Below are 72,089 nucleotides of genomic sequence, written 5' to 3' on the forward strand. Positions count from 1 at the left end.
GCTGTACGCCAGTGTTCAGGTACGTATCCTGTAGTAAGGCTAAGGTTAAATAGCATTTTTATGTGCGGGTTTAGCTCCTCTTGGAGTTCACGTAGCAATCAACCCGGGATACCGTCAGGTCCCATTGATGCTGTGTTTTTAGCTTTGCTGAGGGCGGTTCTCACCTGGACATCTGAGCTGACAGGGAGGTTACATTCAGCTGGGATAAGTATTTCTTCTTTTGGGGGTGAGGGAGGGGAGAAATTTGCACTGAACCTGTCTGCCAGAATGTTGGCAATATCTGTCGGTTCAGTGTATTTTTTGTCATTGTGAACTAACTCTGAGCATATCTGAGGGTTTCCGCCCAGGTTTCTAACAATAGCAGAAGAAGGTCTTGTGGTTATCTTTAGTGTCCATAGCGATTTTTCTCTCAAAGTTGGCCTTGGATGTTTTTATGAGAGAACGTAGCTTTCTACTAGTGCTGATCAGAGATGCCTTCTCTTTATGGGATTTTGCTGTGTCGTGCAGTAGCTTCCTTCTTTTGTTATACAATTTGTTTATGGCTGGGGTCCACCAGACAGGACGCCTGCCCTTGGTGGAGAGGGTCTTGGTTTTATTTGGGATTGCATGATCCACGCATTCTTGGAGATGTCCGTAGAAAGCATTTGTGAAGGATTCAGCTTTGTGGGATGTGGTTTCCACTGGCCCAGTGGGGTTAAAGGATACCATCTCAGTCTTAAGAAGTGTAAAGTTGGCTTTTGAGAAGTTTTTCACTGTAGTCTTTTGTGTTGGGGGTGGAGGTGGGATATGTATATCCAGGGTGATTAGTTTGTGGTCAGATCTCACTAGTGAGGGGTATACTTCCGGTGTGGAGCACTTTGTCCCCATGTTTGTGATGATCAGGTCTAGTATATTATATCTCTGGAACAACCAAAATAGCACCAAAAAGACTGCAAAAAGAACAACAAGGCAGGATCCACCAAACACGATTTATTGCAAGCTCTCTCTCTCTCTCTGACGTCTCAGCCTGAGCCTTCAAGTAGTATATTATCTCCCCTTGTGGGAGAGGTGACTAGCTGTTCCATTGCATTTGAATTTATGAATTCCAGGAACCTTTGGGCTAGGGTGTTAGGGCTAGAATAATGTACCCAATCTATGTTTGGGTAGTTGAAGTCTCCCAGTATGATGGTATTTTGTGATACATTTATATCCTCCAATGTCTTCAGGAAGGCTGAGTGGGGTTCCTGAGATTGGGAGGGTGGTCTGTAACATACTACCAGTTGTATAGCAGTTTTGCCTACGGTTAGTTGCACCTGGATGGTCTCTGATGCTTCATGTGTTGCCACTAACCTGGAGGTGTGGGTGTCCTTGATGAATATGGACACTCCCCCTCCCTTTTTGGTTTGGCCTGAGTTTTGGGGCCGAAAAGCATGATACAAGGTATAGCCTGGTAGTGCTGGGGTGCTCTCAGGAGCCTTGAACCAGGTTTCAGTTACTGCACAGACATCGATGCTCTCCATACTGAGGAGTGCTTTGAGAGCCTGCATCTTGAGATTTAGATGTCTGGCGTTGAGCAGCATTACCCTTAATTTTTTTCCATTTTTGTTTTCTAGGGAGGTGGGTTTGTCTTTTGAGCCTTGCCTAAAAAAGGCACTATGGGGGTGGCAAGAGCCTTAGCCAATATCTGGAAGCCCAGTGGTGACAGATGCAAGCCGTCCCTTGCAAAGCAGAGTGGCTTGTCCAGCATGTCATCCCAAGCAGACAGACATTGGATCCCCCTAGAATAACACCAGTAATTGAGCCAATTATTAAAGCTGATCATCTTGTCTTTGTATTGTGGCATCATTCTTGGTGAGGGCAAGATGCTGCTCAGGGTCAGGGTCATACCAGCCTGGGCTACATAATCAGAGTAGCTCCTCTATGTCTCTTTTCATGTAGTCCAGGGAGGTACGTCTCAGGTCATTCACGCCGGCATGGACAATGACGGAGTCATATTTGTACTTGCTTTGCAGTGACCTGAGTGCGTGTGTTATGTGGCGGATCCTAGCTCCCGATAGGCAGCTCACCGTTATCCTCTCCTTGTTCAGCCTGGTAAGCGGAACATCAGTGTGTCTGACTATAGAGCCACCTATTACTAGTGTATCAGGCATGGTGTTTGGCCTTAAGGGCTGTGATTGTTTGACACACTGATTTATTGAAGTATGTGTTGCATGTGTTATGTTTTGAGGTGGTGGATTTTTGGGTGTCTGCTTTGGGAGCCTCTGTTGTTTTGGTAAGTTTTTTGTTAGAGCCTCCGAGTATGTCTTTGTGTTATTATGTGTTTGGTTTGCAGTTGTGGTAGGTCTATGTGGGACTGGATTTGCTGTGTGTGTGGTTACCTTCTCCTCCTGTCTGGTCTTGCCAGTCCTGAGTTGAGAGAGTTCAGCCTCCAGTTTGGCTATATAGTTGCATCTCTCACATGTATTTAACTTTCTCTTTCAGACTTCCCCTTCTCCTCAAACACCACTACCATACTTCAAGCCATTAACCTGTTCAACTATTTCCTCTTCCAAATCAGTATGCAGCTCCTTATGATTTTTTTCCATTTGCTGCTATAACTGTCTTGTTTCTATTCAGTTTCATTCTATGCACCTTCAGTTTTGCATTCCAACCCCCTATCATTTACTGACCTTACAGTTCAGAGTCTGCCTGCAGTGCCACATTGCATACAACAGCTTCATTGATCTGTCATTTCCAACATGTTTGCAAATATAGTCCACTACCAGTAGGAATAGCAGTGGGCTCAGAGCTGGACCCTGCTGTACACCCACTCCCACTGGGACCCCCCCCCCATAAGTCTAAACACTGCTTGTACTCGTATTATTGGGTCCTTGTATACTGTCTACACTCATTCTACCAGTGTTTCTGGAACTTTGATTTAGCCAGTCCTGTGCTGTTTTCAGTTTTTTGGGGGGGCTTGTTACATGCATTATCCAAATTTAGGAATGCTCAATTAGACTCTTTCCTCATCTCCAGTTTCTTCTCCACTATTTGGCTCTCTGTAGTGGAAACCTCTGTTAAGTTTGCTGCATCATGATCTCACTCTAATCTGCTCATCTCCCATCTAACTTTCTGGTACTCTGCTTACCTGTTTAGCCCTTACTGTTTCCAACACTTTCCTGCAATGTGACAGGAGTCTGGTACCATTGCACTGCCCACAAATGTGAATGTTCCTTTTGTTCTTGTACTCTAGTACTAGACTGAAGTCTGACATTTAAAGCACTTGATTGTCCTTCATTCTGCAGAATACCCCATATATTTTTGTCCTGTCACTTGGAAAACTCAATTTCCTGGTAAACCCTGGAGGTTTACAGTCAATAATGCCTGACATTAGCATTCCATACTGTTTATAGTTCAGAAAATGCATGCTAATGCAAAACGTTTTGTATAAACTTTTTTGACTGAATTACAGCAAAATTTAAAAATTGACTCTAATTTGGGACCTTTGCTCCCATTATTTTGTGGTGTGAATAACTCTTAACTGCTACAATTTTGGCCCTCAGAGTTAGCCTTGGTCTTCCAGGATTTATTGATTTCCTTACAAATTCAAACTTGGTTATGGGGCATAAATTAAATAAATAAACTTAGCACATACAAAGTTTTACTATACTTACTATAAAGGATATATTATAAAAAGAACTCCTATTCTGAAAAATTTGAAAGTACTCCTCTTTCTGACCCACTTCTATAACTTTTTATTACTAAAATTTTGTTCTCGATGCAAATGTTATATTACAACATACAGGTCAAATTTCAAAATACTAGAGTTTTGGTGCTATGATGTTTAACACTCAAAGCCTTAAGCGTATATGGCGTTTATCCATTAAGCGTATATGGCGTTTATCCATTATTCTTGACCAAATATTGACAGCCACGTTTGTGTGTTTTGGCACAAAAAAAAAATTTATAAAGGACAGAGTCATAGTCCCCCTACAAATCCAGATATAATCAGGGACATTTTCAAATATTAGTATTAGGGTTGCCACCTTTTCAAATATCCAAAGAAGACATTTTATGTGGAAACAAATGCCCTACACTGTTTGTTTGTTTGTGTCTTTTGGCTTTTCCCGGTTAGGGGTCGCCACAGCGGAACTCCGGTCAGCTAATGATTGGCAGTAGATTTTTACGTGCTGGCTTGCCGGGCCTAACGCACAACCTTCAATGAAGGAACACCCATTCACGCATGTCACCACACAGAAGACGCTCTAATTGAGAATCGAATGGGCAACATCTAACTGTGAGGCGACAACTCTACCGCAGCACCACCACCGCAGTATAAACAAATGCCCTACACTGACCGCCTCAAAAAACTCCAGCTTTACTCCGTAGCATATCGCCTACTCCGAGGTGATCTCTGCCTAACATATAAAACTATGTCAAACTCAGAGCTGTTGGACATGCTACACCTAAAGAAATCCCAATCCCTCCGAGCTACACGCTCCAGGGACCTAAACCTTGTCACCACAATAAACAAGACAGGGATAGATTCCTGTCCCAGAGACTTCCCATATTCTGGAACAGGCTACCCATCTATGTCAAGCAAAGTTTTTCATTAGCACTCTTCAAGAAAAATCTTGATGAGTGGATGGGAAATAGGAAATACACCCCAGGGATCACTTCTGTGTCTCTGCTCAACAGTGGCACAGGAAAATAACTTTCTTGAGTGGCGTAAACCAGGGAACCTTGTTGGCTAGGCTTACGTAGGCCCTTGGGCCAATAGCCTAGTACCTGCCTATGAAACCTATGAACATATAAATGTAGGATTTTACAAGACAGCCCATACCCACAACTAGTGTGAATCACTAAACTTCAATTTCTGCCAACATAAGATCTTATTTATGTAACATTTGATTTGTTTATGCTGTTTCATATAATATTTAAATATTTCAGATGCAAAATAATTGTTTTTACATAACTATTGAAAGAAAGTTAAGAAATATTTTTGTCCTAAAATGTCAGGATATTTGCCATTTTTTTCCGTAGGACCAAAGAGGGACTGTCCTGTGCAAAGAGGAACAAAAGGTAACCCTAATTAACAGTACTAATTTGAGAAATCAACACAGTAAGAGAATATGAATTAAGGTACATGTTCTGAAAAAAAAAAAAAAAAGCCTTCAACTGTAATTCTCATTATCTATTACCCCCCCCCCCCCCAAAAAAAAAAATGAGATTACAAGGAGCAGAACAACATTCTGAATCTATATTACTAACGAAAGAGGTACGGAGAGAAAAATATAAGGCACCTGTATGCATGACATCTTTATAACGGTCATGCTGCGGCTTCCCACCACAATACAAACTTCGCGGCAAACACTCAATACTAAACCTGCAAAAATACTCAATTGAACTGAGAAATATTCAGAATGACTATAAACTAGTATATTAAATAACGTGTCACTATCACAGACACACAAAGTTTACACTGAGAAACAGCAAATAAAATCTAGTTTTATTACCCAATATAAAAAAATCACTTTCCGCAATATGCCATCCATGTGCTCCTTTATTTTGTACCGACACTTCCACTTGTGGCCGGCAGGTAAATTTGTGAAGGACCAACTCATATCCCAGAGTTCCGGTTTGAAGCGTTCTTTTTATGTTGTCAGCCATTAAGAAAAGGAGGTGAGAAGTTGCTAAGTCTGTTGACTTGGTAGTGTAATCTGTTTATAATCGTTATCATCCTTTGTTTTCCGATCTTTTATGTGTAATATACACGAAATATAAGTTACATGGGTTTTATAAGCATCGGAATTATTGCCGTTTTTCCGTCCAATTTATTGTAATCGAGTTACTTGCCTTTCCTCTGCTTAAACTCGTTTAGGTAGATTAGTCGTTGTTACTAGTTCGTTTCTGGAACGAGGCGAATGGCGATTACAGGAAGGGCTCCATTCTTTGATATAATTATAGTTTTGTAGTACTTTTAGTTTTTGTACGAGTGATGCAAGTCTCGCTTCTTGCATTTAGTTGGATAAGTTTCGTTTTTTGTTCTTCTTTGGACACAAATTCTTATAGTGCATGTTTCGTTATGTTTAGAATGTGTTTGGGGTGTAGTGCGAGTGAGCGAAAACAGATAGTCATGCACACGTATAGGGTGACATTTGGCGACGTGCACTTTGCTTTTAAAATTTTAGGTAGATCGCAGTATGAGTGCTGATCTTATGTTGTGACTAGGCTTTGTGTTAGGTACTGCATGTTGTTAATGGTAGGTCTTGCATAAACTACTTGCGAGCTGTCGGTTAAACTGATATGCACACACATTCAAACACGTATATGTGTCTTTCTAAGCTATCTTCGACTCTTGGGGGAAAAGTACCATCTTTTTTTTTTTTTTTTTCCTCGCTGTTGTAAAGTAACAGCATACATACTTAAAATGTATAGTCTTGTTTAGTACATGGCAGTTGATGGTAAAGCATTGATTGCAACCTTAGTATTTGAGAAGTTAGCAGAGTGGTTGTCAGTCTAGTGTACTGAATGTTTACGTCCACGCGTATGGGTGTTCAGCATTTGGGGTGTGTGCAAGTGAAATGACTTGGTAGTGTTCATACTGCAGGTGAGGAGGCATCCATGCCCTTTGGAAAGCTGTAGTGGTGGATGAGCAGCCAGGTTTGGGGGTTAGCACGTGGTAGCTAGAAAACACTGAATTTACTAGAAAATAAGTTTCTTATAGCAGACTCGAGCTTCCTTCGGGTTACCAAAAGGTATCCCCCGATAAGTAATCCTAGAGAGGTGATATGTGGTGCTTGTGCCCTGCAAGACTGGAATAAACGTGTATAGTGTAGGTAGAAGAAATGCCTTGATAATCAAGGCTGAGAAATGCAAAAATAAAGCAGACTCTCTTAAAAGCTGTATAATTGTCCTTTCCGTTAGTCGGTATAGACGATATGGACTCTAAAAGGATTGGATACACCTGGGTGCTGTATGGTCTGACGTATTAATCACCAGAGAAAGGTTGAAGGCATGTCTAACATTTACTTAATGCTACACCTCTTGTACACTTGCATTTGTTTAATCTGTGTGCGTTAGTTTTGTGAATTCCTTTGTCATAGCCCCCCATTGGTCTGCTATGCTTGCATACATATTTTTTCTTTATTTAATTCTGTTATGTCATTTCCTTTTACCATAATTGCAAAAATACCTCCCTCAGGTCGCTTGTATGTCAGCTACAGGTGTCTGTCTTGCCTTTTTAGTTTTGGCCCAGGCGTTTGGTGCATACGACCCCCCCCCCCAAAAAAAAATTATCTACATTTTAAGTACTTCTGTCTTGTACAAGGTAGTAAAACTGTCATGTTTTAGTCGCATTGCCTGCCTGGTATGGTAGTTATGTAGAGTGAACTATCTGGCCACGTTTTGTCCTCCAGATTGAAAGATTGGTCAGAGGATAGTTTTTTCTTGACTTGTCCCCTTGCTTGTTAGTTATTGTAGATATTACGCAGTGTCAAAACTTTTTCATTTTTGGCTGGTGTTCGTTTTATTGTTAAGCATGTGCTGTCTCTTATGGTACTGTACCAAACACCGCAAAATTGGTATTAAAAGAAAGTTTTCGTTCACAGAGGATGTGATTCTGTTTGTAGGGGTTGGACTGTTCCCTCAGAAATATGCCCGGAGTTAGAGATGTCAGGCAGATCCACCAGTATGTGGTTATTTTAAATTCCAGGCCATTAAGTGGGCTTGCATAATTGTATGTCTTGTACATCAATGGCCCCAAAACCCACAAGAGAACATTCCCATAGAACTGACATCCCTTGTCAGCACATCCATCAATACTGTTTGCTGCTCTGAAAGGCAAACTCCAACTGTTGATTTTTGCTATTAGTCTTTTGTCTAGTAATGAAGTAAATAGTACTTTATTCATTGCAGACAGAAAATGCAGCACTTTCTTAATGTTGTGTCCTTGTCAAAGGGTGCCAGTACAGGTCAGCCTGTTACTTTAGCAACAGCAAGTCATTACTTCTTATTAACCTTAAAAGTTTAATGGTGTTTTTTTCAGAGTTAATTCCAGTTCACCTGTAAGTGTCTAAATTCAAGTTATTGTCTGTTTTTGTTTTGCTTCTGGCCCCAGCCATTCCTGATATGGGTGTTCAGACATCCCCATTGTCAGTGTTTTTGACAGCTGCAGTGGCAGTGTCATTCATTTCTGGGCCAAGGCACAGTATACTCTGTCCCAGGCCAGCAGGTAATGTAAGGGTAAGAGGGTCTGTAAGTCGCAGTTTGAGTTCATTTGGATTGTTATGGTTGCATTTTATGAACATGAAATGGACTGTGTACTTTGTGAAGGTTTTAGTATGGATTACATGTCGTGTCAGATTTCATTAGGTATGTGAGAAGATGGATTCATCCCTTTAAGCCAAGGGATGGAAAGTATGTTCAATTGAACAAGCAATAACTATAACTATTATTTTTATTTATTTGCATTTGTTTACAAGGGTAGTCCACTGGGCCATTAAGAGACCATTTTCAGTGGAGGCCTGGGGAGAGAAGCTTCACACAGTAAATACAACCAGCATAAACAAATAAGATTCTACAATAGCGGGCAAGTTAACTAAAGTATTAGATCAATCTGAATATTTGACATTGGTGAAATTCGCAGATGTATTCAGCATCTAGAAATTGACACAACAAGGAGTATATAAACTTTGTACAATTATTAGTAGCTTAGAAAAAAGCTCAAACAGAATATGAAGTGAGGGAATGAGAGAGGGGGTTATGGAAGTTGAGCTGGTCAGAACTTAAAAGTTGAAGGTGGGGTACAATTCCATCTCCGTATGAAGAGTATGTATGTAAGGAAGTTTTAAAGGCTGCAAGATTTAGTTTGCGTCTGAGTGGCTACTGAGTAAGTGTAGAAGTTGGCCTGCTGGTAGGTTGGGTTTGTATACCTGTAGAAGATGTGATTTTTTGTATCTATGGGACCTTTTGGGTATATAGCTACTGAAAAGTGGTGAGAGCAAGACATTCAGACATTTTACTAATTCGTGAGCAGTTCTTAATTGTATGTAGGAAAGGTAATTTGGTAGCTCAAGCCACTTGAGAGCGTAGTGCCTTACAAAGGTGGGTGGAATATGAGGCAGTGGTGGCAACACTTCTAATTTTGACTAGGGTAAAGAGTAAATCTGTGAGTAATGGAGATCCATAGGTTGGGGGGGTAATAGGTATGTTACGGCAAGGGTGTTTTTACTGAAGGAACTTTAGAAAATGTTTTTGTCTTTACAGAATTCCAAGTTTTTGGTGAGTTTTTTGATATTGTGCTGAATATGTAAAACAAAGTTGAGGTGTTTGTAATTACATCTAGTAATTTAGCAAAATGGCTACTGAAGTAGTATCTTATGTTCTGAGAGTATAGTGAAATGGTCTTTTTTTATGATTTTTTTTCTTTGGGGGTGAATAGAATAGGTTGATTTTGTTTGGGTTGAGTAAGGGGTGCTTTTTTTGTAAAGCTGTTCTGTGGAAATGAAGGCACGTTGTGTAGTCTTTTGGAGGTCGGGTAGTGAGTTGGCTGAACAGATGTTAGTTGAATAATCTACATATTGAATAATAGAGCCAAGTTTGAGTGGAGAGTGTACATTATGTATGCTGAATAGGATCGAACTGCTTGTTGTCTGTTAGGCATGTAGCTCGTGAACCATTTGAGTGGTGAAGGGGAAGCGTCCAGTTTGGGAGAGCTGGTTAAGAAGTGGATGAGGCAGTATATCAAATTCTTTTGAAAGGTCTAGAGATAGTGGGGAGATTAATTTAATCAGAGTCTTTAGTTTTGTTGACTGTATCCATGAAAGAAATACTGTGACCTGGTTTGAAGCCATGCTGCGTAGGTGATGGGATTTGATTGAGTGCGATAGTAAAGAAGTTGAGCTTGTGTACACTTTTTTGGAAGGAGAAGAAAGAATGGCTTTAGGCAGTAGTTGGAGAGATCTGTGGGGTCGCCACCTTTGTCAACGGGTAGGATAAAAGTAATTTTCCAGCTTTTTGGGACATTGGGTCTATATAAGTATGGTAATAGGGTAAGCTATTAGCTTCTGTAGCAGTTTTAGAGATTAATTTGGTAGATTGTCTGCTGCGTTACAGCCAGGTTTTAGTTTGAAGAGTCTTTTAATGGCAGAGGTAGGAATGGGTGTTAAAGTAAAAGAAGACCTTTGTTAGAAGTGTCCGTGGAATTGAGATGGGATGCGGAGAAGAGTGATGAGTAAGGTGGGATGTAGAAGATGGTGCAGTCGTAGTGTAGAATGGGGTTGGGGTAAGTTAGATGTGATGTTGGATATGGTGTTAATAAACTGGGTATTAAAGAGTGGTTTTTATTAGGAAAAGGAGGATGATTATTTTTAGAGCCAGGGTTTAGAAATGAAGTAATGGCTGTCCAGAATGTTTAGGGTCGTTCATGTTTTTGATTTGAAATTGTAACAAGTACTTCTTTTGGTAACCTGTTTTTTAAATGAATTTGGAGTTGTCTGAAATTGTGAAGGATGGGTTGTTTTTTTTTTTCCCCCCACGGTTTCCAAATTTTCTATGTTTTGCATTAGTTGTTTTGGAGATTTGGTTAACCAGGGGTATGGTTAGATTTATTTTAGTCCAAAGCAGGATGCAAGTTTAAGAATTTCTAGAAAAGTGGTGTTAAAGTAGTTGACCGCATCATCTAGGGCAATGGTTTTCAAGATATTCCAGTCAATGTGTTTCAGTAAGTTGGTGAATGTTTGTGGATTAAAGTTTGTCATATTCTGTATTTGCTTGTACTGTTTTTTTTTTTTTTTTAATAGGGAAGGGGGTGTTCTGAGTACATAGGGAGATGATCACTTAAGAGTATTTGGAAGTACTTGCTGAGGTAATTTTTTTTTTTTGGGGGGGGGGGGCATTGACAAGTATCCATTCTAGGATGGAGCCTCATTTTTGATGATTGTACTGGAGATCCAAAGTAGAATATCTTCTAGAATGGGTTTGTTATTGCCTGGTTAAATATAAAGAACTACAGTGCATAGGTTTCGTCACTTATTTTAGGAATGAGGTGAATTTCTGCAGTAGAGAATTGGGGAGTGGTGTAGGAGAAAGGTTATTTATATAGTAGGATTTAAAAAAAAAATAGCACCTCTTCATTTCTTGTGCTGCCTCTCTAGCCTTGTAGTGATGAAACCTGGGGGGAGGAATTCTGAATTTTGTTTGGTTGTGGTATGTCCAGGCATACAAGTCAGTGATTTTGTTTCGAATACTCTAAGTTTAGCGTAACTATTTGGAGATTTTAGGCAGCTAGGTTGATTGGAAGCATTAGCTGAAGTGGGACCTGATTGGGTTAGATATAATCCCTGAGAAGTATAGTTCAGATTCTAGTTGTATAAATAGGTGGCTATCGGTGTATTCTGTTGATTACTGTATGAAATGTGGTAGGTAGAATTTTAGGTTTGGAGACTAGTGGGTGCATAGGAAAGATGTTGGAGTGTATATTATTAGAGTAGCTGTTTGAGTGGGATGAAAGAGGTGATGTACCTGTTGTGGGTTTGTTCTTTGAAATTACTTGCCATAAGTGAATTTAGAAACTATACCTTTTAAATAACATTGTAAGTGGGATGAGACACGTTGTGGTGGAAGCCTGGTGAGTTAAGTTTCACATGTATAACTGATTTGTGTCAGAGTAGTTCAGATTGTTACAACATGCCACACCCTACCGGACATTTTATCTTTTTCAGAAAATGCCTTTGGGGAAATTTCCAAGTTTAGTCCTACAAGAAGCGCTGTATACTTTTTACCAAGACCTTTTTGCTTGGGATAATACAAGGCACACTAGATACACAAGAGTAGTTAAAATGTTTGTGGATTTTAAACGTGGTGCATTGTAATAAAATTGACTATTTCAGAAGGTGTTCACTGAGTGTGTCGGCTGTTGTCCATAAGTGGTTGTTTTCTTTTTTAGGGATGAAGTGGGAATGGGAATGGGTTTATATTCTGGTTCTATGAGTAGTGGTTTCTCTCCCAGTGTGTAGATTTAGAGAAGTGCCGAGTTCAGAGACCCCGGAGGAACAGTGTTACTGGTAAAAATGAGCAGATTGAAATAGTGTAGGCCAGAAAGCTCGGAGGCTTGGTTATTCTAGGGTGAGTTAACTAGAACAAAGTGAAAGCAACCAAGTGTAGAGCCTAGGGTCACTGGTGTGTGTGACAACAGTTGTCATACCCCCCCCCCCCCCTTCTAAGATTGACTCCGCTTGTGGAGCTCTTGGGAGTTGTGGGGGCTTAATGACTGATCATTTGACATGAAGCTCTGGCTTTCCTGGAGCTATGTCTTCCATTTTCTATCATGCGTGTGATGTGGCATAAAATGAGTGTTTTTTTTTACTGTACTTTTTGTTTATTAGCTGTTATTTCTTGATATTAACACAACTTGTCATCCTCGTATCTTGATACCTGGAAGTAACAGTATTTTACTGCACTGCCAGTAAGGTGGTGCTGCTGTCCTCTTAACCACTAACATTTATTTGTTTACAAGAAAATGAAATTTTAAAAAATATCTACTGGTGCTGGGGGGTGGCAGGCAGTTCCATTACCAACAGTACTAGTTTTGTAGTAATCCATATATGTTTATAAATGGCTAAATAATAAGGTTAACATTTTGGGTTTGTGTTTAAGTGCGCAAGACTTAATGGCACTGCATTAGCATGGTCATAGGTTCATGGGTAGGTACTAGGCTATCTGCCCAAGGGCCTAAGTAAGCCTAGCCAACAAGGTTCCCTGGCTTATGCCACCCAAGAAAGTTATTTTCCTGTGCCCCTGTCGAACAGAGCCACGGAAGTGAACCCCACAGTGCATTTCCTATGTCCCATCCACTCAATATTTTTCTTAGAGTGCTAATGAGCAATTTTGACATAGATGGGTAGCTTGTTCCAAAGTATGAGAAGTCTCTGGGACAGGAATCTATCCCTCCAGCATGTCCTGTTTATTGTGGTGACAAGGTTTAGGTCCCTAGAGTGTGTAGCGCTGAGGGATTGGGATTTCTTTAGGTGTAGCATGTCCAATCGCTCTGGGTTTGACATAGCTTTATATGTTAGGCAGAGATCACCTCGGAGTAGGTGATACGCTACAGAGTAAAGCTGGAGTTTTTTGAGACAGTCAGTGTAGGGCATCTGTTTGAGGCCAGTAATCTTTGTGAGGTGCTTCTGTGGCCTTTCCAGCTGCTGCAGATGTCTTTGTGAGGTACATTCCAAAAGGGGCGTTGTACTCTGTAATGGGTCTGAGTGTCGGGTAGAGGGGAACAGTGACCCCCCCCCCCCCGAATGAGTGAAGAGATGTGCCACGTAGAAGGATTTTCTGACTACTGTGGCAATGTGATTATCAAAGGAGAGACTACTGTCCACCTGGGTCCCAAGGTCTCTTATCACACCTTTGGCTTTAAGTAGACTGCTGCCTATGTGGTAGTTCATGGGTACAGAGTTTTTACCAAAGGGTGAGTTTGAGGCCATGGCTCTGACACCAGGCATCTGTCTCAGTGAGGCCCTTCTGTAGGATGTCCACATCATTTGGGGATTTGACTGGCTTCTAGTTTGCAGTCATCTGCGAACTTCGTTAGCCAAAGGCCTTCTGTGTCCGCCTGTACGTCAGAGAAGTAGATGCCAAACATGATCAGTATAAGTTCGATGTGAAAGTTTTAGCTTTGCTTACAGTGCATGACTCTTTCATTGTGTAGTAGCACTGGGGAATGCTTTTGTCAGTAAAGGGGCTGTGCTTGCCACTGGACGACATCTACTTGGTAGAGAGTCATAATCCTGGCAGTTGCCAGAAATTATGGCAATTGTGGTATGTCAGATGAACAACTGTTGTCTGACGTTTTAGGTCCTACAGGGAAGGTAGTTTTCAGATTATTTTTGTACTGGGTATGTGTAAGAGGGGCAAGAGTAGTCATTCATGTGGCTATGAAGGCACTTTTGCAGTTGGTTTTCCTGCTATGACGTGACGGTGTATTGTATAGGCATAAACTGCTTCCCATCAAGTGGGGAGCAGGCAGTCTGCATAATTACAAAGATCACAACACTGTCCCCATGCAGGTGTACTTTACTGTCCACCCACAATGAGGACTAATGTATACCGTTAAGTTCAGCCCGATGTTACAATAACTGGTGCAAAACAAATCCTTGGTAGATGTACATTAAAGGAAGTTTGTAGCACCTTTGTGTATACCCGAGTATAAATCCACCCCATGATAGGGACACCCATCCTCATGTGATGTACAGCAGATTCTGGAGCTATTCGGTGTCAAGTTGCCAGCCCAGCCTTCCACAGAAGGTGCACTCATGCCTAGGGCCAATTTGGACTGTCCAGTCCACCTACAGCATATCTTTGGGATGTGGGAGGAAACTGGAGCACCTGGAGGAAACCCACACTACCACAGGGAGGACATAAAGACTCTGCACAGAAGGCACCCCAACCTCTTGCTGTGAGGTGAACTCTGTAACAAACCAACCCATCCAAAAGCAAGGTAAAGTAGCTCCACGGCAACAACTTGTCTCAGATCCAAACATAGTACTTTTGAAAGGAAAGATGTTGAGCAGATACACAGCCTTGGGTGTATGTCTTGGATGGATATACAGTGACTTTTGTTCATGCTGATTAGGTTAACAAATCTAAAAGTGTTTTCTGTGAAATGAGCTGTGGTACTGTTTTGTGCTTGTAAAAAAGTGGTGATTGATGAGCCCTAGACTCAAATATGCTTTACCTGGGCTGTATGAACTTCTGACTTTAAAGCCTGAGCAAATGGTATTTTCAGAAGTAGTGTTTTTCCCACTTTGTAGAGTAGAGGGCTGAAGCCCTGATTACCAGAGTTTGACTAGTGGGTTGTGTGTTGGGAGCGGCTGGGCGGGGAAGATGGCAGTGGGCAGCCAACACAGCCTTACCCTTACTTTGGGGGTGGGGGAGTGAAGGGTCTTTCAAGTGTTGGCACAAAGGTGAAAAGTAGCAGCAGTTGGGCAGTAACAGATGTACAGCCAGAGCCTGGTACATGTAGTTTTTGTGAGCCAGGTAATAGCCACATGTGCTTTGGGAGGTGTAATGCTGGTCCTCAACTGGAGCCAGACTTTCCATAAATATTCACATTTGACACTTTGCCATTGTACCTTGAAATGAGCAGGAGTAATGTCGGGTACCAGAGTGGCAGATTTTTTTTTTTTTTTTTTTTTTTTTTTTTGTGGTTGAACTTTTCTAGAGCTTTGCTGATATGAATTTATTTTTGCTTTTCTGGTTATGGTTATTCATGAAGTCTTGGGTGGGAGTTCACAGTATTAGTGAGCAGCTCCATTTGCATTTGTGGGTAGTGTTCCTGTGTGAGTGGGGTGGTTTTTGTTTGCCTTTGTTGGTAGTGTTCATGCGTGAGTGGGGTGGTTTTTGTTTGCCTTTGTGGGTAGTGTTCATGCGTGAGTGGAGTGGTTTTTGTTTGCCTTTGTGGGTAGTGTTCATGCGTGAGTGGGGTGTTTTTTTGTTTGCCTTTGTGAGTAGTGTTCCCATCCCCATTATGAAGGATTACAGTGAAAATCAGCATCCGTGTTGCAACAGGAAACGCACTTTCTTTTGATGTAGAAGGCTGTGGGTTCTGTTCCCACACCGGTTAGATGTATTGCTGACAATGAAGTGCATCATAAGGGGATGCTGCACTCGTGTGTGTGTGTGTGTGTGTGTGTGTGTGTGATATCTTTTGTATGAGATGTTGAACCAAGGCCCTATCTGCCTGAGTTGCTGGTAGCTCCAGTGGATCCCACAGCACATGTTGAAAAGAGTAGGCCAAGTTACGTGATGCCCTGGCTAATTTCCCGTAGTAGTACAAGTACCACCTCGGGTCTCCCCTAAAAAGAGGCTTACTAGCCTTGTGGGACTAACCTGGTCAACAAAGGATAAATACATTTTTACAGCTGTTTGTAGACTGCACTTCTGATGCTGACCAGTACTTCAGTATTACACAAGAGCTTGGTGTCCATCTTGGATTGAGAAATATTGGCATTTCAAACAGACCAATTAATAAAGTGGATAACTGAAGTAGAGAAACTTCTGTAGAAAACAAGGGTAGAGTATGAACTCTTGACACCACCAGAATCTAATTTATGCCAGTGAGTATTGCTTTTTTAATCTCACTTTTACTGAACTTTCACAGGACATTGTATGAATGTAGCTTATTAATTACTTTGTTCCTTCTTAACTGTGCCATACCTATTAACAGATGTATCAGAAATGTGTCAGTGTACAGTTAAGTAAGTCGTCATTTTTTTAAAAATGGAGGACTGAGGGACAGCAAGCCCCCCCCCCCCAAATGCAGTGATAACAGTATAATGTGTGTTTTTCTTTTGTATATCAGTTGTGTTTTTGCTTAAAAATCTTTATAGCTCAGTTGGTTTGAATTTCTAAATTGTAGCTGTGGGGTATGGTAAGAATTGGATGGCATTTGCTGTTGCACATCCGGGGGAGGGATTAGTCTATTCTGCTGTCAACATTAAATGCAAACAATTTTGTAAAACTCAGAGGTTTAACTATTCTACAAGATGATTTTAGTTGTTTTGAAATGGTTTTAGTTTGCAATTAACTTATCTTTGAGCCTTTTAAAGGTATCCAGTGCTGGTCTAGAAAATGTGAATATTTAATTGGATGATTCTAGGACTTCTGAAAATAGCTGTGTATTTCATTTCCTTTTTAAACATATTTTAAGATGTGAAATGGTGAAAATATCTTCTGATGATTACCTTTTAACTGGTTACTCCTGCCTTTTTTGTGTTTGATTAGGAGGTGGGTGCGTGTAAATGCCCAGTCACAGGGCAGAGTGGTTTTGTGTACCCTGTGGGGGCGGCTCTGTATAGGAACTTGAGATCCACCATTAACTCACTAACATTTTCAGATGATGGAAGAATGGCCTTATTGGGGAAGCCTGTCTTAGTGGTTGTCGGGGAGGGGCTTGGGGGAGATTGGCCAGACCTAAAATCGTGGCCTCAACATTGGGGAGGTTTTATTTCTGTAATTATGGTGACACATTAACTATTTATGGCAATTCAGAACAATCATTTATTTGTTGGCACAGTGTACTGCACTTTGACCAGAACAACCGTGCTGTTAAGTATCAGCTGGGAGGAGTGAACTGATGGCAGAGCAAGGAAAGGATGGGGAGGGTGGCATTAATCACACCTAATTTAGACTACACAGAGGACAATGAGATGGCAGTGGCAGCAGGTGTGTTGTATTGGTGAAAAGGATCATGTCCAAGAGATGTGGAGATCCTGAACATGCAGTTTGAGGGGTGGGTACAAGCAGGAGACTATAGGGACTGACTACTCCTACTGTAGACTTTGTTGGAATGGGACTGCCTGTTTGAGAATTCCGATAAACATTCAAGAGGGTATTGGGCAGTAAGAGGGGATGGATGGACGCGCAGTTCTAGATAGGCTTGTTGTTTCCTGTCGTAAGACAAATGCTGTGTAACAATGTAAAAGTCCTTCACGAGCTCACAGTGATTCTTATTTTTGTAGAAATGGCGGTCAGGTATCCTATGGCCGTTGGCCTTAATAAAGGTCATCCTGTGACCAAGAATGTGTCAAAGCCCAGACACTGCCGCAGAAGAGGGGTAGGTATTTGAAAATCTTTTTTATTTACTACTCCATTTAATGTAAGAGATGCTGCTGTTAAACAACTTTTCTCTCTTATTCTACTTTTCAGGGTGTGATGTCCGAGTTTCCTTTCCATTTGTCATGTCTACTTATTTGCTTGCTTTGGTACTGCAGATTAGTATGGTGCAGAGCCTTTGACATACTGTTCTTTCCTTTTGGCTTTCTAGTCTTATGAAATTACTGTTTTTTGTGCGTCTCTCATGCGTATCGTCGCCCTCAGTACTGAGGACGCCACCTATGGCTGAGAAGGTTAAAGCTGTGACTGTGCCTTGGACAACTAGGTTTGACTAGCAACTTGGAAACTAGTATAGAGGGGTAAGAATAACACCTGATGGCTCACCTGTTTGAGGGGTGGCATGAATAAATTGGTCAAGGGGACCCTTGCTTGCATTAGCAGTGAGCATGCACCACAAACCAAGCACACCGTGTGTAGTAACGCACATGTTCACATATGCAAACTATAGTGAAGGGTGTCTGATGGGTAGAATGTTGGGGTTAAGTATTAAGCCTTGAACAGTGCTTTTTGATGACCACACTGCTCCTGTTATCCTTGGGGGAACCAGTAGGTTAGTGTTTGTGGGGTTCTCACTGTAGCCAACCCCTTCATTGTTTTTAATGCATTTGTGTCTCCAACAAGGAGACTGGTGTTGTCCTGTGCTCCACTATTTTTCTGCCATCCTTGACATAAATTGTATGAGAAATTGAAAATAAAAAGGCCTTTGGAGGTGAAATGTTTTATGTTCACCTTTGCAGAGACATGAGATTGAAGGTGGTGCTGACTACAGTTCACGTTCATTAACTGTGGTATAATTACATTATGTCGTGTAGCTTGAATAATTTTAGGGGTCATAAATTGGCTGTGGGGTAGATCCCTGTCAACCCATGATTAGAGGTCCTAGCACTTCAGGAGCTGGGGAGGTGAGATAAGTGAGGAGTGACGCTGCATGGTTCCCCTAGTTTGTGGAGAGAGCTGGGGGTGAGAGAAGAATAAGGACCAAGACTGCGTGGTTCCCATAGGATGTGAAGGGGGTGCATGTCTAGGAATCCACTTTTTTTGTTGAGCTCCTCAGTGGATACCAGAGAGCCAAAGGAGGTGTTTGGTGTGCTTGCAGTCCTACCTGCAGAAAGCCCCTTGTGTTTCAGCCCCAGAGATGTTTTAGTTTGAATGGGGAAGAGTTGAGAAGCTTTGGGTAATCTAGGTTAGAACAAAAATAACTGGCGGTGCCCGTATTTTTGGCAGGGTATGCAATTGGAAGTCCACAATCCCTAAAACTGCTTGTTTCACTAAGAATATGTTATGAACCTGTTGTGGGTGGATGTAATGATGCTGTCCTGAGCCACCTTAGCAGTCCCAAGAGTGCTTATGTGGGGGAATGAAGTGCAGCCTGTATATGTTGTGTGTATGTTTGCATGTTTATCATAAATGTACATGTAACAAACTGTTTTCATATGTGAACTGTTGCCATGTCTTAGTGTTTGTAGTAATGATTTTTTTAAATTGCATGCCCAATTCAGAGTTAGCTGGTGCACACACCCCTGATACTCATCCAGTTTTCTCTAACCCTGTCTCAGGAACAAGACCCCAGGATCCTTATCCCCCCCCCTCCCAAAGGGAGGAATGTTATGTGCTTCTCTCTCTCTGCTGCAGAGAGAGCAGACCATGACTTCTGTTTAGGGCATTGTTCACTTTAGTCAGCAGTGAACCACTTTAGTGCCTGGCAGTGACCGGTCACATCTGCCAGCAGCAAAGCTGAGGCACATAACCTCACCGATCCTTGCCTGCATAATATCTTTCTTATGAAGTAGGATTGTCACCTTTTCAAATGCCTAAAGTGGAACATTTTGTCATGGAAATGGGTAATTTTGCATGGTAGACAATACCTGCAACCATTTCAGAGGACTGGACTTGGTGTCTTGCTAAAATTAAAAGCTGACATCTAGACAGAGTTGTTTTATGTGATGAAGTATTTCAGTTACAGAAATTTTTATGCAGCTATTAGAGGAAGCTAAAATCTGAAAGAGCAATTTTAATCTTTCATGTTTTTCTGTGGAGTGCACCTCCACAAATAGGAATTGTTCTGTATAAAGGATGTGCAATGTCTGTGAATATCATAAACAGGGGGGTACCGTCCAAACCTTAGCAAAGTTTGCCCACTTACTTTGCACCAATATTTTAGGTGCAGTTTCCCATCCACGACGGGAAACATGGCAAATGCCAGTGCAGTGACCCTCCCAGGTCTACAAAGCACACTATATCATTCTGGCCAATTCTCGGGACATCTCCTATCGTGTGTGTGAAAGAGGGTTGATCCAGTCCTTTACCACAATGACAGAATTTGCATTGCTGCCGTTGAATTGAAAACTACTGAATCTGAAGTAGTCTCCTTTCCTGCACCGGGATTTGGGCCTTCCAAAGAGGTTGAGGAGCATAATCTTTATATAATTAGCGATTTAAATCTGAAGTATTGATTAAATGTATACAGTGAGTATTAAATAGTTTGTATTTGTGTTTTTAAACAGCGGCTGACTAAGCACACAAAGTTTGTCCGAGACTTGATCCGGGAGGTATGTGGTTTTGCTCCCTATGAGAGACGAGCAATGGAGTTGTTGAAGGTCTCTAAGGATAAACGTGCTTTGAAGTTCATCAAGAAACGGGTATGTGGTCTTTGTTTTATAGTTGTTGGCATTTTAATTTGCTGTCTTGGTAAACCCAAGATTTAACTGTTTTTACATCAGTTGGCTACATTATTTATAAGAAGTGTAATGTTTAACAGGCACACTGTAATGTTCCATTTGGTTTCACTAATCATCACTAAATTTGTTTTTTTTTTTCTCCACTTTTATTTTAACATGAAATAATCCTCCTCCTTTACGGTGGGAGCTTGGCATAATGGTTAAGGTGTTTGCCTTATAAACCAAAGGTGCAGGTTTTGATTCTCACATGGGGTAATTGGCTAGGCTTAAAATGTCTCTGAGGTAGTTAGCCTAGTACTAATCTATGAACCTGTAATATATAGTAACGTTGTAATATATACTGTATATTACCAGTACAGGAAGAAGGTTGCATAGATTTTTATTCATTCTGAGGAGCTTTTCCATAAGGTGACTGCTCATGGCATTGCACTTAGTGATGGTAAGGAGTGTGTGCCTCCCCAGTCATCCAGTTGAACAAAGCCAGTTCCCTGAGAATTTCACTGGGGATCAGGGTGAGAGCTTCTCAAATAGTGCAGCCGTTCATGGAGCTGTAAGTGTGGCTTATACCCTTGCTGAAGTGAAAGCAATGCAGTTATTGTATGGGCCTAACACTGCCCATTTGTGGAAGGGGGGGGTCTGTTTAATCACTGAGGCCTACAATACCATCCCCATGTGAGCACACATTTGCGCACACCAGTGTTGAAGGTTACTGCCAAGCACTGGCTTTGAGCCTAATGCCTGCCCCCAGGCTGCATATTTGCATCTCTTGTCTTCCCTGAGATTGCATCATTGCATTTTGCTCTGTAAAGCCCTCCCCATCTACTTCTACCCACTGTGTTTGGCACCTGAGAAAGTGGAGAAGCCTTGTTCAGGGGGTTCCATGTGTAAGTTTCCTGAATAACAAGTTTTTTGATCAAGTATTTGAAACTTTAAATTGTGGTGATTAAACTTTTTTTTTTTTTTTTTTTTTTTTTTTTTCTGTGTAGGTTGGAACTCACATTCGTGCAAAAAGAAAGAGAGAAGAACTTAGTAATGTTCTGGCAGCAATGAGAAAAGCTGCTGCCAAGAAGGATTAAGTCCTCTACGTTTCTCTTCAATAAAATAAAAAAAAAAAAACAGAAATGTGCATGGTATTTTTTGTTGTCGAGTTTAACATTTTTGACATCTATTATTCTGGATTCGGAATGTGCTGGTGGTACCACCAGCAGATGGATGGTATCTTAAAGCTTTAAAAACACAAGAATACCAGAAGAGATAAGTGATGTTTGAAATGAGAAGTGTCAAAAATAGTTTAGACATCTTTTGAAATTTGTAGATAAGGCAAAGTAAACTGTTATTCATACTTCACACACAATTGCAAACTGAAAAAAATGTAATTTCTCCAGACTAAATGTGCAAAACATCACAAGAAGCATTAGTCAATGTAAACCGTACAGTATTGCCTAGAATTCCGAGGATCAGATGAGTTTCAGCCTAATTTGACAAAAGGTTGCGTATTGTGCAAGTAAATCTTAACCTGCACAGAGTAGTACACTACATTTTTTCATAAAAGCTGTAGAATGGGTGTGCTTGGAAGTCTTGTAGATCAGACAGCTGCATGGCTGCAGTTCACCAGATGGAAAACTGACTTGAAACAGTGGGACATGCAAATATTAAATGTCAGGCTTGCTAGTAAGTGAGCACAATTCTGTATTTTAAACAACCAGAACCCTTGCACACAAAACTAGTACTATTTTATTTCACTACTACTAAGCACTTTTAAAACCCAAGGTTACCAATCGGATTTTAAATCCAGTCAACAGTTGGAGCCTTAAAGCTGTACTAAGACAGAAGAAAAATGTAAAAGTACAAAAATATCTATTCAACCATCAATATAAAAATACAATGGATAATACTTGTGCAAGAATGCATGTGAATACAGTACTTAAGCAAAAATAACTTGAATGGTTTCAAACTGTGTTCAGAATGTGTGCCTGAAATCTAGGGTTATTAAGAACACAATTTAATTTTTTATGCGAGAACAAAGGTGGCACTGATACTTTATATCAAAATGGGACAGTATTGAAGACTAATTTTTTACCCCAGGACCAACTGAGGAGTAAAAAATCATTCCTTAATTATGATCAATGTTTGGATTTGAGGTCTGATAGCCTTGGTTGTTTCACTTTACTCTGAAATCTGTGAGATGAAAGCAGTCAGTAGTACTGAAATAAAATAGTACACTGCTTCTTTCATGTTTTTTTTTTTTCTTAGCTGCTTTTTTTTACTAGTTCTAGGTGTATGGGTTGTGATGGGTTTGTTTTTTGTGGTTACAAATTCTTTATTATAGAATTTAAGACCTGGACACTGATGCTGAAAAGGGGCAGCCGTGGTGGTTCAGCAGTTAGCATTGCCACATCACAGCAAGTTCTCTGGTTCGATCCTCAGCTGGGGGTGCCTTCTGTGTGGAGTCTGCATGTCCCCCCCCCCCCCTGTGGTCTCATGGGTTTCCCCCAACATCCCAAAGATGTGCTGTAGACACTCTCTAAATTGGCTCTAGGCATGAGTGTGCCTTCTGTGGAAGGTTGGGCTGGCAACTCGACACCGTAAAACTCCACTGCCAATCATGAGCGGACAGGTGATCCACTGTTGCGACCCCTAACCAGGAAAAGCCAAAAAACTGTGATGCTGAAAAGGAAGAGTGAGTGTTGTGGCAATTGCTTACAAGTATCTACTGTGTAAATGAGGGGGAGGTAGTAAATTGTGAAATAAAAGGAAGATAACTCAGTTTTTGGAGTGTGTGTGGCTCTAAAGCTTTAAGTGTGCCTCCTTTAGACTTTGACTGTGAATGAGGTAGTATGGTTAAAACGTGCCCTAACATGAGGTTCAGTGGACTGGATAGTAGCAGGTTTGCTTACACATTTTGGCAAGTGAGTAGGTAGACATTTTGGAACCATTGTAACCACACCTCGGGCAAAAGGGGAAACAATTTCATTTGCATCGATCCATACTGTAACTGGCACATAAGCATTACTGTGTGATAAATCTGGGGCTATATTGCTAACAGCTTTAAAAATGGATTTGCCAACTCTGTTATTGTGACTGCACAGAAGACATTTGTTTGGTCATTATACCCACCACATTTTTAGGTGTGTACTATATAACTGACATGCAAACTATCACTTTGTGACATGCAAACTATCACTTTGGATAGTGTTTTACTGGTAGTGATACTTTTAGTGTGACAGGAGGATGTTAATGGTATGTGTTCGTACTACTGTCTGAGTCGAAATTGAATAGCTTGTTCACTGTTAGGTGGGCCTATCCACTCTATAGATTAAATTACAAGCTTATGACCTATTGCCCTTTAAGAAGCTTAATTGCTGTTTGATACATCTGTGTATATGATGGTTCTGTTTGAAAGTCAGCCATTTGTTTGTCATAATTCGTCACTTTTGACAAATCTGTTAGTTACTGACATTGTGTGAACTCACTGCTCTGTGTGATTAGTGTCGTAAAGGCCTTTGTCATTGCCATTTCTTGTTGAAATAATTATTACCCTTCATGGCTATCCTAGCTATTCTGGGGGCTGCTGTCATATCTGGTGGCCTTGCCTTCATTTTCCCTCCCTTGAAGTGTCTGTGAGATGTTCTTCCTGCCACATATCACCATAGGCTTACTGTGCATCCTACCTTTATAAAGCATGTGCTGTGGAACTCTCAGCAAGTGTCACTCCTGAAATTGGATCTTCTTGAACCATTCCACCAGGAAGGCACATGTCCCTTGAGATTTTCTGTCCAGTTGCAAGCTTACATAATATCACTAATTCATACTCTTGCTGTTGTACCTGTCATGGAGCAGGCAAACCACTGTAATCCTATTTATTTTACATTTGTTGACCGGGCTAGTCTAACTGGATATATGTCCATTTGCAGTAGAGGCCCGGGGAGAAAAGCTCCACAAAAACAGTTGCAACTTAGATACAGTACACATTTTTTTCAGACTAATGCAGTTTACATAGCAACTTCATAATTATGAGAGATTACATTTTAAAAAAGATAAAACAAAAATAGAAGAAAAAATTATTTAGGCAGTGACAAAAAGTCCAAGCTGGGTAAACAGCATATTCTATAATAATTTGTAAGGAGGATGGAATTTATTGTCTTAAATTAGCTTAACTGATCAGATTCACAGAGGTATAAGGAGGAGGTGGACTTGTGTAGCAATAGAGAAATTAGTATTTAGTGCACATAACAGGAAGGGGATTCTTAGTCTGGGTTAGTACATGGGCATAGGCAGTGAGTTGCAAGGTATAATTTGAGTTTCTTTTTGAATAGTGGAGTTGAAGAAAGAGATGCGAGTTCACAGGGAAGTAGGTCCAAGGTTTTTCCCACAGTGTTAGAGAAAAGTGAATCCCCTGCTTTATTGTTGGGTTTTTGTCTGGATACCAGTAGCTTATTTGCTGAGCGTAGGTTTGTAAGATTTTTATAAAGGGTGATTAGACTCATATGAGTATTGGTGTATTGCTAGGATGATAAAGGGTCTTATGGGCAATAATAAGTTGGTGGAATTTAATTTGATTATGCAGCTCCAGCCAACCTAATTGTTTGATTATGACAGTGGCAGGTTCTAAATGGGGAGCCAGTGGCATATCTGGCAATGTTATTGTAGGAGGTTGCCAGTTTGAGGTTGCTTTTAGATAGATTAGTGCAAACAGGTGAGGCATAGAGGAGATTTGAGGTGGGTGTGGCAATAGTTCTAGTTATGGGAGTAAGGAAGGGTTTAATCTTATAAAGGGAGCCTAGTTTTCTGTTAACTGATTTTATTGTAGTGTTGATGTGAATATCAAAGTTAAGGTTGTGGTAGATTACTCCTTAAGAGTTTGGTGGTAGTATCAGGAGATATGACAGTGCCGTTACTAGATTTGATAGTGAAGTCAATTGGGATGGACTTTTGTGTGGGAGTTAAGAGCAATAATTTTGTCTTTTTGGGTCTAAGGGGGAGGCAGCGCTGTAAGAACCATTTTTCTACTATTTCAAAGACATTGTGGGTAAGGGACTGCAATTCAGAAGGACCAGTAGCGGAGCATATTAATGTGAAATCGTCTGCGTATTGTATACATGTAGCTTGAGGGATGTTTACATTAGATCATTGATAAAAATTGAGAATCTAAGAGGGCCCAATATAGAACCTTGAGGTACACCGAGGGTGACAGGAAGGTGGTTAGATGTATTATCCCAAAACACTGACTGTTGCCTATTATCTAAGTTTGATTTGAACCACTGTAATGCCTGTGTATCAAGTGCAAGGGACTTGTATTCAGAAGTAGCTGATGGTTGACCATGTCAAAGGCTTTTGAGAGATCAGTAAAGATTGTGGAGAAATGTCACTGTTAACAATTGTTAATGCGGTCGAAAAAGGATAAGGGCAGTGGTGGTGCTGTGGAAAGGCCTAAAACCATGCTGACAGTTGGCTAATAGGCTATTTTGGAGAAGGTGGTCTAACAGTTGGATGCATTTTTTTGCTATTTTGGAGAAGGTGGTTTAACAGTTGGATGCATTTTTTTTTTCCCATAATTTTAGCTAAGGGAGAGAGTAAGGCAATCGGACAAAAGTCTGAGAGTTCTATTGAGTTACCGTCTGTGTCGGGATTATATGGGAGATTTTCCAAATAGGATGGTTCCTTCTGTTATGGTTCTATTTAATAGGATAGGCTGTAACTTTAGCTATTTGGCTGGTAATAGGTCAGCTGAGGGGGTGGATGGTTTGAGTTTTTGAAGAAGGGTGCAGATGAGCGATGTAAATTAAATGAAGGCAGTAAGTTAGTTGAAGAGGAAGGCAGGCTAAAGGATACTGGAGGTAATGAATTAGCAAGTGATTGGATGGCTTCAGTAAAGAAGGTGTTAATGGCATCTGCAATAAATTTGATCAAAGTAATGAGGTTTAAGGTGTTTTTGCAGTGGGTGACTAAGGGCAGCTTCCTGCTGCTGGTGTTTAAGTAGTAGCTGTATTGCTGGATCATAGTCTGTCACAACCACCGTGAAAATTAGCAGTCACTTGAGTCCGATACTGATGGAAATTTACATTTGAGGTTTATTTACATTTTTTCATCTAAATGTATTCCCTGTACCAGTTTCTGCTACCACTTGCTCTTGTAAATATCCCAAGCCATGAAATGGTGTACTCCAGTAGTGTTTTGTCTGCCAGAAGGGGGGTGGGTAAAAACCACTTGACTCCGCCACCTGTGAATACTGTGCCAAATTGAAGTTTACATTTGGTTCTCCTTATAGGTTGCTTGGCTTTTTGTCCCCTCCTAAAGCATGGCAGCATTTTAGTAAGTTTTCCCCGGCAGGTCCTCACTTAACAGGCACATCTACAAACATCTCATTTTTTCATGTTTACTGACTGAAGTAGCAAGTTTTTCCTAACTGCTGCATGGGCCAGCCCATTATTCAAGGCAAGAAACATGCATGGTGAGTTTATACAGAGCAGACACACTATTATAAAACTGAAAACAAAACACTCACCCATGGTTAGTTGCCATAAAGCATATGGTATCCCTCACATTCTTTCTTCCAAATTTTTTAGTATTCATATTGTGCAAGCTGAGAAATTATTTTCTGAAGTGCAGTAACGAAGGGAGACATGCTTTCTGTAGTTTGTACTTTTAGTCGTCACCCAGTGGTACTTAAGGAACGCAGGAAGGACTTTCAGTTTTGGCCAGAGAACTGTTGCAGTTATCAGTGTGACACTAGAAAAGTATGGAACTTGTGGATTAGCAGTTTGAAACAACCTGATTTGTGAAGTATCGGCTCTCATTTACAGATAATTGAACTGAGCAGTTTTGACAACTGAACAAGACATTGTGGGAAAGTGTACAAATTTCCTTGGACTAAACCTTTTGAGTACCTATCAAAAGCAACCGGTTTAGATACTCTGTCGAACAAGTCAGAGTCCTTGATTAAAAGGGGGAAAATAGTTTAAGTCAAGTTACTAGTATGTTTAAACTGAATGCAGAAACAAACTTGCTGTTTTACTGCATTTTTTTGTATTACCAGATAGAGCTCAATTTCTGCCAGCTGTGGCCCCACTTTAAAGAACTATATCGTGTAAGTATGGCAGTCCAACTGAGCTGTTTCTGAGTTGCAACAAATTACAAAATTCTAAACCTTTAGAATTTGTAAAAAGTTCTAAGTCAGTAGTGCTGCACATAAGATTCAGTATAAGATTAAAAGTAATTTTTGCATTTGCAGTTTTTCCTTTAACTGTGCATAAAAGGTGATTGGGAGAAGTATTGCATTATCAATCATTATGCAAACAAATTGGAGGCATTTGTTAATTTTGAAACTGCTAGAAACTTAGATTGATAAAGCGTTTTGACTGCATTTATAATTGCCCATATCTTACTGTTTAAAGCAGTTCTGTGCATTTTGTTCTCTATCTGAAGTTAAAGCCATTAATTTTAGGCATGTTTATAGTCTGCATTGCGCTTTGTTTTCTTTGCTAGCCTAAATGTTCTGAATTTTTCACCTCCTACCCTTCCTCGTGCTGTTGTACGTGGATGCTTCTGAGCTGCTTGCCCCTACTGTATATTTGGCCGGTCTTGGAAGCTCCTTCCAGTCTCATCTCCTCTACCCGTCTTACTGGTTATTGGCAGAAGAAGCTAGGAAGACCCTTCCCTAAGACTGTTGGTGTACTTTTAGTTTGCCTTAGTGTGTTTGTTCCTCACTAATGACTTGTTGCCTTCCTTGTAGGTAGTTATACTTGATTCTGGTACATTTTCACTTGTGACCTGACTATGGTGTCTACCATATGAGCTTCGAACTTGTAAAAGTTCGATCTGAAGGGAACCCATATTTTTTATATACACACACAATTTAACGTCTGGCTAACTAAATTGCTTTTTACATTAAGAGTTCCAGGATCATCGTGTGGCAAAAGGTGTTTTCCTGCTCTCTGGGAGTGTGGAGGTACTCCAGGGGAGAGCCCAGTGTGTGGCTGGTTGTTGGTCACAGAAAATGGAAGTTAACTTTCAGCTTTTTTTTTTCTGTCTTCTGTAAATTGTGTGTTTTCATGTAACTGCGCATTGGAGGTTAGCAGTACCTTGTATAGTGGCAAGTCTGTAAGGCTAGTACTTGGGACTTTATAACCTGCAACAGAGAGAGGCTTTTTGTGGAGCTAGTGTCAGACGGCACTAACATCTAACCTTTACTCTAGATGCTAATCGTGACCCCCTGTAAAACCAAGACCCAAACCATAGTAGCCCATACCTAATACAGGTCCTGACAAAATGGATTTGCAGTTTCCTAATTTCCCAGTGGCCAGCTTGGTAGGTATGTGCATCCAGAGACTGCCTTAAAGAAACTAACACAGTATGTGGGAGATGTACATAACTTCTTTGGAGGCAAAAATCTTGCTTACAACTAACGTCGAACACATACCTCCTTATACTGAGGCAGTTAAAAGAAGCCTCTCCTAAGCCATCATATTGCAACTACCGTCAGTAATCATGTTATGTGCACACAAAAGCATCACCTAACATGTATATGCGTACATCCAATGCTCCCCCCCCAAGAACAATGCCCATAAGGCAAGCAAACACTTGTCATGGTATTCTATTGTATGACAAGCTGATTTTGTCACTGTCCATGTAGATGTAAATGACCCAAGGTCACAGGAGTATATGAAAAGAGACATTATAGATCTCTGAATGTATGCTCAGACGGGTATATGCCTTGCATTGAGCAGCATTCTACCTTGACCAAGGATGATGCCACAGTATGAACAGAAAATAAGTGATTGTAATTGGTTTAGTTTCTGATGTCACTCTATGGGCAGACATGTTCAACAGACCATTATAATCTTCTGAGGGTGGTATGCACCTACCACCTATCTCCAGTGGGATTTTGGATAGTGGCTAAAACTTTATCCATTCCCCTTAGCACTTTTTTTAGGCAATGGCAAAACTACTAACGCAGCAAAAAATACTGAGCAACCTTTAGGTGTTACTGCCCAATGCTAGTAACCTAAACAGACTCTACACCCTATAAGCTCTGTGGAGAATGTAGAAATATGTGCTGTTATACCAAGACTCTGTTTAAAGCCGTGGAAGGCTATAGTGCCTTCCATACATTGGGACCAACAATGATTGGGTGGATTATAAGAGATTGATAATGTTTGTAACTAAGATTGTTAATAAGGTTTGATCTGAAGTAGGCAGACTTCATTTGTCTGCAACCTGTGGGTATCGGATCCGAGCCGGCCTTTCAAAAGCTTAGACTCCTAGCTCCTCCCTCTACCCATAACCCCTTGCCAAGCCCTGACTGACCTCAGATTTCGCTTGCCGCTTTCAAGTTGTGACGGATTCCTTGAGCTCCTAGTGCAGATAAGTTTTCTGACAGGAAAATTTTGTAAAATTTAACCTTTTTTGATTATTTTAGATAGAAGTGTGTCTGTTAGGCTTTCCTTCCTCTATCTTTTATATTTTCTTCCCGGGTTTGCGTAGTTTGAGTGGTTTGTGTGTGTTTAGGCCTGTTAGGGCTACAGTATGTCTGAAGCCCATAAGGCAGTTTTTTCTAAGTGCACCGAGTGTGGCCATAAGCTGTCCCCGGCGGATGGCCACACTTGGTGTGTTAAATGCTTGGGGGTTGAACACCTGTCATCTGGTTGTACCATTTGTGCAGGGTTCAACCCCCGAGCTTTGAGGGAGCGGAGGTCGAAGCTTGTTCTGGCGGGACTTCTCCCTCCAGATACCGCTTCGGCCTCTGCCCCTTCTACACAGCAAGCAGTTGCTGTGGTCTCTCCTCCCCCGGCTGGGACTCAACCTCCCTCTAAGACGCCGGAGGAGAGAGAGACTTCTAGGGAGAGAGAAAAGAAGGAGAGGCACCACAAACTGAGAGCTGAAACCTCTAGTTCGGCTCCTCCATCCAAGCGGGCCTCTCCTGTGCCTTCTAGTTTCCCTCCTCCTCGGCTCCACTCCCCTCTGTTCTCTCCTGGGCCCGAGGAGGAGGAGGCTAGACCTTCAGCGAGGTCCCCAAGGCGGCTCTCTAGGTCCGCTTCGGTGGCCTCGACTAGATCTACCTTCTCCATGAGTGAAGCAGACATGGACCGGATGATGAGGAGATTCATCCAGGCCCAAATGCAAATGGGAGTACTCCTAGCCCCCCCCCCCATCCGGGAGGGGCCCGACCTTTTTGCCCCTTTGGCTCCTTCTCCGACCCACACCATGGGTTCGGAGCGGTCGGCGCCGGGCAGAGTTGGATCCGGGGGTGGGTCGGATCCGATAGGTCGGCGCACCTCGGATCCGTCCCATCCCTTGAGTGCTTCGGGTGCTTCGGACCCGACCTCTCGGAGTAGAGGACCGAGCCTCGGATCCGAGGGAGCTGGTGTGTCTTCGGCTCCGTCTAGGTCGGAGCACACCAGTCTCTCTGATCCGACTGTCTCGGCTCCGATCCGTGCGTCGGATCCGAGTGGGGGTCGGCTCTCAGGGTTCAGAGAAGCTGGCTCCCCCTCTGCCTTCGACGTAGTGGAAAGGGCACTGTTGAGGACTTCCGGACCCCCGGTCCCTGCCACGGCTCCATCCCGCACTCCCTTGCAGTTGGGCCAGGCTCCCACCAGCCGGTCCCAGGGACAGCCCGCCTCGATGTCCCAAGTAGTTCCCTTGGAACATCCAGCTGCGGAAGAGTACTCCTTGGACAGCCCCCCCCCGAAGAAGTACCTCGGAAGCGTAAGTGCAAAAGGAGGCACATGGACTCCCCCGAGTCCGTTACCGAAGACACAGACTTGGATGAAGGGGAGGGCTCCCCAAGGTCACCCCCTGAAGACGTCTCATTTGGAGACATTATGGAAATGTTGAGGATCAGGGGGGGTGGTCTGCCCCCAAGGCCTCCTCAGACGAGTCTGTGTTCTTGGAGGCATTCGAGGTGGGCCCATCTACCTCTTGGGTGTCCCCTCCTGCCGACCCTCTGGTGGACCTTATATCCACCACAGCGTGGAAGGATCCGGACACCGTTGAGCCTGTACCCAAGCGTCCTGACCGTATCCTTTCCCCTCCGGCGGACCGCATTCACTGGAGCAAAGGCCCCCCAGTAGATGCCATGATGATGGCTGCAGCCACTAAGAGGGAGTTGGCCCAGGAGAGTCCCTCTATGCATCCTCCGGGCAAGGAGTCCCGCTCGATGGATCGCATTGGGAAGCGAGTTTTCAGTTCAGCAACCTTCTCTTTGAGAGCTGAACTACATGGCACACGTCATCAGGATGCAGCGGGATTTGATTAAAGAATACGCTGCATCTCCCCCAGAGTCCATGTTGGGTGAGGACAAGCAGGTATACTCCACCCGAATGGCCACTCTTAGAGCAGTTTCTAACACATCTATGCGGCTACTTTCTCACGCTACCGAGGGAGCCGCTAGAGCCAGCGGAGCAGGCCTAGTCATGAGACGGCAGGCCTGGCTCCGCCACTGTGATTTCGCAGAGCCCTTCAAGGCGACTTTCGCGAATGCCCCCTTTGATGGTTCTGCCTTGTTTGGCAAAACTGTTTGCGAAACATTGGTCCAGAGCGAGAAGGACGGGAAGACGCTGTCTGCCGTCTGAGTCCGCTTCTCAGCTCCCCAGAGGTCCTTCTCGAAGAACCAAAAGGGACAGAAGAAGATGTGGTTCCGGAAGTCGCAGCAGTCCCAACCTGCTCCGGATAACCAGTCCTCCCGTGGCAGAGGAGGACAGGGAGGTCGCCGTCCTAGAGGCAGAGGGGCTCCTAGAAACTTTGGGTCCAGAGAACCTTTCTCTGATAGGCCCACGCAGCAGCCATGAAGGGTTGCCCGGCTGTCCGTCTCTGGAGGCAGTCGGGGGCGTTTTTCGAGGCACCTAACTTCTTGGGAGTCCATCACAACAGACCGTTGGGTGCTTCGCGTGATATCCAGAGGTTATACAATTCCCCTGTACAAACTTCCCAGATCTCGCAGCCTCCCAGATATACCACCCGACCCAAAGGGAGGCAGCAGCTATCGAAATCGGACAGCTGCTAGAAAAAAGAGCTATCCAGTGCGTCCCCCTAGATCAAACCGGGTCAGGGTTTTACTCCAGGTTCTTTTTAGTGCCAAAGAAAACGGGGGACTTAAGACCGATCTTAGATCTTTCCCTGCTGAACCTGTCCGTAACCAAGCAAAAGTTCCGGATGGTCACCCTTCAATCTATACTCCCCCTCTTGAGGGAGAACGACTGGATGTGCTCCATCGACCTCAAGGACGCGTACTACCACATTCGCATGGACAGACGGTCCAGGAGGTTTCTTCGCTTCTGGCTGGGAGCCAGTCATTATCAGTTCAGGGTCCTCCCCTTCGGTCTCACCTCAGCCCCCAGGGTGTTCACCAAGGTACTAGCGGTTGTAGCGGCCCACCTGAGACTCCAGGGATTACAGGTCTTTTCCGTACCTGGACGACTGGCTCCTGACGGCATCATCAAGGCATCTTCTGTGCTCAGCCAGGGACTACTTCCTTCGTATAGCCCCAAGGCTGGGCATCACTATCAACTGGGAGAAATCTTTACTGCACCCCACACAAATTATAGATTTCATAGGAGGAAGGCTAAACACCAGGTCAATGCGAGCCTTCCTCACCCCAGACAGAATTTCCAACCTGAAGTGTCATGTCACAGCGGTCCTGCAACCATTTCCGACAGCTTCGGTCCTGTGGGCCCTAGGTTCGATGGCGGCAGCTATCCCGCTTCTTATTCATGCGCGCTTACGCATGCGGGTTCTTCAATGGACCCTACAGGTTCAGTGGTCCCCTCTCTATTCCTCTCTCAACAGTCCGATAGCGGTCAGCAAAGCATGCAAGGATTCCCTTCTTTGGTGGCTTCGGTCTCCGGAGCCTCTGACAGGGAGACCTTTTTGTGCAGCATTTCCCCGAGCCACAGTGACCACGGACGCTTCTCGCCTCGGGTGGGGGGGGCATTCTGCGGGGAAGATTGTCCAAGGCACGTGGAACCCCACAGAGACTTCGTTGCATATAAATGTCCTGGAAATGAGGGCTGTGCTCCTAGCGTTGCAAGCACTTCACAACCTTCTTCCTTCAGGGACTATTGCGATTCAGACAGACAACATGTCGGTAGTCTGGTACATCAACAAACAGTGAGGAACCAGGTCCTATCCCCTTTGTCGAGAGGCCATGAGAGTCTGGGAATGGGCAATTTCCACCAAACGCTTTCTTGTAGCAACGCACATTCCGGGAAAATCCAACATCCTTGCGGACAAACTCAGTCGCACCATTCTTTCCCCTCACGAGTGGTCTCAATCCTCAGGTAGTGAAGAAGATTTTTGCCGTCTGGGGGCAACCCTGTTGCGATCTTTTTGCCTCTCATTCAAACGCCAAATGCGACAATTTCTTCACTCTGCTTCCCCCACCAGGGGAATCCCCGAGAGACGCGCTGGTGCATGCTTGGCCTCCCGGTCTCCTTTATGCCTACCCTCCACTATCTCTGATGCAGAGGCTTCTGTAGAAAGCCAACAGTTTGGGGAGCAGAATGATTCTCATTGCCCCGTTCTAGCCTTGTCAACCCTGGTTCCCCTTTGTATGGTCTCAAAGTGAATCCACCCTGGATTCTGGATCCGATCCCGGATCTCATCTCCCACCCTCTGGGAATTCCGGCCCCCAATCTACGCACCCTGAAGTTGACAGCTTGGCTGCTCCAGTTCCATCCTTGATTAGGACTCCCGGTATCTCGTCACCGGTCAAGGCCATCCTAGTGGCGGCTCATAAACCTTCCACTAGGCAGGTTTATCGGAGTAAATGGAAGAGATTCTCTATTTGGGCGGTCCAGAAAAGTTTGGATCCTTTTTCAGCACCTATGTCGGCAGTGCTGGATTTTTTAACAGACCTCTTTCATCATGGGGCAAGTTCTTCCACGATTAAGGTACAATTGGCAGCCATCTCTCATTATCACATTGGTCATGAGACAGCTCCCCTCATGACGGCGAAATTGTGCAAAACCTTTCTTAAAGGGATTTTTTGTTGAGGCCTCCAGTCAAAGAGATTGTACCACCTTGGGACCTAACATTAGTTCTGCAAGCCCTTACTGCTCCTCCCTTGGAGGCTGCAGCTTCTACAGACCTGAAGTACCTTTCCTGGAAGACTGCCTTCTTAGTAGCTATCACTTCAGCCAGAAGAGTGTCTGAACTTCAGGCTCTGTGCGTCAAACCGCCTTACCTTTCCTTCTTTCCAGATAGGGTGTGCCTCAGGACCAATCCATCCTTTCTTCCAAAAGTCTCTTCAGAATCTAATATCAACCAATCAATCGACTTACCTGTGTTTTTTCCCAAGTACTCAAACAAAGGAGAATACAAATTGCATTCCTTGGATGTTCATAGACAATTACGATTTTACATTCACAGAACAGCTGGTCACAGGCAATCAGATCAGCTGTTCATCTCCTTTGCTAAATTTGCTTTGGGTAAAGCAGTTTCTAAAGTCACACTATCGAGATGGATTGCTAATTGTATTCTGCAGGCTTATGACACTTCAGGTAGACCTGCTCCTCAGAGGGTTATGGCTCATTCTACTAGGGCAGTCTCCACGTCAGCCGCCTTTAAGTCCCGTGTGTCATTGGATGATATCTGCGCGGCAGCCACTTGGGGCCTCACCTCATACCTTTATTTCTCATTATAAGGTGGATGTTGTTTCCAGGGGAAGAGCATCCTTTGGCTCAGCGGTGCTCCGGAACATCCTTCCATGACGGCCGCCCAAGATTCAGGTCGCTGGGGACTCTGTCCCACAGGTTGCAGACAAATGAAGTCTGCCTACTTCAGATTTAGAAGTTATGTACTCACCATAACGTTCCATCTGAGTAGGTGACTTCATTTAGATGCAACTATCCCCCCCTCCATCCCCCTGACCTTTATACAGCGAGTATTTATGCTTTGTTCAGATACTTTATTCAGTATTATATAGGCAAACTCAATCTGAGGTCAGTCAGGGCTTGGCAAGGGGTTATGGGTAGAGGGAGGAGCTAGGAGCTCGGAGCCTAAGCTTTTGAAAGGCCGGCTCGGATCCGATACCCACAAGTTGCATCCAAATGAAGTCACCTACTCAGATGGAACGTTATGGTGAGTACATAACTTCTAATTTTCATTTATATAAATGTATGACCGCCAAGTAAATTTTGTTTCTTGCTTTAAAAAAGGACAAAGCTGCACAGACGGGGGCTAAAGGTGGAGCTGTCTTTGGTCTGCATTAGTAGCAGGTGCATCTCTAGGTTGGTTAAACAGGATGATGCCCTGGAGTTCATCCATGTCCAAGTTTCCATAGATAAGGTTCCTTACCATTTCCTGGCCAGCTAAATGTCCCCTATGATGCATGAAGCTCAACTCTTAAACCTATTAAAGGTATGCACCATCCAATCAAATACCTCCTTGATGGGTGACTAATTGCCCATCTCTAACCATGGAAATGTATGCTGTCTGTCTAACTTGTAGGCAAGTTTCCTGGACTTCGGCACCAACACTGTAGACTAGGTAGTGTACCCGCCCAGCATTCTAGCCCCATGTCACATCCTTATTGATGAAGTTTGACCACAAAGCTGCTTTCTTGAAAATAAAACCCAACCTAGAAAACCTAACTAAACCAGTAACAGGAACTATTCTAAAGCAAAGTACATCCTATTAAGAGACAGTTTGTCAAAATGCACGGCTCCCCCACACCCAGAGAACACAGCTAGCTATGCGGAATTATTTACAGTAACTCTTTGCAAATGTAAATGGCTGCAGTACCTACTAAAAGTAAGGCCAGAGCTAACACCAAAAACAGACGACAGTGGTGGAATCTTTACCTTAACTGGCTATATAACAAAAGAACGTCATGTCCAAACTCAAAAGGAACAAGTCTCCTAGAGGCAAGATCTTACTGATTCAACTTAACAAAAAAAAACTATAAAGTCCAACATGGTGAATTATGAGATTGAGGTAGCCTCCCAGGCTAAGGACAGTTGCAAGGCTTTCAGCTATGTCAGGAACCTTAAAAATAATTCCTGCAGTGTGCAGAACTAGTAGTAGTTATCACAGCTTTCACTGACCCAGGGTGGCATAGCAAATATAGCTGATTAAATTTGCCTCCAACTTCATCCCCACTACCCCCTGTGAAATCCCTTTTAGCATATCCCCTTACCCCAACTATCAACAAAGAGCAGGTCCTGGAGGTTCTCGCTAAGGCCCAAAACACTTTTAGTTGGTGTGGGTCACCTCCTAAATGGCCTAGCAGTACCACTTAATGCATTCTTCACCTACAGGCTCAAAACTGGTTATATGCTAGATGAACAATAGAGAGCCACAACAGTCATCCCTCTTCATAAGGGTGGACCATAAACTGACCCTGGGAACTACAGACCCATCAGTCTGTCAAGTCTAATCTGAAAAGCCATTTCCAGGAATTATCATGCAAATGTTCAACAAGGATATTGGCAACCAACAGACTCTGCACCCATACCAGCTTGGCTTTAAGAGACTGTTTTGCCTACTATCCTTGGTAGACTTCTTTGAGGGAGACACTATGGATGAGGGGAAAATGGGGCATACCACCCACCTTGACCTGGCTAAGGAGTTTGATACAGTACTCCACTCAAGTATTGTTGAGAAACTCTCAGAACTAGGCGGATTGCCAGTTGGCTCATATATAGGACCCAAGAAGGCAGGATTGGCGAGGCCAACTTAACAAAGAGATTGGTCACCAGTGGAGAACCCCCAGGGTTCCATGTTGAGCCTGCTTCTGTTTGGAATTTACTTTTTGGAAGTTGAGGCTAATGCCCAGGTTCAGGAATGATTACATTAGCTATCAGTGTTGCTCCACAACACCAAACTCCTACAAGTGGGTCTAACACAAATGACTGGTGCAAAAGCCAGGGATTAAAACTCAATGCATTGCAGTACCTTTGGGAAATTATTGTCTACCCAGATTAATTACTTCATTAATAAAATATCCCTAAGAGATGACCTAATGGTTAGGGAAATGGGAACACTTGTAGACTAATCTGGCTTTCGACCAACATATAGCCAAGATAGTAGAAAAATCATTGTATCTTACCCAACTTGTAAGCAAGGGTATGGCAATCGGGTCCAATGAAGTAACTTTACCCAGCCATTATCTGAGCCATAACTGAGTTGCAATGCCCTCTTTGGCATGTACCTAACCAGGCCATTGCAACAGTTGGACCACCCTTAAAGGTTCCTCACCAGGTGAATCCATGGTATGAATACCCTGTCCTACACAAATCACCTTAATGTCCTCCCTCTGTACTTGATTGCCTCTCAGTAACCTGAAGGAGACTATGCGTAGCATATATGGCATGCTGAAATCCAGTTCTGATGGAGCTCTTGCACATCAATAAGACGAACAGCACCAGAAACACTAGATCCAAGGACCTGAACTTTGCCTGTTACATAAATAAAACCTGCTGGGGGGGGGGGGGACTGATAATGTCTCAAAGAATCACTGTGCTATCTTATATAAAGCAACTTCATTCCTTGACCCTATTTAGATAATTGGATGGGCAATCACAAATCCATCCCTGGTCTGGCCTCCGTGTCACTGATGGACAGAGGTATACAGTAAGTAATCCCCAACTAATATACCACTCCCACATAACCCTTAACTACTTATTTACTAACATATCCCACCATATAGTTGTCCAAGGAACTCTGGGACAAAACTGGGTTGGGTTGTATGGACTATATTTGTGAAGACCCTAGTGGGAGTTAGCCCAGTATGAACTTTGGCTTTATTGTAGTACCGAGATTAGTCTGCATCTCAGTATTCATAGGTGTACCCTTTACCCTTAATGTGTTGACTGCTGCTTTATAGACATATTAAGTCTCTGGTTCTGTTGTCTGACTTGGAGTCCTCATTGGGCAGTCCTAATAATGATATAATCCCACACAATACTCCCAGAATCTAATGTCGATAGGAAAGCTAAGGTGTCTTCCAACATATGACAAAACAGCAACATGGACTGAAGGGGATCTGACACCACAGTTAAAAACAGCAGCTTGGAGATCAAACCAGTCTATGATGGAGTGAAATACTACTACTACCATCACTGGAAACTTACTGCTGCATCTTTGATAACTGGTATACTATTGCTTAAAATATTTTTTAGGATCAGAAAACATGCTACTGTTAATTAACACATACAGTAGAGTCCCTCGTATCCAGCCATCAAATCTCTGCTGTAGCCCTAACAAAAGACAATAGAGAACAACACTTCTGCCTCCTCTGGGTTAAGTAATGACAGACATTTGAGTTTTAGACTTCATATTCATTATAAAAATGCACACTAACACACATCCTGTTATTCTAGCTGATTTAGAACCTATACATGCTGTTTTGTATGATTCTTCTGATTAACCAGCCATTTGTGTATCCAGTCTAAGGTCCGGTCCCAGCAAGACTGGATAAGAGGGAGTATGCTGTAACTCATTTCTAGTTTTTACTCTTTGATTTAATGCATTTTTTCCTGTAAGTGCTGGGTGGGTTACACTGTGCTCACTGCAGAGGGGTAGCACTGTTAAAATGTGTAGGATAATGATTTGTAGATTACTTCAGATGTGTGGCTGAAATGATATGCAACAACTCAGAGGTATGTCCAGAACTATATGTGGCACAGCACCAGATCGCATGCCCCCCTGCAATACCATGTGTGCAATATGTGAACTCCAGTCCTGCCTACATTGGTAGCAGAACACTACATCACTGTAGATGGAACCCACCAAATACATGAAATAATTCTGGTGAACCTGTAAAAGATCCCCAACGACTGGCTTGCAGTAGTGTGTAGAACTGCTATTCTGGGGTAGCGTAGCAAGGTGATGTCATTACCCCCAAAAAGTATATAAATCAACTACATCACTCCCTTTCAGAACGGTGTATGCACAGCAGTACATATACCTTCCAGTTGTTGTGGATGCACTGAGCAGGTATGCACACCTGATTAAGTGTATGTGCTGGTATGTAGTTTCTCAGAGGAATCCTAACAATAATACATCCCTTCTACCCACCAGTAGCAGAGCAGGCTGTCCACAGCAGGTTTAGCCAGTGGTACCACAGGATCTTCGACTGCAGAGTTAACATCCATGAGCATGTAAATGGGTTTTAAAATTGAGTCATTTGATAAACTGTGGTACCACTCATGTGAGGTAGACCACTACAGACATGTAAAGATTGATCTATACAGAACTACAGGTATAGTCCTGCAGTACAGTAGCTGTGCCTGTCTTGTATACTTCCCATTGGCTCTAAGGCAGCCAATTAAAGACAGGACCAGTAATTTATGAGATAGTCATTCTTACTCAGGATGGGACTAGTGCCTTTTTGTCTTCAGGTTGTCCTTGTATGTGCTCGCCATATGCCTTTTTGGTCAAGCAGTCATTCAGCTGTATGCTTGTAACTTTTATGTTGTACTCCTCTGTGCTGCTGATGGCTTACAAAATACACCTAATGAACAGTATGCCGCTGCAGTGTGCATGGCCATTGAGCATGTACCCCATTTTCAGAATAACATAACTACAGACCTCTCTGAGCTAATTCTGGCATGCAAATTAGAGGCAATCTGTGAATCTGGCTGTCTGAAATTAACAATTTTGATTCCCCTTCTTACTTTAAAATAGTTTTGACACACTGAAAATGTTTTAGAGCACATTGTATTTTAATTTTAGCCTTGGCTATCCAAATAAAATTATACTAAAGTTGGAAGTAGTTCTACAAGTGCATTAGGCTGAACTTGTGATGTAAATCAAGTATTCCTATTTAATGCAATAATTCAAGGAGCACAATAATGCTGGTGCCAGTTGCATTACATAATCCTAAGATCCCACTGTTGAAAAGGAAGGGCATTCATCTGTGCTGCTGGTGAGCCAAGTTCAGGAATAAATTAAAGGGGATTTGGATTGTCATTATTCTCCAGCTGCCATATTGGGAGGCCTTCTCACAGTGTGACCTCTTTAGAGTCCAGAAACCTCAGAAATGGCTTCAACGAAGAGGATGACAGATGCCCAGTGTCACGTAGAAGTGAACACCTGATGTTTAATGTAGAAGATTTATGAACCCTCAAAACTAAATAGATGCAAACCTGTATTCTAAGTTAAGCGACGGAGTGAAAATTAATTTAAAATTTATTGGAAACAAAATTAAAGTAATACTTCATTACTCTATATGAAGACTTCAGAGAATACTACTGTAAGTGGGGAAATAACACCAGCAGCTTCAGCTCTTTCTGATTTGTAGATCACCCTACTGCTGAGGTTTCTCTCTAGAAGAGGCATCAGGGTGGAGGGTGGTTAAGCTGCGAGAAAATTAGGCATTTCAGGAGAGCAGCCACTGCTCATTAGCTGTCTGCTTTCCTCTGAGAATGCATACAGCTCCTGCTTTACACTGCCTTGCGATTTAGAGTAGCTCTTAACCAAATAAATCTCCATAATTTATTGGAGTGGTAGGATTCTTTCTGAATTCTAGGGATAGTGTTAAGTTTGTATTATCAGACAAAACTATAAATCAAAGTAGATAACTTCATTTGTGCAGCAACCTTTGGGAATCGGATCCGAGCCGGCAGTTTTCAACAGCTTTAGATCCAAGCTCATCCCCTGCCACCCTGACTGACCCCAGATCGAGTTTGCCGCGGTTTCGTTCAGCAGCTTGATCCAGAGTCTCTTGGCATTCTCGTTCTCTTTGTGAGAAAAAATTTAACTTTTTACAACTTTTCTTTAATCTTTGGTGTGAGAGTGTGTTTAGCCCCCTTTTTAGTCTAAACTCTCTTAGTTTATTTTATTTCTAGTTATCCTCCCCCTTCCTTCGTTGTTCTGTCAGTGTTGTGTGTGTGTGTTTGGGACTTTGTGTGTGTGAGTTACTTTCTTGAGTATGTCTGAGGCCCCAAAGACAATGTTTTCTAAGTGCACCGAGTGTGGCCATAAGCTGTCTCCAGCGGATGGCCACAATCGGTGTGTATTGTGCCTTGGGGTTGAACACCTGTCCTCTGGTTGTACCATTTGTGCAGCGTTCAACCCCAGGGCACTTAAGGACCAGAGGTCTAAGCTGATTCTGGCGGGTCTTCTGCCCCCGGACTCTGCTTCTACCTCCGGTCCTTCCGTGGCTCCCGCAGCGGCTGCCACTCCTGCTTCCCTCCCCCCAGCTGGGATTCAACCTCCCGCCTTAGGCTCAGAGGAGAGGGAGGCTAGGAAAGAAAGGAGGAGGGAGAAGCACCACAAGCGGCGGGCTGAGGCCTCCGCTTCGGCCCCCCCGGCTAAGCGGTCTTCTGCCTCTCCTTCTTGGATCCGGTCCCCGTGCTTTTCACCAGGTCCTGAGGAGGAGGAGACCCGATCTCCTTCGAGGTCATCGAGGCAACACTCCCGCCCCGCCTCAGTGGGCTCGTCGAGATCTACGAGAAGTCTCACAGATGCAGATTTGGACCGGATGATGAGAAGATTCCTCCAGGCCCAACTGCAGATGGGAGTGCTCCTGCCTCCCTCCCCTCCGGGGGGAGCTCGACCCCCTTCTTTGCCCTGATAGCTCCTTCTCCGTCCCGTTTCCAGAGTTCGGAGTCTTCGGAGCCGGGCAGCCTTGCATCCTGGGGTGTGTCGGCACCGATAGTCTCAGGTACTTTGGCGCCGACACTTCCCTCGCATCTGACGGGTCCATTTTCTTCGGATCCAAGCTCTCGAAGCCGAGGGCTGAGCTTCGGATCCAGCGGTATCGGTATGCCTTCGGCTCCGTCAGGATCGGAGCATGCTGGTCCATCGGATCCGATTGCTTCGGCGCCGGCCCCGATCCATCCGTCGGATCCAAGGGAGAGTCTGCTTTCGGATCCCAGAGAGAGCAGCTCTCCCTCGGCATTCGACGTGGTGGAGAGGGTTCTGTTGAGGGATTCCAGGCCCCCGACCCTTGCCACGGCTCCACTCTGCACTCCTCCTTAGTTGGGCCCGGCTTCCATCACCCGGCCCCAGGGACAGCCTGCTTTGACGTCCCAGGTAGTTCCAGTGGAACAAGACGTTGCTGGTGAGACCTCCTCGGACAGCCCCCCAAGGAGGTCCCTCACAAGCGAAGGTGCAAGAGGAGGCACCTGGACTCCCCAGAGTCCTTGACTGAGGGCACGGATTTGGAGGAAGGGGAAGGCTCCCCAAGATCACCCCCCAAAGATGTCTCATTTGGTGACATCATGGAGATGCTCAGAATAAAGGGGGGGCAGTCTGCCCCAAAGCCTACCTCAGACAAATCCGTGTTCCTGGAGGCGTTTGAAGCAGGCCCGTCTACCTCTTGGGTGTCCCCTTCGGCCGACCCCCTGGTAGACTTGATCACTACCAGGGCGTGGAAGGAGCCGGACACTGTTGAGCCAGTCCCCAAGCGCTCGGACAAGATCCTTAGCCCACCCTCTGACAAGTACCACTGGAGTAAGGGTCCTCTTGTTGATACCATGTTGGTGGCGGCGGCCACCAAGAGTGAACTTGCTCAGGAGAGTCCCTCGGTTCATCCTATCGATGGACCGCTTAGGGAAGCGGGTGGTTAGCTCAGCGACCTTCTCTGTGAGGTCGCTGAACTACATGGCACACGTGCTCTGACTGCAGCGGGACCTTATCAAAGAGTACGCTGCGTCGCCCCCCGAGTCCATGTCAGCAAACAATTGCACTACACCCGGATGGCCACTCTCTGATCCATATCTAACACCTCTATGCGGCTTCTCTCTCATGCCACAGAAGGAGCCGCTAGAGCCAGCGGAGCGGGCCTCGTTATGAGACGTCAGGCCTGGCTCCGACACTGATTTCGCAGAACCCTTTAAGGAGTCATTCGCTAATGCCCCTTTTGATGGTTCTGCCCTCTTCGGCAAAATTGTGCGAGATACCTTGGTCCAGAGCGAAAAGGACGGGAAGACGTCTGCCGTCGGAGTCCAGTTCTCGGCTCCCCAGAGGTCCTTTTCTAAGAACCAAAAGGGACAGAAGAAGATGTGGTACAGGAAGTCGCAACAGTCCTGTCCCGCTCCGGACTCCCAGCCCTTCCGCGGCAGAGGAGGGCAGGGTGGACGCCGCCCTAGAGGCAGAGGGGGTCTGCGGAACTTTGGATCCAGAGAACCCTTCTCGGACCAACCCACGCAACACCCCTGAGGGGTTGCCCGACTGCTCCACTCTGGAGGCAGTCGGGGGTGTTTCTCGAAGCACCCAGCAGCTTGGGAGTCCATCACGACAGACTGCTGGGTGCTTCGCATCATATCGAAAGGATACCAAATTCCCTTTTCTCGTTACCCACGCAGCCCCAGATACCTCCCCGATGTCCCACCCGAGCAGAGGGAGGCCGCAGCAATGGAAATCCAACATTTGCTGGAAAAAAGAGCCATCCAAACACGTCCCCCCAGACCAGTGCGGGTCCGGCTTTTACTCCAGGTTCTTCTTGGTGCCAAAAAAGACGGGGGACTTAAGACTGATCCTCGACCTCTCTTCCCTGAACCTATTAGTAACCAAAGAGAAGTTCCGCATGGTCACTCTTCAATCCATTCTCCCCCTTTTGCGGGAGAACAATTGGATGTGCTCTATAGACCTCAAGGATGCGTACTACCACATTCTGATGGACAGGCGATCCAGGAAGTTCCTCCGCTTCCGGCTGGGAGCCAGTCATTTCCAATTCAGGGTCCTCCCCTTTGGTCTCACCACAGCCCCCAGGGTGTTCACCAAAGTGTTAGCAGTGATAGCGGCCCACCTGAGGCTCCAGGGAATTCAGATCTTCCCGTACCTGGACGACTGGCTCCTGACTGCCCCGACAAGGCATCTACTCTGTGCAGCCAGAAACTATTTTCTTCGTCTAACTCCCCGGCTGTGGATCACTATCAACATAGAGAAGTTGTCTCTTACTCCGACTCACACTATAGACTTCATAGGGGCCAGATTGGACACAAACAAGCTCCTAGCTTTCTTGACCACAGACCGGCTACTATCCCTGAGGCTACATGTGCAGGCCATTCTACAATCTCCAGCTTCCCCGGCGGAATTGGTCCTGAGGACTCTTGGCTCGATGGCAGCGATCAACCTATTGCCAATGGCACGTTTGAACATGAGGGTCTTACAATGGACCCTCCCAATCCAGTGGTCCTTTCTTCACTACCCTCTGAGCCATCCCGTTCCCCTCAGCAGGGCCTGCAAGAGGGCCCTCCTATGGTGGCTCCAATCTCCGGACCTTCAGCAAGGATGCCCCTTTTCAATGACCCCTCCACTAGCCACGGTGACTACGGACGCCTCCCGCCTCGGGTGGGGGGGCATTGTTCGGGCAGGACAGTCCAAGGCACGTGGGACCTTACAGAGACCTCACTGCATATCAAAGTCCTAGACATGAGGGCATTGCTGTTAGCGTTGCAAGCAGTTCAGGACCTTCCTCCTGTAGAAACGATTGCAATTCAGATGGACATGTCGGTTGTCTGGTACATCAACAAACAGGGGGGAACCAGGTCTTACCCACTGTGTCGAGAGGCCATGAGGGTGTGGGAATGGGCGATTTCCACCAACCACTTTCTCTTAGCAACGCACATTCCGGGACGGTCCAACATCCTAGCGGACAAACTAAGTCGCACCATCCTGTTACCAAACGAGTGGTCTCTGAATCCCGAGATAGCGAATCGGATCTTTGCCAAATGGGGTCAACCCTGTTGCGATCTCTTTGCCTCTCCCTCGAACACAAAATGTTACGACTACTTCGCTCTCATTTCCCCCTCCGGGGAACCCCCGAGAGATGCTCTGGTGCATGCTTGGCCTCCCGGTCTTCTTTATGCTTACCCTCCTCTTCCTCTAATGCTGAAGTTTCTTCAGAAAGCCAGTCGGTTAGGGAACAGGATAATCCTCATTGCTAGTCGGTTAGGGAGCAGGATAATCCTCATTGCCTCGTTTTGGCCTCGTCAAACCTGGTTCTCTTACCTTTGGTCTCATCTGGTGAATCCTCCTTGGATTCTGGATCCCCGTCCGGATCTAATATCCCACCCCCTAGATCTCCCGGTCCCAAACCTGGACAACCTCAAGCTCACAGCTTGGCTGCTCCAGTTCCACTCATAGCTAGGACTCCCGGTATTTCTTCCCCACAAGCACAAGCCTTCTACTAGAAAGATCTATAGCAGCAAATGGAAACGTTTCTCCATTTGGGCGGAACGCAAAAATTTGGATCCTTTTACAGCTCCTCTGCCCGCTGTATTAGACTTTCTGTCAGGACTGTTTCATCAGGGAGCTAGTTCCTCCACAGTCAAGGTCCAACTAGCAGCTATCTCTCATTATCACATTGGAAATTAATTGGGCCCTTTGATCACCACAAAATTGTGTAAGACCTTTTTGAAGGGCACCTTTCTGCTCAGACCCCCAGTGAAGGACGTAGTCCCTCCTTGGGATTTAACGCTGGTGCTTCAGGCCTTGACAGCTCCCCCATTTGAACCTGCAGCTTCCATAGATCTTAAATTCTTATCATGGAAAATGGCCTTTCTTGTCGCTATCACCTCGGCTCGAAGGGTCTCTGAACTACAGGCCCTCTGTGTAAAACCCCCATACTTCACCTTTCACAAGGCTAGAGTTTACCTCAGGACCAGTCCCTCCTTTCTTCCCAAGGTTGCCTCTGAGTCGAATATTAACCAGTCCATTAACTTGCTGGTCTTTTTTCCTAACTACCATAACAAAGGGGAATACAAATTAACAATGGATGTGCATAGACAACTTCGCTTCTACATCCACAGGACATCTGGTCATAGGAAATCCGACCAGTTGTTCATCTCCTTTGCCAAATTTAACTTGGGTAAATCTGTGTCTAAAGGCAAGCTCTCTAGATGGACTTCACAGTGTATCCTTTTAGCATACGAAAGTTCGGGCAGGCCCGCACCTCAGGGAGTCCATGCCCACACTACTCCATCTATGTCTACCTCTGCGGCTTTTAGAGCTAGAGTTTCTTTGGATGATATTTGCTCAGCAGCCACTTGCGCTTCATCTCATACTTTTATCAATCACTACAAATTGGACATTATCTCCAGAGGGAGAGCAACCTTTGGCTCTGCAGTGCTCCGGAACATCCTTCCACGAAGGCCGCCCAAGATTCAGGTAGCTGGGGACTCTGTCCCAAAGGTTGCTGCACAAATGAAGTTATCTACTTCAGATTAAGAAGTTATGTACTCACCATAACGTTCCATCTGAGTAGGTAAACTTCATTTGTCAGCAACCGCCCCTCCCTCCTGCCCCCTCACTTGCGAATGTTCTCATACTCAGGTCCATGGGTTTTACCCACTTATCTTGGGATTAATCATTGCTAGCAGTTTCTGCTGATGGGCAAACTTGATCTGGGGTCAGTCAGGGTTGGCAGGGGATTATGGGTAGGGGAGGAGTTTGGAGCTCGGATCTAAAGCTGTTGAAAACTGCCGGCTCGGATCCGATTCCCAAAGGTTGCTGACAAATGAAGTTTACCTACTCAGATGGAATGTTATGGTGAGTACATAACTTCTTATTTTATGCAAGTGTAGTGTGGCCTTATTAGTTATCATAAGCTGAAGTACGTGTAGTATACCACTGAATGATGTTACCCCCCTTAACTTATATGGAGTCAAAGTGACCCAGGTAGAGTGTCTTCTCACCCAGAAGAGTAGAGTTGATTTTCTTGCATGGTTTTCGATGCAATCTTAGTTTTTCAGGGTTGAGTCTAACCAGATTCCCAGATACTTGAAAGAATAAGTTATTGCTGATATCTGTTATAAGGCATTGGGAGATTTGGCAACTGCCAAACAGCATAGATTTTGTTTGAGGTATTTAATAACAGCTTGTATTGGAAGAGCCATTTGCTGAATGAGTGAAGATCATTCCGGAGTTGTGTTAGCATGTAAATGTGTGATTTGGCTTGATGTGAAGATGCCTATAGCTTCAGCATATAGTAAGACTGGAGGCTAAGGAAGGTCATAAGGGAGCTTACTAATGAAACTTGAAGAGTGGAGGTACTAAAATGGATCCCTGTAGGATATCATCAAGGAGCTGAGTTGCACTGCAAACTTGTTCCTATCTTCACTATATACCTGTTGGAAAGAAAATCTTGGAAGTAGGGGAGGTAGTCTTCACTAATGCCAGCTTTAATGATTTTATATAGTAGTAGTGAGTAATCAATGAGGTTGAATGTTAGGTCTATGAAGATTGATGCATCTGGGTTTCTTTTGTTGATGTTATTGTGCTATGACCCCCACCCCAGAATCATAACTGCCTTTCCCACTTTTTCTTTCTCTTTGTTTACTGGGTCTGAGTTTAATGATCGAATGGCACATTCCCCGAACGGCCATTAATCACACACACAACATCAAACACACCTTTCAACAAAAGGCTATATGATCATAAATAATTACATTGAACAATCAAATTTGGCCAACATGGAGAATGTACTTATCAGTAATGTAGGGATAAGGAAATCTGCCCATTCTCTAATGTAGTGTGTTCTCAGAGTTGGGGTGTATAATTGGGGGGGCACAGCCCTCCACATAAGAAGGGTCTGGTGTTCACTAAATCCTTTTTTTTATGTATTTTAGTGGCAACATCTATTCTTTGTATGAAACCACATAGATTTAAGTTTGCTTTCATCTCACATAAGTTTGGTTTCTTGGCTGATGTGTATATATTTTTGCCCATGGGGGCATAGAAGCTACTAATGCAAATCTTTTTCCTGTTATTAGGATTTCTGCATTATTAAAATCTGGGAGAGGGCAGGAATGACGGGTTACATTCAGGGAATTTTTCTGGCTATCTGTAGATATTACAGCCTGGTGGTAGTATTTCATTATCTTTCGTTTCTCGTTTTAACCAGGTTTCTTTTGTCACTACTGTGTTTGGAGAGTAGTGTGTAATGCATGCATGGAAATCCTGAACTTTGTTTCAAATGCTCTGAAAGTACTAGGTTTGGTGCTTTATTTGTGGAGAAGGGGTTGACGGTGGGATGGGTGTGGCAGAGACTGGATGGATTGTGGATTAGTAATGTATCCAGGGTTAAGGTGATTATCCCCATTAAGTTTGAGTGCTGTAGCAGAGTTTTTGAAAGGGTAATGGAATTTAGTTTTACAGGCCACTTTTAGGGTGAGAGTATGCATTGAGTTGCTATTTTTGCACACATACATACATATATATATATATATATATATATATATAATTATGCACTGGTATAGTTCAAGAAAGATGGTAAGGTAGTTCGGTATGGTGTAAGATTTGTTTGGGTTTGTATGTGAGGAGTTATATGATACAGGATGGGGTCGAAGGTGGTAATATGTGAAGGAGTAATACTGAGGTATGATATTTTGGCATCTTGGGAGGAGATAAATGGTTCAGGTTTGTATATTATGTGGTATAATGGTTTGTTTATGAGCAGGGAGATATTAGAAGAGAGAAATGTATGTGTAGGAGGACAAATGTTTCAAAAGTAATGGGTTTGCATTTTAAGGGACATGAAGTAGATGTGTTAGCTGGCAAATAAAATATTTTGTGTGCTGACTGGTTGAAAGGAGAAGAAAGAGTGTAGTTTGATTAGTATAAATACAGATGCAGTGATGGTGGGAGGAAAATGGGGGTAGGGAAGCAGAGTAGGTTCATAGGTAGATACTAGGCTATCTGCCCTAGGGCATTTATAAGCCTAGCCAGAGTGTATTTGTCTTTCGCCTCCCTATTAGATTAGCCTACTGTGCCTCTGTATAGTAGGTCACAGAAGGTAGCTCTTTAAGATTAGTTTACTGTGCCTCTGTCAAGCAGGGACACAGAAGAGATCCCAGGGGTGAATTTGCGATTTCCCATCCACATGTCCAGATATCGCTTGAAGAGGGTCAGCGAGGGGCTATGTCTAACATGAATTGGGATTCTATTCCAGAGTGAGGGTAGCCTCTGGGAAATGAATCTGTCCCTCCAGCATGTCCTATTTATTTTTGTGCTGAGGTGCAAGTCCCTGGAGCATGTAGCTCTAAGGGAGTAAAGCCCGAGTGAAGTGATGGCCGAACTGATCAGGACACAACACTCTAAATTGTATTTCCAAAAAGAACAATCAGTGGGCTGTTTTTCCAGGTAAGAGAGGGACATATGCTATGCCTTCAAACAAATGCTGTAAATTAATGGACACTTTTAATGTGAAATAAATAATCAGGCACTTTGCTTGTTTTCTACTGTTGTTGATATTGTCTAGCTGTCTAGGACAAACAGACAGAATTATTATAAGGGTAGGAGGTTTCTCAAGCAGATTGTTCTTCTATAACTATCAGAAATTGAATAGTAGGAATTTTTAAGCATTACAGGGAAGCTGCATGCAGAAATTTTTAAATTAAAACTGCTTGCAGCTCTTAAGAATGGGACAGTTACTCTTCTAGCAGAGTTCACATTAGGAGAGCTAAAAGAGCTCTGAACTTAAAACTGCTGTTTGGATATTTACATTACTTTTTTAGTTTTGGTACTATCATATTACAATTTGTTGTATTATAAACAGTTTTACTGCAGTTTTTTTTTTCTTGTAGTGTTAAGTTGTTGGCTAGGGTCAGTCAGGAAACATTCCTTTTGCATTCATTGAGTGAATAGGAATTAGATCTACCTTATTAGTAGAAGGAGTTGACAAACAGTTTTCTTATTTAAAATATTCCCATACATTCCTTTTCAGCTACAAGAGCGGTGAATTTAAAACTGCTGTTTGACTGCATTGATTTTTGCCCCACCCACCTACATAATTTTTGTTGTGCTTTTAAACTTGTGCCTTTTTAGCTGCTTGCTCCTGCTGTAAATTAGAGTTTGCAAGTCCCTCTTATTGCTGTTTTTACAGGACATTAATAGCACAAACTGATAAGGCACTCCCATTAGATTCTCAAAGCTCAAGTTAGCCTATGTCTCATATAATTCCATTTCAGCTAGTGCCCACTGTAGGTTTGCCACCTCTCCATTTTTTTTCCGGACTATCTGGAAATCAAACTGATCATCTGGTAAACACTGTACAAACTCCAGTGTTCTGTTTCAAAAAAGAAACAGACTATCAGAGTTTGTTAAATTGGCAGATTTACTATGCTTTTTTTAAACAAAAGCATAGTAAATAGACAGAAAGCAGGCATCAGGAATGGAAAAAGATGGAGTTCCCAGTCAGCCATACCTCTCAAGTGTACCTCATTACGAGGAATATACCTCATTTGGGGTCTTAAAAAGTTCATGTTCCTCAAAGTTCCACATTGAAAGGCTCTGTCACACATTCAGTGTTAGGAATTTTTTAAAGTGAAATCCATTGTAAATAGAAATTAATCATATTAATTCATTAATAAGTAAAAGCAGCATATTTTAACCATCCTATGACCTTCCTAGTAAAAGTTGTTAGTAAGCTATTAGTATGTGTTCCACATTATGAGGGCTAGTGTTCCTCATTTTAGAGATGGAATGTTGAGAGCTATGCAGTCAGCTGATGTCATAGAGATGTCACAAACTGCATGGAACATGGACAGTAGAGGGGGTGGAAATGGGTGATGCAAGGGGTGTGGCCTTTCTCCGGTTTCAGCCACAACAAAAGGTGGCAACCCTAGCCCCCTGCAATATTCAGAGTATAAATCTGAATTGTGAATTTTTCTTTTCTGATTTTCCGTGTTTTAACCAAACGTCAACTGTTAGCATTTTTAACTTGGTCTGGGACCTTAGTCTTGTAGAAGCCCTCACGGTAGTGGGATAATTGTGAATTGCTGCAGGATCTGAGTCTTACTTATTTAATTTCTACTACCTTTTACTGTTTACATTTCACTGTGTCTGTGGGTCATAATCTTGTAGTATAACTCACGATAGTGAGAGAATTGTTGCAATATCTGAGCCTTATTTGTTACATTTCTGTTGCATTTTAACTTGATCTGGGACCTTAGTCTTGTAGTATAACTCACAATAGTGAGACTATTGTGAATTGCTGAACTACAAACCCAGACGTTTGCCTAATCTTAGATGCAAGCCATGGAAATAATTATTGTTGATCTGATAGACAGGACATCTTCAAACAATGGGTCCACTCCATTTTTGTTTCAAGGACAGGTCATGCCTACTAAAATGCAAAGGCATTTGGCACAGTACCTCACCTGGATATTATAGACAAACACATATTTATGCATAAATCCCTATGTCACCCCATGGACAGCCAAATGGTTCAGAGATTGGACACAAAGTTAGGGTGGGAGAATCCATCTCCATCGAGAGGCCTGTTACTAGTGGTGTCCCACACAACTCAGTACTGGGACCTCTCTTGTTTGGAATATACTTCTCTGAAGTCAAGGCAAATGTAGAGGGACTTTGACCAAATTTGCAAATTACTGCAGGTGGGTGCAGTCACTGAATCCCCCAAAGATATAGATATTTTCCATGAAGGCCTTACTTAAGACTAAAAACTGGTGTAGAACCATGACCTAAAACCTAATGCAAAAAACTGAATACTCATACCCTTTGGGAAGACTACCACCCTGCAAATTACAACATTGATAACACTCCCCTAAGAGTAGGCCCAGTAGTAAGGGACTTGAGAATTCAGGTTGACAGTTACCTGAACTTTGATCACCATGTGTCCATGGTAGTGAGAAAATCCTTCTACATGGCACAACTTATAACAGCATGGCATCCAGATCTAAGGCAATCATAGTCCCACTATACTTGGTCCTAATTAGACCAATAATCTAGTACACTGCACCTTCTGGACCAGGCATTTGCAACAGCTGGAGTGGCCACAGAGATTTCTCACTAAAAGAATACAGGGTGTAAATAATGTCCCATAAGGACCTCCTCAAAACCATGTCCCCGTACTCGGTCTCCTACACAGTACTGAGGGGGGATCTATGCCTAATCTATAAGGCATTTCCAATCCGTCCCTGATGGATCTGCAACACATTCAGAAAACAAACAGCACTAGAATTACTTGATCTAAGGAAATAAACATCGTCTATGACATAAAATATGTTGGATGGACAGGTATGTGTCTCAGAGATTACCCCTTCTCTGGAATATATTCCCCATTCATGTGAAGCAGAGCTCTTCCTTAAAACAATTCAAATGCAATTTGGACAAATGGATGGAAAATTGCAAAGTCACCCCTAGCTGTCATCTGTGGCCCATAGAGACAGGGCAGCTTGTAAATGCACAAGGGCACAAACATATACCAAAACCATTCTAGTCTGTGAGCATTGATAACTGGGAAAATCGGGGCATGAATGGCTAGGCTTAAAAAGGCTCTAGGGCTTTTAGTGTAGTAACCTCCTATGAGAAAGACTTTACAAACTTTAACATTTGTCTTCTGTTTCTGACACCTACTAAGTATAAAATTATATTCATACTTTTTAAAATCAGTTTGTCTGGCGGGGTCTTTGATTGTTTTGCTGCAGGAGTTCAGGACTTATATTGTCTCTAAAGAACTGGCTGTAGACTGCCACAAACTGTAAAAGTTTATCTGTTACAGTATTCTTTACCTAACCTGGCAAGGAGAGCCCAATATCCAGCCAGCATATCAAAGCCTTTAGTTCTTACAAGCATCATATGTCATACGTATGTTCCCTTGCAAGGCATAGGGCATAAAGGTGACATACTGATGCACACACTCAACATCTTTGCCATCTGTCGAGCATCACTGTTGAATATCAGTTTTAATGCCCTTCTGCTGTGCTGGTTACCAAGCCATGGTTTCAGATAAATGTCCCACTGGCATTCCTTCTTTCTTCTACTTTTTGTGGTTACTGTGTTCATGTTATCCAGAACATTAAAATGTTAGTGTGGGAGGCAGATTCACCACAAAAACCATCCCAAATGGTATCCCTTCTGTTTGGGTGCTTCCTATGATCATATGCAATGCTCTGTCTAATGGTGTTTGTGCCTAAAACCCTACATAGTCCTCTCTCCTCCTTGTCCATATACCTGGAGAACCATCATCTAAAGTTATTGGCTCAGGGTGCTATGGCTGAATCCTCCCATGCCAAGGGCCATCTGTCTGCCAAGAAGTACAAAAAAGTTAGGTCCGGTCAACCTAGGTGTCTCTCTCAAGGCTGATGAAGGCCCAAAAGGACCATCCAGTTGTTGCTTCAGATTCCTCTACCACAACCCTGTCAGAGGCCAGCATGGATCCTGCTTCTCGCACATTCTTGAAGGCTTTTCAAATGTCTGTACCTGAAACTTTTGGGGAATCTCTGCTGATTATATCTGAAGGACCAAGAGGGATTCCTCAGATCTTAGGGGAGATTCTTACAATCATTATTGAAGGATAAGGTGTTTCATGTGGATGTCCTGCAGAAAAAGAAACAAAAAGAATATTTCCCCTGCTGTTAGGAACCCCCAAAATGAATATCAGGATGTCACACAGGATTTATTTAATGCTTTGATGGCCTTAAAGACTCCTCAATGGTCTCTGTCCCTGCTCCTCCCTGGTCTTCCACTTTTTCCAAGAGGCCTAAGGAATTGGATTCCTCTGATGAGGATCTGGATTCAGGGGAAGAATCTTTGGCTTACTCTTCCCAAATCCATTTCCCCTTGGACTATAGTTCAGGGAAGGAGGACTCCAAAAGTCCAGATTCCCCTGCAGGAAATTTCTTTGGGGCACCTTTGCCTGTATGATGGATTATTTTAAGTGGGAGTGTTTTCAAGTCTCAAATTCAGAAAAGATATTATGAGCTCCTACAGATCGAGTTTCCGAGGCCATCTGCTGCTGCTCCTGTTCTTGCTGTCCTTCTGGATACTTTCCAGCAGTGTCCATGGCCCCTGTCAGCCCCCTGCACCTAAGAAGCCAGATAGATCATATAAAGTTCCTGAGGAGTGCAAATTTCTTTATTAATGCCCTTCTGCTGACCTTTATGTAGTGTCAGTCTCTTCTGACAACCTGTCCAAGTTACTGCCCTCTACCAAGCTGTTGCTTCTGATAAGGACAGTAGGGTTGTGAAAAGGCTGGGCAAAGAAGTTTACACTGCTGACACTTTATCCTTTAGGGCCATCAAATACCTGACTCATATGACCAATTATGTTTTGGTTCTCCTTTCTGAGGTTTCTATTCTGGTTTCTGACCTTCCTGACTGTGAGGGGAAGGCTTCAGCCCTTCCCCAGATGGGCTCTACTTCTCAAGTTGCTTGCCACTCAATCAAATTGCAGTTATGATATAGCTGATGTCTGTTCCAGGGCTTTTGCATTTGATTTAGTTATGAGAGGTTATTCTTGGTTTTGTCTTCATTCTTGGTTTTGTCTTCAGGCTTTGCCTAATGATATTAAGGGTAAACTAAGGGTCAGACCACATTAGTATAAAGGAGATGACAGCTCTGCTTCTGGCTCCTCAGACTTTTCATTGCTTCTTTCATCCTGGATCCTTCAAAGTTTTCACAGACAATACCACAGTAATGTGGAATGTCAGCAGGCAAGGGGGCACTAGGTACTATCTTCTTTGCATACTAGCTCTTCAGGTCTGGGATCTAGCTATCCATTATCAAGTGACTGTTCAGGCAGTTTACATTTCCTTGGAGCACAGTCTAGCGGCAGACTCCTTAAGCAGGTCCAGCCACCCAAGCTCAGGAATGGATACTTCATAGAGATATGCTCCTAGACATTGTACATTGGTAGTGTATTTCTCAGGTAGATCTTTTTGTCTCCACTCTGAATAGACAACTTTCTCTATTCTGTTCCAGAGTCCCAAGTCCTCTTTGCTTGGAAGGTGGACCCCCTATCTTTTCTTTGGAAGGGGATGTTTCTGTATATTTTCCCTCCCTTTATTCTGTTACTATGAGTCTTGCACAAAAATCAAGCAAGACTCTCCCAACATCTTGGCAGTGACACCCTTTTGACCCAGACAGGATTGGTTCCCCCTTTCTTCTCACTTGGGCTGGGGCAATAATCACAAGTTACCTCACCAAGTGGATCTTCTCACACAAGACAAGGGATTTCTTATCCATCCTCTGATGCTGTGGGTGATAGGGTTTTGATCCTTTCCAGGCACCTCTTTTCTGAGGACATGCTTCAGGTTCTGCAGGAACTTGTAAACACACTACCAGGAAACCATGTATGTCCAATTGGAAGCAATGTTCTGTCTGGTGCCTCTTGCACCATAAGCATCCCCTATCTGTAGAGGTTCCTCTGGTTCTCTCTTATTTATGTAATCTGCTCCATGCTGGGTTGGCATATTTTTTTAGTTAAAGCTCACCCATCAGCAGTTTTTACTCATCTGCTCTTGACTCCTCCTCTAGTCTCTAGGTTTGAGGTAAAGCAATTTCTTGAAGCCGTCCTTCATATTAGGCCTCCCAGGAAGCCTATAAATTAACTCAGGATCCTTTTCAGCCTGCTTCTTCAGCTTCCTTACAACATTGTACTTGTAAGACTGTTCTTCTCTTGGCTCTCACTTCAGCCAAGATAGTGTCTTAACTTTATGCTCTCATGGCCACTTATATTTTCTTGGTTTTCCACAGAGACAGGGTGTCTCTTCTCACTAATCCTTCCTTTATGCCCACGGTGGTCAATGAGTTGTGCCTTAATCAGTCTAGTCATCTTCCTTACTTTTTTTCCTTCTCTGCAGTCTGCCAGTGAGAAGGTTAGTCATACCTTGTATTTGGATAAAATTAAGGTTATTCACAAATCAGAGCAGCTTTTTGTTTCATTTCATACCTGGACTTTGGGTTTGTCTACTTCTAAGCAAATCGCCTCCTGCTGGATTTCTAAGGACTTTCTTGTTATTCTTTTAATGGAAAATGTCTTTCCTTGTCTGTAAAGGTGCATTCTGCTAGGGCAGTTGCCTCCTCCGGTGCTTTTTTTTCAAGGTCTAGATACTAATTCCATCCTTGAGACTGCTACTTGGTCCACTGTTCACACTTTCATAATGCATTACAAGTTTGATGTTATTTTCAGGGCCAGGGCAGGCTTTGTAGAGGGCTCTTCTATGCCTTCCTCCTCCGTTCTTGTACTCTTCCTTAGATAGAGGACACTGCAATAGTGATATGAAAGGTTGTGTAAAATCTTACTGTAACAGTAGATGTCTTTCTCTTCACTTTTGCAGTATTTGCTCTCCTCCTCCTATCCCCACTCTGTTCTAGCTCTTTAAAAAAAAACATCTGTATTACATTATCATGTGTGACATAGGCAAACTTACATTTACATTTACATAAATGAAAATAAACCATAGCGACACAATCTCTGTTGCAAACAATACACATTACAAACTGTGCTGACAACTGTAGCTGCAAACATTATATATCACTATTAATATATCCAGTCACTGTCAACCATTACATAGCTCATTCAAATCCTGCCGTCTTCTAAACCTCTTTCCTCCTCTGCATGTACTGATCCCACATTTCTCATTTTTTTCCCTATGTAATTTGCTCTTACCCTTTTCTAAAGATCCCAGTTGCAGTTGTTTTATATTCTCTGCTTCTAGTAAAAGTTGGGTTAGACTATGATTTCCATTTTCAAGTAAATGCTTTTTTGGCAGCCATCATAATTAGGCTCAGTAAGGCCTTACTATGGCTAGGCAATTCCAATTCTCTATCATAGCTCAACAAAATAATTTCTCTAGTTACAATTTGCGCACCCAGCATCTCTGACAGAGCAGTCTGCAGGGAATGTTTAAAACTGGCCAACTCATTACACTCCCTGAAGATATGTTCCCAGTTACCTTTCTACCCCATCACGCCTCCAACATTTGCTGTGTACCTGAGGGAAAGTTCTTTGGAGTCTACTTGGAATATAAAAATATCTATGTAAACATTTTCATTTTGTTGCATATTTGGGAGACATCCATCCATCCCATATTGTTTCTTTGTGAATTGCTTATCCAATCTCTCTTCCCAATCCTTCCTAACCTCCTCTGATTGATTCTTATAGTTATCATGCAATATTTTATATGCTCTACTGTTTCCTTTTTTAACAGCAGCTTCTGTTACAGATTCTACTAAATACTCCATTAGTGTTGGTCTTTCATTTAGGACCCCCCCCCTATTTCTTTATCTTTGTCTATACTCTGATATCAATCATTGATAGGGAAGGTAGTCTTTAACCTGCAAGCCATATACGTTTTTGGTGTCTTCCCATTCTATTACTTTTCCTTCTCTAGTTATTTTCTCCCAATACCTTGGTTCCTTTTCCAGTTTTCTCCAATATATTTCTGCCCCTTCTTGCTTACTGTCTGTATCTCTAATTGTAGTTATCCCACATGGCAGAATTTCTCCATTCCTGTGTTGACTTAGTTCTGAGAAGACCTTCTGCTACTTTATGAATATAAAATTCTGTATAATTATTGTTATTCTCTTTTAAGGTTTGCATCCAAAATCCCAGTCTTTCCCTGTTACTTGAGCTTCCCCCCTGTTTCATCATCATCTCTTTCCACTTTGAATTGTAATTTTCTGCTTGTGCTATCTCTGGGACCCTTAACTGTCTTGCTCTGAAATACCTCTTCAACTCTAGTAATCCCAATCCACCCTGTTCTACTGGAATAATAAGCTTATCCCAATTGATTGTTGCTATCTTCCCCTCACAGATAAAATCCTTCAGCTCTTTATTAACTGCTATCCACAACTTCTCTTCTGGTTGATAAAAGTATGCCTGACCTGTGTATAAGAGTAAAGGGACTAAAAACATTTTAACTTCTTGTGCCTCACTAGCGATATCCATATAACAGAGCTTCCATTTTCTCAGTTTTTGTATTATCTTTTGTTTATTCTCTTCCCACATATCCTTAGCTGCCACACCGGTATTATTTTTAATCCATATTCCTAGGTACTTCATTTTATGTCCCCATTAAGTGTCGATATTGCTGGACCAGTTTGTATGTGGGTACATAATTGACAGCTATTGCTTTTGTTTTAGCTTCACTAGTTTTGTATCCAAAAAAAGCCCTCTCTGTTCTAGCTCATGTCCTGTCCTTTTCTTGCCCTCCTGGCTGAGATACTCCTTCATTTTTTTCCTTCTGGATGCACATTTTCCTTGTCCCTACGGGCATTATTTTTCCTCCTGGGACATATTCAGTTCTGACTGCATGTGTCCATATGTCACCTTTATACCGTAAGCCTTGTAGGGACCATACATACAATGCATATAAAAACTTAAGGTTTTGGTATACTGGCCAGACATTGGGCTAGCCTTGGCAGGAGATCCCTTAAGTAAATAATACTGCAAGAGTGAAGAGAAGGGCCTTTACTGTTATGGTAAGATTTTACACAACTGTACTCTCTTGACAGAAAGATTTTTCTTTTTTGTATAGATGTTCTTTAAACTCAGTTTGCATGGAAGGGTCTTTGGCAGTTTTGTTGCAGGAGTTCAGGACTTATGGTGTCTCCAAAAATAGGTTATAGATTGCCATAAGTTGTAACTGTTTCCCTTTACAGATTGATTTTTTTTTGTATAGATGGTTTTCAGCTATTACACCTGAGCTTACACACTGCTAATGGAAGTGGTACATGTGGTATTTGTTCTTTTTGGCATTTTCTACAAATGGAGATACTTGGGCTTCTACCCTAATGTTCTCATCTCTTCCTCTGTCCCACAGTGTGCATCTCATCACTCATCTCAATCACTTCATCACCTCTAGCCACCTCAGCTGCTCTGCCTTCACTGCCCAGGTTTCTGTAGCATACAGTGGTACTGGTCTCGCCACTTTTTTGTACCACTTAGTTTTCAGCTTCTTAGTCATTGTTCGATCACACACACACACCCCCGGCATTATGTGCTAGTTGGCTACAGCCCCTCTGATTCTAGCTTTGATTTCTTTATTCAAATGTTCCTTCTACTCAACCCCTCAGATACCTGAAGTTGTGAATCTGTTTCACTATTTTCCCATCTATATCAATTCTCAGCTTCTTCAGATTCCCCATTTGATGCTATTACAACAGTCTTATCTGTATTCAGTTTTGGGACTTTGTCATATGCTTTCTTCAAGTTTATGACTGTCCAGTTTGACTCTTTCTTCAACTCTAGCTTCTTCTCAGCTCTCGCTGCAAACATTGCTTCAGCATGAATGATACCACAATACAAACAAAAAATGATTGACTTCAACCATTAGCTAAGTTTCTGGTGTCTTTCTTAGGAGATCCAGTATCTGTCTGCTTGGGATGACATGACTGACAGACCTCAATGTTTTGCCAGAAATGGCCTGCATCTGTCACCTCTGGGTTTCTGGGTACTGGCTAAGGCTTTTGCCACCCCTACAGTGCCTTTTTTAGGTGCTGTTCCAAAGACCAATTTAACACTGTAACAGTTATAAATGCAATCTGAGGGTCATGCTGCTCAACACTACAAGTCTAAATCTCTAGATGCAACTGCTCAAAGTACTCCTCAAAATGGAGAACATCGACATTTGTGCTGTATCTGAGACCTGGTTTAAAGTGGCAGAAAGCACCCCTATGCTACTAGGCTATAACTCATTCTACACCTTTCAGCCCCGAAACATGGACCAAAGCTTCAAAGGTGGTGGTGTCTCCATATTCATAAAGGATATGCACACCTCCAGACTAGTAGCCCAGCATAACGCATCTGAGATACTTCAGGTACAACTAACATTGGGTAAGACGGTGATCCAGGTCATAGCCTGCTATAGGTCCCCAACCATGTCCCTGGACTCTCACTCCATGTTTCTAAGAACCTTGGAATCTGTCACAGTCCAACCCAACACTCTCTTACTAGGAGGCTTTAACTACCCCTCCATCAACTGAGAAAATTACTCAAGCACCAATATACTGGCCCAATGCTTCCTGGAATTCATAAATTCCAATGCCCTGGACCAGCTCATTCTGACCCCCACTAGAGGAATCAACATCCTCGACCTGGTTATTACTAACATGGTTGACCATTGCTCTATACCAATAGTCAACCCTCCCTGGTCAGATCCAACCATAAACTAATCACCAGGGAAATTCATATCTCACTCACACTCCCCGTAAAGGTAACCACCTTGAAAAATTTCTCCAAAGCTGACTATGGACTTTTAAAAACAGACGTGGCTAACTTCACGGCACCCATGCCAATGTAATAAACTCTACAGCAGAAGGAAAACACTGTTGCAGAAAAAGACTGGAAAAACTCCCTTATTAGCCTCAACAAAAAGTTGAGATCCCTCATCAAATCCTCTAAAGCCTGATGTGAAGGTAGAATTGTAGCAGACACTAAAAACAATCACAAAGCCTTCTATAGTTATATCAAGAACCTCCATGGCAATATCCAGATTTGCTCTGAGTTACTGCAAAATGGTACCTCCTATACTGAGTCAACAGATATTGCCAACATACTGGCCAAAAGATTCACTGCCAACTTTACCCCCCCCCAAAGGACCACTCACAATACCAGAAGAATGTCAGGCACCCAGCATTACTGAAGTGCAGGTTAAAGCTACATTGTCCAAGGCCAAGAATACAGCTTCCATGGGACCCGATAATATCCCTGGCTGTGTTCTACATGAACTACAAAGTGAACTAATATAAATGGAGAGAGACTACAGACCCTGGGAATTATTGCCCCATTAGCCTGACAAGTCTGATATGTAAACCTATGGAGCTCATCATCATGGACCTGATTAACAAAGATATAGGAAATCTCCAAACTCTAGACCCCACGCAATTTGGCTTTGTGAAAGGGAGATCATGCCTGCTCAACCTGGTTGACTTCTCTGAGCCAGTCACCAGGGCAGTGGATGAAGGTAAGGGAGTGCATACAGCCTACCTCGATCTGGCCAAGGTCTCTGATACCATTCCTCGCTCAGGAATTATTGATAAACTCACCAAACTAGGCATCAACCCCTATATCACTAAATGGGTTGCAAATTGGCTCACAGATAGAACACACAGTGTGAAAGTAGCAGACTCCATGATAGACTGCCAACCAGTCATGAGTAGAGTCCCACAGGGATTGGTCCTGGGTCCTCTCCTGTTCGACATCTGCTTCTCAGAAGTCCAGGCCAAAACAAAGGGACTCTGGCTGGCCATATCTGCAGTCAACTGCAAACTGGGAGCCATTACTAACTTCCCAGGTGATGCAGACATCCTAGAGAAGGGCCTCACTGAAACCAAGGACTGGTGTTGAAACCATGGCCTTAAGCTTAATGCCAAAAAATGCATCATCATCCCCTTTGGTAAAAATTCAGTTCCCACTAATTACCAAATCGATGGGAGCCCACTGAATACTGAAGGTGTTATAAGAGATCTGGGGATGCAGGTTGACAGCAACCTCTCCAAGCACCACATTGCCACTGTGGTCAGAAAGTCCTTCTGTATGGCATATCTCATTACCAAGGGTTTTGCATCCAGGAAGAAAGAGGTCATCGTCTCTCTCGACTCTTCCCTCATTAGACCAGTCATCAAGTATAATGCCCCATTTGGCATGTACCCCACCTGCAACAGCTGGGGAGGCCACAAAAGTACCTCACGAAGAGGATCCTAGGCATTAAACATGTCCTACACAGACAGACTTAAAAGACTCCAGCTATTCTCTGTCTCATATTGCCTACTTAGAGGCGATCTCTGCTTGACTTACAAAGCCATGTCTGACCCAGCTCTGTCAGAAATGCTACATCTAAAGAAATCTCAATCCCTCCGCACTGCCCACTCCAGAGACCTCAACCTCATTACCACAATCAACAGAACATGCTGGAGGGACAGGTTCCTCACCCAGAGACTGCCCATGCTCTGGAAAAGACTTCCCATACATGTCAAGCAGAGCACCTCGCTGTCTCTCTTCAAGAGTAATCTTGATGAGTGGATGGGTAATAGAAAGCTCACCCCAGAGATCATTCCAGTGGCTCTACTTGATAGAGGCACTGGGAACTAATGTTGGGTGGCACGATGCCAGGGCACTTCTATGGGCTAGGCTTGTAAAGTCTCCAGGGCCATTAACCTAGTACACACCTATGAACCAATGCTGTACCCTGATCTGGATCCAAACTGCTCATCTCTTATCTAACTTTCAACTGCTCTGCATATTCATTTATCAGTCATTGTCTCCAGAACGTTCATGCAGTGTGACAGGAGTTTGATACCTCTATACTGCCCATAGTTGTGAATGTCCCCATGTCCCTTTTGTTCTTGTACACTGGCACTAGAACACTTATTCTCCAGTCATCTAGAATACACATCTCTCTCCACACTCCTATGAGTACCCTCAGGAACCATTTTTGCCCTAATTCACCCAGCATCTTGATCATATCTGCTGTGACCTCATCTGAGTCTGCTACATTCCTTGACTTTATTTTCCTTAGTGCTGTTCTTACTTCTTGTAGGGTGGGCTCCTCCTGTCTTTCATCATCAGCTTTATCTGAAGCAGTACAGCTTCTGGGAGTCTACTTCATTCAGAAGCTGCTGGAAATACTCTTTCTATCTGCCACTGATGTCCTGTAGATTGTTGAGCAGGTCGTTGACAGCATTCCTTCTGTATTTGTCTTTTAACATGATAGAGTTTGTTTGTGCCATCTGCTGAGTCACTTTCCAGAAGCTGGTAGAGTGCCTCTGATGCTTTTTTCTTTGCTGCTGAAAATTAATCTGTTAGCCTTTTTGTTAGCCAACTGTTATTCCTTCTTAGCCCGGTCTGTCTTTTCAATCTCCCACTTTTTCCTGCACTCATTCCTTTTGATGACTTTCCGGACTTCTACACTCCACCAACAGCTTTCCCTATGTACCTTATTACTATACCTGGCCTGGCTGCATATGTGTTCTGTGCTCTTCACACATGCTGTTTTGAGATGCTACAATTCTTATTCAGGTCCATCTTTTTTTCTCTTCTTCCTGAGATGCTACAGCCCTGAGTATTTCCTTGAACTCTTGTGCTTTCTCTACAGTCATCTAGTCAACTTCCAGGTTTTCAGCCTAGTCTCTGTTGATCTCAAAGCCTTCTTTGACCACTAATTGCAGCTGATTGTGGCAACTAGTGCTTTATGCTGCTGTTTGATCATGTCACTGGCTATGACTTTGCAATCATTGATTCTACCCCAGTGCTCTTTCATTGCTAGATGGAAGTCTACCTGTTGGTCACTTTTATATGTGATGTTGTGACTGTCTCTTTGCTGAACCATGTGTTGGTCAACAGCTGAAAGATAGAAGTCTAGAATGGCATCTCCTTTAATCTTATTGCCTCACCCATGTGGACTCAAGCAGTCCTCATATCCTTTTTTGTCTGCCCTAATATGTAGATTTAGGTCCCCCATTATAAACACAAACTCATGCTGTTCTGCTTTATCTGGTAAGTCCTGCAACTGCTGCTTGAATGCACTCTTTTCCTCATTATTACAACCATGCTGTAGGCATGCTGTCATTTACACTGCAGTCTGATTGCCATGGGTCTGTCATTAATTCTGGTGTCACCCCTCTATTTCTTTTGAAGCCTTTCACTTACCACAATTACTATACCATTTCTCATCTGTCCTCTCCGAGTAGTAGATTCTGGATCCCCAAGTCAAGTAATATTTGCTACACTGCACTTACAGCTTGTCTCCTGGATACAGGGAAGGTCCTGCCTCCTCATTACCATCATGGCATACACTTCTAAGCTGCATCCTTTCAGTGAATCTATACCGAGTATAGCAATACATAGTTCATGTTTGGCATGTTGACTGGTTTTAGGTCCAGCTTATGCTCAACAGAGCTATCCCAGGTAATCCAAGCTAGCCAAATGTACACAAGCCAGAGAGTAGCTTATTGACTCAGGGCTGCTAGGCTTTTACATTGGACACACACTGGCCAGAAAGGGCACATAAGCCCCTCCCTTCATTAGCACGGGCCACTGGAGTAGGCTGGGTCCTCAACGAACTTATCACCGGTAAATGCTCATGCTAATTTTCAGTGACATTAGTCAACATGACCAAATCACCTACAGCCATTTTTTACACCATCATGTGACTAGCCCTGCCACAGCACACAGTCTGTGATCTGTGTTCTTCTGTCCAGAGGCTACTGCAAACCACAACTGAAGGTGAAAGTAGTTGCTGTATAAGTCTTCTCTGGATAAGCACTATTTAGAGTCTGTGCTACTGCCCACAACTCTATTTTTGGGCAAGCCTGAGACACAATAAGAACATACAGACTTAACACAGGCATCTGCCGGAGGTCAGGATTGAGTGTTGTACTTTGTGCATGGGAGGCAAAGACCATTATGTCAACTGTAGCAGAATGCATTTTCAGTTTTTGGACAAAGGTGAAATTGCTGGATGTATTAAATGATTTGAGTGTGGATTTTTTTCTTCCAATATTTTCCCAAGTGTGGGGAATATAAAGATGGCAAAAAATGGGAAGATTTTTCTGGATTCTGAAGTTGTGGGTTAGACTTTTAAGAGTTTGCAAACATCAGGCATGATGTTGCTTGGTAGGGGTTGTGCGAGTAAGGTGATTATGAATTCTTTGCACAGGTGAATAAATCAGGGTGAGATGTAGCCAAAGCCAGAAGAGTCTTTAGGGATTTGATATAGTAGAGTTTCAGTACGTTTACATGAGTTTATTTTAAAATAAATGGGTGAAAGGAATAGGGAAGGAACTGGTGTTTGGGGGTATATGAGATAGAATGGCAAGTTAAAGTAGGTTGCTAAATTCATGGAGTAAATCAGATGCTGGTGTTGCAGCATTTCAGTACATTACTGGGGTGTTTTCCTCTGGTTTTCAGTCTAAGTATATTCATTTCATGCCAGAAATGATTATGCAAAAGGGAAAATGGTCTGGTTTTGTGCAGGCTATTTTAGTATTTTTGTGTTTGCGTATGGGCTGTTTGGTAAGGTTTTAAAGTGTTGTGAAATTAGTGAATTATTGGTGGGGTTTTGCTTCCGCTTGCACCAAGACTTAACCCTAAGTTGTATAACGTATTTTAAGTTTTTTAGTCATCCAGTTATGGTTCAGTGGCTTTAGTAAACTTATAACTGGAGGAAAGAATTTCTCCTGAATGTGTAGGAGGGTTTGGGTTAAGTGTGAAGTTGTTTCATTAGGGTTTCGAATGTTAAGAAATTGGCGGCGTGTCAAATGTTTACTAGATGGCGCTTTGATGTTACTATTTGATCATGGTTTAAATGTTTAAGCTGGGAGATAGTTTCAGGTATTGATTGTGAATGTGATATGGCAGTACTTGCTAAAGGCTAGACAATGGATGTTTAGGTTTGAGATGAAGTCATAGTTGTTTGTAATCACCAAGCTAGTACAGAGTGGATAAATATTTGGTCATGTAAGTACAGAGGTTAGTTGAATGAGGTTGAAAGTGGTTAGCTATTTTATTAGGTCAATGACTAGTGGGCCTAGAAAGTAGAGGTTGAAGTCTCCAAGGATGAATAGATTGCATTGAGGGGAGGGTAGCCAAGACAATATTGTTAAAACTTGAAGTTGAGGAATGAAGACAGGGAGTGGGCCATAAGCTGAGGCTATTAACAGAGGTGGCTGTTTAATGGATGGTAATTTAAGAAGTATCCAGTTAGAATGAATGTCTGTGGCTACATTAGCTTATGGAGTGTAGTAGGGTTGAAATTATATTTATAAAGTATGAGTGGTCGTCTGCCTGGTTTTAGTCCAGGTCTGGTGTCATGTAAGTAGTTGTAGGAAGGGAGAGTGTGATGGAAGTCGAGTGTCTTTTTTTAACCCAGGATTTTATGATTGCTACTATGTAAGGTTGGTGGCTACTGAAAAAAAAGCATACACTTGGTCAAGTTTTGTTCTTATACTGTATGTATGAGCAGGTAACTGTGTTTGAGGGAGAGTGATGCAGAACAGTGTTAGTAATGGGAGAACCCAGATTTTGTTCACTATTACTTCCAAGTAACATTAACAAGATAATGGGATACATTTCTAGATATTTGGGGAAGCAGGGTATCAAGTGAGCAGAATTTGAGGTAGGAATAATGAAGTACTTGCTCCTGAAATGTTTGTAGAGGTGAGTGCTTGCACAGATTGAGATACAAAAGATTTTTTTTGTTAAACAAGAAGCATCTTTATTGGATTATCATCCATCATATGGGAAACCATACATTTATATAAATGACAACAAAATACTGTATAATCTTCTATACAGTCAGTGTCCATCTAACATTACATAGCAATTCAATTCCTCCTCTCCATCAAACCCCACTCCTCCTCCAAAACATCATTCTGCATGTACTGTTCATACAAATCTCATTTTTCCTTGTAATTTGCTCCCACTCCGCCTCCAAAGATCCCACCTCCAATTCCTCCTTCTTTGTTACTATGTTCACTACTTCTAATAAGGTTCAACTAGACCCTACTCTCCATCCCACTGGCAGCCACAATAATCAAAACCAGCCAGGCTTCACTTTATTTAGACAACTCTGATCCTTTATCAGAGCTCAGAAAAATCACCTCCCAAGCAATATCAGCTTGCTCACCCAGCATTACTGTCAAGAGTAGTCTGCACTGAACCCCTAAAGTATGCCAACTCACCACACTCCCAAAAAACATGTTCCCAGTTACCTTCCTTCTCCCCCTCACACATCCAAAACCTGCAATCCACCAAAGGAAAAACTCCCCAGAGTCTGCCACTGCACATCTGGGTGCCACACACATATCCCCCACCACCTCCCCTTAAACTGCTCATCCAATCAATCTCCCAATCCCATCCAACCTTCTCTTATTCTCATACCCACCATACAATACCCTACCATGCCCCACCAATCATCCCCCATGAACAGCAGCCTCTGCACTAGACTCCACCCAAAACCCCACCAGTGCTGGTCCCTCACGCAGGATCCTCCCACTCCCCCCTCCCTGCTCACACTCTGATATCAATCCCCAGCTCACAGTTCAAATGCACTCCTGGCCTCCTTCCACTCCACTACCCCTGCCTCACCAATCATCCTCTCCCAATACCCTGATTCTCCCACCAGCCATCTCCATTAACTCCACATATACAATATTCTACAGGTTTACATTCACTCTCCCGAAAGATCTGCATACAAAATCCCAGTCCGTCCTCACTTCTCAAACCTCCCCTGCCCCACCACCATCACCCTGCACCCCCAAACTCCAGCTTCCTGCCCATACCATACACAGGAGCCTCAACTGTGAAGCTCCAAAATACCCCCAAATCAGGCAATCCCAAGTTAGCCCACTCCAACAGAAGGACCAACCTTCGCTACCTGACCCCTGCCCACCTCCCCGGACAAAATCCCCCAACTATCTACCAACTGCTATCTACAACTTCTCCTCTGGTTGATAAAGACATGCCCAACCCACATAAAAAAATGAAGGGACCAAAAACATTCAGCACCTGTATCCTGTCACCCTTATCCACAAAACAGAGCCACCAGCCTCTCAGTCTTTGTGCACCCTTCATCTAGTCTCCTCCCACACATCTCCAGCCACTACAACAGAATCTTCTCCAATCCACACTCCCAAGCACTTCACCCATCATGTCTCCACAAAAATAGGCACTAGTGAACACAGCTCACATGTGGGCACACAGCCTACAGATATCACCCTTGTTTCAATTCCACATCCCAAAAAGACTTGAAACCATCCTTGAATGCTCCACAACACTGAAACATTTACCCATCTTATCAGGTACAAAACAACATTATCTGCAAATAAAGCCAACCCTTCCTGACTACCATAACCAAACAACCTTAGATTGGATCCTAGTATCACACCCAGAAAAATTCTCCAAAACAGGTACCCTACCTGCTATCTTAAGCAACCATCTACTTGCCTTTAATCACAGAACCCAAACTCATTTGGCCAAATCCGACACATTCAAAACATCTAGAAACCCTTCTCATTTCAACCAAAATGTATTTGTCAATACTCTTACATCACATAACTGGTCCCCATTAAAAACATTACCCCTGGATAATGCTGTTGATTACTTCAACAACATCTTCCTAGATACGCTCAACAGCGTAGCCTCTTATCTGCACCAAAAGAATAAAGCATAACCATGCCCCATGGCTGAGTATAAATGCTAAACATGCATTATTCTCCAGAGACCGAGCTTGGAGAGAATGGCAAAAAATTAAGACCCCCCCCCCCAAAACAAACCCTACTACAAACAACTTCAGAATTCTGCTAAAAAGTTGGTCATTAATGACAAAATAAACTGTTTCGTTTCACAATTAACTTCCCAAAGAAATAACCCTAAAAGGTTTTGGAAATCTGTTTCTTCTCTTCTCAACCCTGGAACACAGCACAACCCTTCACCATTTCCTGATAAAGACCTCCTTGAGATTGCATGAAGGTTCAACTCTCACTTTATTGATGTCATCCAAAACATCATTAGGGATTCCACTAGTACCTCAACTCTCTCTCAACATAATTGTAACAGTCTCTCCCACACTGGTGAGAATACCATCAAAACCCCCTCAACTCCAAACTTTTCAATCAAAGCAGTACCCACCACCCTAATCCTAAAGCGTTTCAATAAACTAAAGCCATGTTCCCCCTCCGCAGATGGCTTCCCATCTGAATACCTTAAACTCTCTGCCGATGCAATAGCATATCCTATAAGCATTCTAATCAATCACGCCATCTCTGAGTCATATATTTCACAACTGTGGAAAACATCCATAATAACTCCTTTACATAAAAGAGGCAGTCCAAATGAACTGACCAACTATTGCCCCATCTCAATACTTTCACCCTTTTCTAAGATTTTAGAAAAATGTGTCCATATGCAATTACTAAAGCATCTCTCTGACAATAACCTCTTGGCCCCCACACAACACGGATTCCGCCATGAGCAAAGAACCACCACAGCATTACTCTTTTACCAATACCATCAACAAAGCTCATGACACTGGACTGTCCACTTCAGTTATCCTTTTGGACTTATCTAAGGTGTTTGATATGGTTTTGCATCCCAAGCTTTTACAACAACTTCAATCCATTGGTTGCTCTCCTGACACCCTCACATGGTTCTCCAACTACCTAAATAATAGGAAACAATCTGTTAAATGGCTTAATGTGCAATCTGAATACCTTCTCAACAATACAGGAGTCCCCCAGGGATCTATACTTGGCCCTCTCCTTTTTAATATTTTTATCAATAACCTTCATACTGCTGACAGTACTCTTGTCCAATATGCTGATGATTCAGCTATCATCACCTCTGCTAATAAGCTTACAGAACTCCAAAATACCACCCAAAATGCCTATACCACTATTGAAACCTGGTTAAATAATGCAAAATTACTTCTAAACCCCCAAAAAACTAAGCTCCTTCTATTTACAGCTAAAGAACCAATTGGAGATTTCAAGATAGTTTTACAAAACAGTACCCAAACTGAAATACTAAAGTGTGCTAAACTACTAGGCATCATGATAGACAATAAACTTTCCTTTGATCACCACATTCTCAGTACTATAAAAAAAGACCAATTTCAAGCTTGGAAGACTTTACAGACATAACTGTATTTGGACAAGCCCACTAGGATAAAACTTGCAAATATTTTGCTACTCCCATCTCTCCTCTATGGAAGTCAATTTTTACTAACATTTACATCTCACTTATGAATAAACATCAGTCATGCTACTATAAAATTGCAAAATTTGCTTCTAATTTACCAAATCGAACATACCACTGTCTGGCCATACAGGAACTTATTGACTTGAATTTCCACAGTACCTAAACTTCACCCAGCTAGCTCTCACCCATCAACAAATTTACAACCCCGAGAAGTCCCCTACTCTGCAAACTATTATTCAAACATACTCCCTGTGAGGCTGCCAGCCCAGCTAGCTGGAATTTTGTAAATAATTCTCTGTCATTTCTGAATATTAATAGGATTTGTATGCTTGTCTTACCAATGTAAGAAAACTATATATTATGTTGATATTAAACTACTGGTGCAGAAGTATGTTAAAACTGTATGTTATGTACTGAGCTTCAAGAATGTAACCACAGTGTACCCTACTGGAAAAGAACAGAGTTAACTTGCAAATTCTGAGAAAATAAGTGAAGAGTTTTACGATGTGTTATAAAGTTAGTTAATACAGCAAGAAGACAAGATGTCTACAGCTGGAAGTTCTTTCTGTTGTCTGGAAACAGAAATAATTACAGGTTTCAAATGTAAGGGTGTTTACCTGTTTTATGACTTCCAGTTCTAGGCAAACTTCTGTGAGATAAGTATTTTTCACAGAGAAATGTTAAATTCTGTTGGTATCTGTTGCCTGGGAACTAGAGGCAAGTGTCAAATAGTGATGTCATCCAGTTGGCCAAGCAGTAATGTATTGTTACTAATTTAAGAACGATCTCTCAGAGAAAGTCTGTGCATTTTGTATTTGTCTTTGGACCTAGAAACATCCTGTCATCAGTACTTCTGCCTTGCTAATATAGATAGGAATATTGTAAGATTAGTTTAGATGCTTTCTGTATTTATGTAAGACTGTCCTGCAATGTTGTTTTAAAATATTTCCTGTGATTCTGAACTCTGTCACTGTTCTGAGTTACTGAGTACTGTCTTGTGCTTTTATTATTTATTATTAAATATATTTAAACCTTTTAATTGTGGGTGGTTTGTTTAGAGATATTTAAGATCTTAGCATACTTGCAATATGTATTTGGTGAACTGTATAGGCCACTCCAATAGCCTTCCTGTTGGTCACACTTACCGTTTGGATAATAGCACATTACACAGTAGAACTGGTCACCCTTTGTAAGGGCCTTATACTAGCTGATAAGTAAGGGTGGTTGGTGGCAGTGATTACTACCTTATAATCTGGGCAGAAGGGGGCATAGCTAGTAAACCTGTGCCAACATTCTGCCAGGAGTGTCTGTGTGTTTCTGTATAAATCAACTCTCAAAGTGTGTTTGTGTCAGCTACTTGGGCAGGGACACGAAGCACTGGTTGGACAGAGAGGGTGCTGGAGGTTTTGGATTGAGCACTCAGCTGAGATCTGAACTCTACAGCTGTGCCAATGGGGAGTCTTATTGGGGATCTGGAGAACGAGGGAGAAACCAACCCCAGACTGACTGTGATCTCTGTGTACTCTTAAGGGAAATTGTACTTTACTGTGTGTGTACTTGTCAACCTCCCAATGTAGAAGTCCCTCATTGGTGCTAGCGGTGAGGATCGTGACTCCTTGACTACTGGGCCAGAGCAGGGGCATCATATATTAATTGTTTGGCAGTGGTGGGATAGCCACATCACATATTAATTGGTTGATAGTGGTGAGATAGCCACATCACATATTAATTGGCTTGTAGTGGTATGAATATTTAATTTTTGTAGCCTGTGTACAGTGGTCACTTAAGGTGTTTGTACTCAATCAGCCACGCATTAAACATTCAGAGTTCGTATCACAATTGTTTTATTTTTCTGATTAGCTTAGTTAGTCAGAGAGAGCAGGCAGGCATGTCAGCAGAGGAGTATGGCAAGCTGACAAGGAGCCAGTTGGCTGAGATGTGCCAGGCTAAGGGACTGGTGCATGCCAACCTAACTAAAGTAGACATGATTGCAGCTTTAGTCACAGCTGCATCACAGAATAGCAACCAGAAGGACACTCAGACTGACCATGGAGATGTACAAATCACAGGAAATGGACAGCTCAATCTTTCCAAGGAGGACTTAAAAATCCATCTGGAGTTAGAGAGACAAGTTTGAGGCCAAACATTTGGAAATACAGCAAAGAGAGTGAGACATCTGGAGACTGAGGAGAAGGAGAGGTAGAGGCAACATGAAAATGAGATGCTAACTCTTCACCAGAGTCATGGGAGTAATGGGAAAGGGAGTAACTGAACCCCAGAAGCAGCAAAGGTCAGTACATTTCTTCCACAATTTACAGAGGGAGATCATTTTGATACTTTCATTCATGTTTGAGAGGGTATGTAAATAGTATAATGTTGACCAAGGGTTCTCGGTACAGTTCCTGACCCCCTTACTGCATGGTAAAGCTGTAACTGTTCTTTTCAAAT

General features: G+C 43.0%; 1 protein-coding gene across 1 annotated transcript; it reads left to right on the forward strand.

Annotated features, from left to right (window-relative positions):
• The first annotated feature begins 5,538 nt into the window (after positions 1-5,538).
• Positions 5,539-21,414, forward strand: RPL36 (ribosomal protein L36). The gene is made up of 4 exons (XM_044090625.1): positions 5,539-5,640; positions 17,481-17,575; positions 20,139-20,273; positions 21,299-21,414. Exons 2-4 carry the CDS (start codon positions 17,483-17,485, stop codon positions 21,386-21,388), a joined length of 318 nt encoding a protein of 105 aa, XP_043946560.1. The 5' UTR covers positions 5,539-5,640; positions 17,481-17,482; the 3' UTR covers positions 21,389-21,414.
• The last annotated feature ends 50,675 nt before the right edge of the window (positions 21,415-72,089 follow it).

Source organism: Protopterus annectens, chromosome 13.part0 (genome assembly GCF_019279795.1).
Source record: "Protopterus annectens isolate FY-2018-M chromosome 13.part0, PAN1.0, whole genome shotgun sequence".
Classification (NCBI taxonomy): domain Eukaryota; kingdom Metazoa; phylum Chordata; order Ceratodontiformes; family Protopteridae; genus Protopterus; species Protopterus annectens.

What these genes read in the sequence shown, in the direction of transcription:
- RPL36 (XM_044090625.1), top strand. Translation starts at nt 17,483, where the DNA reads ATGGCGGTCAGGTATCCTATGGCCGTTGGCCTTAATAAAGGTCATCCT. An exon ending in GACACTGCCGCAGAAGAGGG is followed by an intron (nt 17,576 to 20,138) that starts GTAGGTATTTGA and finishes GTTTTTAAACAG; the next exon opens with CGGCTGACTAAGCACACAAA. An exon ending in TGAAGTTCATCAAGAAACGG is followed by an intron (nt 20,274 to 21,298) that starts GTATGTGGTCTT and finishes TTTTCTGTGTAG; the next exon opens with GTTGGAACTCACATTCGTGC.